This window comes from Lolium perenne, chromosome 4 (assembly GCF_019359855.2).
Source record: "Lolium perenne isolate Kyuss_39 chromosome 4, Kyuss_2.0, whole genome shotgun sequence".
Taxonomy (NCBI): domain Eukaryota; kingdom Viridiplantae; phylum Streptophyta; class Magnoliopsida; order Poales; family Poaceae; genus Lolium; species Lolium perenne.
Window position 1 is genome coordinate 374265022 of NC_067247.2, and position 72089 is coordinate 374337110.

A 72089-nucleotide genomic window follows, 5' to 3' on the forward strand; every position below is an offset into this window, starting at 1 on the left:
GCCGAATTGCGTGCTAGGTGGGAAAAAGAAGATAATGAAAAAGAAGATAATATAGCTAAAATTTGGACTATTACCACCACTAGTAATGCTAATGCTCCACATGTTGCTGCACCCCCTACTATTAATGGTAAAATAATTGGTGTTGGCAATGTTTCCACTTCTAATGCAAAGCGTGAAAAACTGCCTGAAACTGCTAAAACTGTTGAAACTGCCTGTGATAAAACTGCTGAAATTTTTTCCAACATTGGGGATGTCGGGGGGAAGACCCCGGATAGGGCAATGGACGCGGAGCAGCCGGCTGGCCACTGGCCGGCTCGCGGCAAAGGCCGGCTGAGGAGCAGCCGGCTGGCGCCGTGGCCGGCTGGTCTGGAAGCCGGCTGGCTCTAGGTCCTAGTCGGCCTGGCTACGGCCACCAATGCTGTAGTTGGGCCGGCTTCTACAAGCTATATCCGACTGGGGTTTGTACCTCAGACCGACTCGAGGCTGGCGAGTCTTGCACTGGAAGGAACCGGGTAGGTGATCCGGGTTCCCAAAGTCCACGCTGACTCCATCTTCCGTAAAGCGCGGGGCACTGTGGAGCAATAGTGCCACGCGCCGGACAGGCCGTCAGGGCTTACGACGATCCGTACTGGCTACAGTGGCTGACGGCGACAGGGACACCTCCTCCATACCGCTGACCGTGGCAGCCGGATGGGACAGGCCACGATGCCTCAACCACTCCTGACGTCACCGCCTCGGGAAGGAGCGGAAGCCGGAGCCGGCCCAGCCGGCCAGTAAACTATAGGGTCTTATATGTAAAGTGCCGGTGCCTATATAAGCCGCACTACCCCCTCTCGTGCAGGGGATCGATCATTTATTGCTTTGACCCACCTACAGAGCTGCCCTGTGAGAGAGACCATAGTCTTCCTTAGCCTCTCAGGAGCAGCCGGACACAGCTCTAGGAGCACCATTGTACTGTGTGATCATCATATACACTCATAGCAGGAGTAGAGGTTTTACCTCCACCGGAGGGCCTCGAACCTGGGTACGTCGCCGTGTCGCTCGTGCCCATACCCGCATCCGGATACCGCCGTGAGATCCCTCAGGAACCACTTCGATTAGCCACCCTATGGCATATGCCGTGACGATACCACGACATTTGGCGCCCACCGTGGGGCCTTCAGCATCCTCGGCCGGTGTCTTCATCCGGACGGGCCTCACCACCACCACCGGCGAGCGAGTCGCCTGGCTTGATCCGGAGATTCGGCTCCCTCGACCGCGTCGCCGACAACGCTGGCTGCTTCGCTGACCGGCCCTTCCCAGCCGGCGGCAGCGTCATCTCCTTCGGCGGCTTCGACGTCTACGTCGCCACCGTCGCACCGCCGCGCTACCCGCGGCAGGTGCTGCGCTGCGCTAGCCCTCCTCCGCGAGCCGGCTAGCGCTCCCGCCAGCCCCGCCGTCGCGCAAGTCATGATGGCTGGCGACGAGCTCCCCACCAAGAACCCGCGCACCCGTGGCCCTGGCCTTGAGCGCAACATCGACCCCAACGCCTCCGGCTCGGGCCCGAAAGCGCCACCACCACCGTCCCGGCTGGATGCCGTCCGGGCAAAGCTGAGCACCCCGCTCACGCCTGGTGCCGACCCCACCGCCATCGAGGCGGACTTGGAGGCGCACCGCCAGCTCCTCCTCACGCAAACCGAAGAACTGGCTGCTGCTAAGCGCCAGATGGAGATCACCCAGCGCGAGTACAACCGCGCCCACGGCCTCACCTGTGCGGCGACGAGCCAAGCCGAGCCGGCCACATCCGCCGCAGGGCCGCGACCTCGGCGCTGAGATCGCCCGCGACGGCGCTCCTTCGCCGGCTCCGTCCGCGGAGCTCCCCGTCTACAACACCCCGACAAGAACATGCGCGCGGCGAAGCCGCCGCAGAAGAGCTGAACCGCCTTCGGGCGAAGAGTTACGCCGCTGCACCAGGCGGGTGGATCGAGCTGCTCAACGCAGCCAACAGGCAGATCGCCGACCCCAGGTATGTCAATGCCCCCAGAGCTTCTCACGCTCGTGGAGCTGCAGGCAACGACAGGGAGGGCGCCAGGGACACGGCCGAGTCCTCCTCCCCAGCACCAAGCCGGCGCCATGATTCCCAGGCCACGCACAGCTCGGGCCGGCCAAGCCACCAGCCGAGCGGCAGCAGCCGCAGCCGGGCCCCTCCAAGCCGGAACCAGGAGCAAGACTCCGGGCCCCGCCGTCATCACCGGCCGGCTCCAGAAGCAAGCGGCGCACGCCAGCCGGCACACTCCCGGCTGGGCCCGCGCATCGAGCCCGCTGACGCCCGAGACCGCCTCGACCGGCTGGTTCAATCCCGCATCGCGGAAGAAGAGGGGCCAGCCGGCCCAAAGTGCTTCGGGCCGCGGATCCTCAACGAGCCCATGGTCGATGGCTTCCAGCTCCCGCGCGACACCCCCAAGTACGACGGCACCGCCAAGCCGGAAGACTGGCTGCTGGACTACTCCACGGCAGTCGGCATCGCCAAGGGCAACAAGCGCTGGGCTGTGCGCTACTCCCCCCTCATGCTACTCGGCTCCGCCCGCACGTGGCTCAACAACCTGCCAGCCGGCAGCATAAACGGCTGGCTGGACTTCGAAGCCGCCTTCATCAGCAACTTCACCGGCACTTATCGCCGGCCGGGTCGCCCTCAACAGCTTGAGATGTGCAAGCAGGGCCCGGACGAGACGGATCGCGCGTACCTAACGCGCTGGTGCGAGATGCGCAACTCTTGCGAGGGCGTGCACGAGATGCAAGCCATCAGCTTCTTCATGGGCAGCTGCCGACCCAACACCATGCTGTGGCACAAGCTACGCCGCAGCGAGCCCAAGACGATGGCCGCCTTGATGGTCATCGCAGACAAGTACGCGCTGGCAGAGGAAGCCGGCAAGGCGCCGGCTGATGTTTCACCGGCCCCAGCAAGACGGGACAACAACAAGCCGGCCGAGGGCGCCTCGCACGGCAGCCGGCGGGACAACTACCGCGGCAAGCGTCACAACGACCAGCCGGACCGCCGGTACGGCTCCGCCCACGTGGCCGCCGTGGCAGACAACGCGGCAGGCGGCAGCCAGACCGGCAGTGGAAGCCGAAGTACACCTTCGAGCAGATGCTCGACTCGCCGTGCAAGTACCACAGCGGCAAGAACCCCTCCAACCACACCACCCGCGACTGCCACTTCATGAAGCGGCTGACAAGCGGTGAACCCCTCCCGCCTCCCCCCCCGCCTCCACCAGCCGGCGGGCCGGGTGGCCAAGCCGGCGCAGAGAACGCCAACCTCGAGCACCACGAGGCTAACCAAGTGCACCATGCCGGCCGATATCTGGCCGAAGACGCCACCTACATCATCTTCACCTCCGAGCCCGAGGACAGGACGAGCCAAGAGCGCCGTTCTCGAGGTCAACGCGGTCATACCGCCGGTCCCCCAAGACGAAACTGGTCGAGCACGCCATCACTGTTGATCGCCGCGACACACCGGCACTCCTCCCGAAGCCGGGCAGCTACCCCATGGTCATAGACCCCACCAACGGCACAACCCGGCGCAGCGTGCGTTTCGCGCGTCCTCATCGACGGCGGCAGCAGCATCAACATCCTCTACCGCGACACCGCCCGCAAGCTGGGCATCCAGGAGGCCGAGTTGCGCCCACCCCCACCGTCTTCCATGGCCTCCTGCCAGGCCATTGCTGCCAGCCGATCGGCCGGATCACGCTGGAGGTGATGTTCGGGAAGCCGGACCACTTCCGCACTGAGAGAATCGAGTTCGAGGTGGTGGACCTCGTGAGTCCCTACCACGCGCTCCTGGGCAGGCCAGCCCTGACCAAGTTCATGGCGGTGCCCCACTATGGGTACCTGAAGATGAAGCTGCCTGGCCCCAAGGGGGTCATTACCGTAGCCGGCGATTATCGCCGCTCCATGGACTGCGCCACGCAGAGCTCCAAGATGGCCCAGACGCTGGTCATCGCCACCGAGAAGCAGCTCATCCACGACGCCGTCGCCCTCGCCAAAGCCGCGCAGACAGACATGCCGGCTGCGGGCAACCCGGCTGGGACGACTCACTTCCAGCCAGCCGACAACACCAAGAAGATCCTGCTGGACCCGGCGCAGCCGGACAAGTTCGTCACCATCGGTGCCGGCTTGAACAAGAAATAGGAAAGCGAGCTCACCAGCTTCCTCCGTGAGAATCGGGACATCTTCGCGTGGACTCCAAGAGACATGCCGGGTGTGCCGAGGGAGTTGGCTGAGCACCACCTCCACGTCCGGCCTGAAGCCAAGCCGGTGAAGCAGCCTCTCAGGCGCTTCGCCGAAGAACGAAGAAAGGCCATCGGTGAAGAAATCGCCCGGCTCCTAGCTGCCGGCTTCATCATGGAAGTGCTGCACCCGGACTGGTTGGCGAACCCGGTCCTGGTTTTGAAGAAGAACGGCTCCTGGCGCATGTGTATCGACTACACCAGCCTGAACAAGGCGTGCCCAAAGGATCCCTTCCCCCTGCCGCGCATAGATCAAGTCATAGACTCGATTGCCGGCTGTGAACTGTTGTCTTTCTTAGACGCCTATTCAGGCTACCACCAGATTCCTTTGAATCCGGCTGATCAAATAAAGACTTCGTTCATTACCCCGTATGGGGCTTATTGCTACACGACTATGCCGTTCGGCTTGAAAAATGCAGGCGCCACCTACCAAAGGTGCATGCAAAAATGCTTGCAGGATCAAATCGGCAGAAATGTTCACGCATATGTGGATGATGTCGTTGTAAAGACCAAGGAGACGAATACCCTCCTTGATGACCTGAGAGAAACCTTCACCAATCTGAGAAGATTCCGGATGAAGCTCAACCCGGCCAAGTGCACATTCGGCGTGCCGTCTGGCCAGCTCCTTGGCTACCTCGTCTCTCAGCGAGGGATCGAAGCCAACCCGGACAAGATCAGTGCCCTAGAGAAGATGGAACTGCCGCAGTGCCTCAAGGACGTCCAGAAGTTTGCTGGCTGCCTGGCCTCCTTGAGCCGCTTCGTCAGCCGGCTGGGGGAGAAGGCACTGCCCCTGTATCAACTAATGAAGAAGGCGGACAAATTCGTCTGGTCACCGCAGGCGGACGAGGCCTTCCGTGACTTGAAGCGCGTGCTCTCAACCGCGCCAATCCTTGCAACGCCGGGTTCAATGGAGCCGATGTTGTTGTACATCGCAGCCACCAATCGAGTGGTTAGCGTTGTCCTGGTGGTGGAGCGCAGAGAAGCCGGCAACAGGGAGCAGTTGGTTCAGCGCCCAGTTTACTACCTTAGCGAAGTGCTCTCCCAGTCGAAGCAAAATTACCCCCACTACCAGAAGGTCACCTACGGCGTCTACATGGCGGCCAAGAAGCTCAAGCACTACTTCCAAGAGCACCCCATCAGGGTGGTTGCCACAGCACCCTTGGCGGAAATCATCGGCAGCAAGGATGCCAACGGCCGGGTTGCCAAGTGGGCCCTGGAGCTAGCCGCCCACACCATCCTCTACGAGCCACGCACAGCCATCAAGTCGCAGATCCTCGCGGACTTCTTCGTCGACTGGGCTGAGATGCAGTACCTGCCGCCTGTGCCGGATTCCACACACTGGAAGATGCACTTCGACGGCTCGAAGATGCGCAACGGCTTGGGAGCCGGCATCGTCATCACTTCTCCCAAGGGGGACCGGCTGGACTACGTCCTGCAGATCCACTTCGCCGCCTCCAACAATGTGGCGGAGTACGAAGCGCTCATTCATGGGCTGAAGCTGGCCAAGGAGATTGGCGTGCGTCGCATACTCTGCTTCGGCGACTCCGACTTGGTCATACAGCAAGCATCTGGCGACTGGGACGCGAAGGACGCCAACATGGCCTCGTACCGCTTCCATGTCCAGCAGCTATCCGGCTTCTTCAACGGCTGCGAATTCCACCATGTGCCACGAGCAAATAACGAAGCGGCTGATGCCTTATCCAAGATTGGCTCAACCCGGCAAGCCATTCCGCCGGGTGTCGCCTTGGCGGTTCTCAAGAAGCCGTCCATCATACCGTCACCGGACTCGGATTCAATATTCGTGCCGGCTGACCCGGGGGCTGCTCAGCCGAACCCGGGGGCTTCATCGCCCAAGTCGGGGGCTAACAAGCCAAACCCGCCGGCTAGCATGCCGAACCCGGGGACTTCTCAGTCCAACCCGGGGGCTTCATCGCCAAACTCGGGGGCTAGCAAGCCGAACCCGCCGGCTAGCAAGCCGAACCCGGCGACCATGCAGTCGAATCCGGAAGCTCCCACGCAGGAGGCCCTATTGGTCAGCGTATTCGAGATAAGATGCGTACCTTCATGGGCACAAGAATTCCTCTCCTACCTCACCGACGGTGTGCTGCCTGATGATAGAGTCCAGGCCAGGCAGATTGAGAGAAGGGCCAAGGCCTATACCATCATCAACCACCAGCTGTACAAACGCAGCGTAAGTGGGGTGTTCCAGCGGTGCGTTGAGCCGGCTGAAGGGATTGAACTCCTAGGGGAAATCCATCAAGGAGAGTGCGGACATCACGCCTCATCCAGAGCCATAGTGGCCAAAGCCTTCCGGCACGGTTTTTACTGGCCGACTGCGCTCAGAGACGCAGAAGATTTGGTGAAGAAGTGCAACGGCTGTCAGCGCTTCGCAAAGCAAAGACACCAGCCGGCTTCCGCCTTGAAAACCATCCCCATCACATGGCCGTTTGCCGTATGGGGCTTGGATATGGTAGGCCCATTCAGAACAGCGCGAGGCGGCATGACACATCTCTTGGTGATGATTGACAAATTCACCAAGTGGATCGAAGCCAAGCCAATCAAGAAACTGGACGGGTCCACAGCCGTCACTTTCCTCAAGGAAATCATTGTGAGATTCGGCTACCCCCACACCATCATCACCGACAACGGCACCAACTTCTCCCAAGGCATCTTCTCTCGCTATTGCGGGGAAATGGGGATCCGGATGGCCCTATCTTCTGTGGCACACCCAGAGTCCAACGGACAAGTGGAAAAGGCTAACGGCTTAGTCCTAGCCGGCATCCGGCCCCGGCTGGTGGAGCCGCTCGAGCGAGCAGCCGGCTGCTGGATTGAAGAACTGCCCAATGTGCTGTGGAGCCTGCGCACAACGACAAACCGCTCAGTCGGCTTCACACCATTTTTCCTCGTATACGGGGCCGAAGCCGTCTTGCCGACTGATATCGAGCATGACGCGCCAAGGATCAAGCTCTACACAGAAGCCGAAGCCAAAGAAGCTCGCGAAGATGGAGTTGACCTGGTCGAAGAGGCCCGGCTGCTGGCTGAGTCTAGATCTACTATCTACCAGCAAAGCCTCCGACGCTATCACAGCCGGAGGGTCCAGCCCTTAGCATTCCGAGAAGGAGACCTAGTGCTCCGGCTGATCCAGAGGACAGCCGGACAGCATAAACTGTCATCCCCATGGGAGGGTCCCTTCATCGTGAGCAAGGCAGTAGGCAATGATTCCTACTATCTCATAGATGCCCAAGAGGCTAAGAAAAACAAGCCGGACAAGGCTGACGAGGAGACTAAACGTCCCTGGAATGTCAGGTTACTCCGCCCATTTTACACATGAGAGCAGGAATGTATGTATCCCTTGTATCCCTTTTGTGAGTTATGAAAAAGCTTGCGCCAAGAGCGCTGTTTCCGACAAGTTTTTCGCGTACTTTACCTTGTTTCGCCAATTGGCTTGAACCCTCTCACGCGGTCGGCTCAGTAACGTGATCCGGTTTTTGACAGCCGGCTTCCGATCCAGCTACAGACCGCAACCCGGCTGTCCGGCTGGCGGGAGTAAGGCCTAGGGAGCCGGCACGCGAAAAACGACTAAGGGAAAGAGTAAAAGCGAGTTGACTTGCAACTTTTCATAAAAGTGCCGGATTGCCGAATTCAGCTCGTTCGACTGAAATACTGTCGGCCTCACCCAGCGGCCCGCTCTTGATCCGGCGACGGATCGCAAGTCGGACGTACGACCGGCAAGGGCACAGCCAAAGAGTGGGGCGGATGGGAAAAAGCGAACGAGTCGAAAGAAAGCAACTCGGCACACAAATGATTAACAAACACATTAAAGCGTGCCTTAATAAAAGGACAATAACATTGTCTTACATATGCACCCGGCATCCCGGGGATTTAACGAATTGTCTTGGCAAAAGCATAAGGAAACAGGTAAAAGCTAAGCGCCGGCTGGATCAGAACCAGCCGGGGGAGCATCAGCAGAGCCGGCCGCCGGGTCATCCTCGGGCACATCGTCCGCCTCCTCGTCCTCAGCCGCCTCCTCCTCGTCGTCAAACGGCGGATTCGGGTCCGCGATGAAGATGGACTTATCGACGAAGTCGGCAATGGCGCAGGCGCGGGCAAGCCGAGCAGTCTTGTTCTGCGCCGGGAGCTTGTCCTCCACGCCGGCGCGCCGGAATTCCAACTGGTCAAGGCTAACCTCGTTATACCAGGAGAGCACAAAAGATAGCGCCATATCGGCTCCGGCGCGCGTGGCCGATTCCTTCCAATCCAAGAAGCGGTCGGGAGCCCTGTCCAGCCAAGCGATGAGATTGGAGAGATCTTCTGGCAGCGTCTCCGTCGGCCACAGCAGTCGCATCAGCTCCTCCGCCGCTTTCCGCAGCTCCCAGCCAAGCTTGGTGACCGGCTCCACGCGGGCGGCGATGGACGCCAGATAGTCGTCCATGGTGAAGCAGTCGGAGCTCTGCTCCCCAGTGGCCTGCCGGCGATCCTCCCGCGCCCTGCCAACAGCCGCTAACGCCTCCTCCTGCGCCTCAGGGAAGGCCGCTGCAAAGAAGAAATACATGTCAGAAGCCATCAAAGCCGAAATAAGCTGAAAAATGCAAATTTTCGAAGTCCTAAAGTAAGCCTGGCGGCAGCCGGCAAGATCCGACTGCCCCCAGCCTGAAGATGGAGATTCCAAAGCTCTAAAGAAAGCCTGGCGACAGCCGGCAAGAACCGACTGCCCCCAGCCCGAAGATGGAGATCGAAAAAATCAAGTTTCTGCCGCCGGCTACCAACCTAAGCCGGCAGCCGACGGCCGAAAGCCGGCAAAGGGGAAGGCATAAGACAAAAGACTCACCAGCCAAGCCGCGGTCGAGCGTGCTAAGTTCCCCCAACCACCGCTTGGCGGTGGCCGACAGCTCGTTGGACTTGGTGGTCACCTCTTGCTGGAGCGCAAGCCGTTGCCGTTCCACCTCCTCCAATCGCTTGCTCAGACCCCCCAGCTTCTCCTCCTGTTCCTTCTTGAGGGCGGCAAGTTCCTTGAGATGGTTAGCCTCAAGAAGGCGCAGCCGTTTCAGCTCCCCGTCAGCCACCTTCAGCTTGGCGGCAGCAGTCCGGTTCGCCTCCTCACTTGTGGCGCATTGAGCGCGGGCAACTCGGAGGTCCGACTCAAGCTGCGGGACCCGGGCGGCCTCAGCTGCAAGCCGGCAAAAACAAGCCGTCAGTAAAACAGAAGCGTAAAAAAGAGTAAAGGCAAAGAAGAGAGCCTCACCCTTGACGACCTCCAGCTCACGAGCCAAGGCGGCCCGCTCGATCTTGGCCTTGTGGTAGCTAGTCACCACCTTGTTGTACAAGACGGTGCGTCGCTCCGTAACCGCCTGAAAGAAACAATCAGATATCCAGACGAAACCCGGACCGGCTCCAAGCAGCCGGACCATGCCTCGGAGGGCTACCAGGATAATAACAAAATTGCAAAAACAAGAAGACACCTACCTTGTCAGCATCCTCCAGCGTTGCTAGCTGGGCAAGGGCCTCGGCGGCCTTGTTCTTAAGGGCGGCCCGGTAGCCGGAGAAGACCATCTTCATGGGCGCCGTACCAGGCTGCCCCTCCCGGTTGAACACCTCGCAAGAATCCGCCGAATGCCACGCAGCCTCCATGGTGCCAGCCGAGCCAAGGCTGGAGTCAGAGGCAGACGGCACATGCAGCAGCCGGGCCCCCTTGGCCACGTGAAGGCCCTCAGTTGGGCCCGGCGGGCCCCTCGTCCTCACCAGAGCCCGGGAGTCGGCGTCCTTTGAGCGCGCTGGCTCCCCCCTCGCCGGCTCCTTCCCGGTCGGCTCCCTCCTCGTCGGCTCCGAAGCTGGAGGCGGCGCGGTCGAAGCAGTCGGCCCGGTGGGAGCCGTCGCATCCGGCGCTTGAGGCGCTCCTTTCGGAGAACTCTCCAGCACCACGACGTTGGGCGCGGGCCCGCCGACTCCGGTCGAAGGCGGCGCAGCCCCACCAGCTCCAGCTCCTGCCGCAGATGGCATGCCCCTGCCAGCTCCGGCTGCCCGCTCCACAAACGGGGCGCGGCGCGGAAACATGTCGTCCAAGGTCGGCCGGCGCACCGACTGACCCTGGCCTCCGCCGCCAGGCGCCGCAGAAGGCGCGGCAGAAGAAGACGCCCCCGCAGAAGGTGGCGTGGCCGCAGGCGGCACGTTAGCAGCCGGCGGCGTGCGCGCGCGTGCTGAAGGTTGCGGGGTTGGCTCCCTCCTTTGCCGCTGAAGCGGCGACGTGACGGGAGGAGCCTGCCGAGAGCCGCCTCCCTGGGTAAACTTAATCGCGGCCCTAGTCGAACAAGCAAGAAAAGATAAATACAGAGGAAGGAAAGAAAAGGAATCAAACAACAGAGGAAAAAGAGCTCACCCGGCTTTCTCCGGGACCTTCTTGGGCGCCAGCCGGCGCTGTTTCTTGGCCCTCGCCTCCGAAGCGGCCGTGGACCCGACGCCGGCCCGCTTCCTCCCCTTCGGCGCAGAAGTCGCCGTGCTAGTAGGCGGCGCCGCGCGCAGAGGCACCGCCGGGATGGCCCCCGTGCCGGATTGGGCCGGCTCCGCCTGCAGCTGCTCCTGCTCCTGCTCCTGCTCATGCTCAGGCGAAGGCGGCGGATTATGCTCCCCCTGGCCGCCCTGATCCTGCGCCACCGGCAGATCGTCGTCGCCAGCTTGGTCGCCGGCTAAGTCAGCCGGGTCAACGAGATCCGGCGTCCAGACCTTCGTCGCCAAGTCGCCATCCTCGATGCCTTGGCGGGTGAAAAGCTGAAAACAAGACAAGATAAATATCGAGTCGGCCACGCTGCCGCAAGTCGGAAGACAGAAAAACATCAAACTTACCAGTTCAGGCGGCTGCTCCCGATCGTAAGGCGCCAGCCCCCAGTCCCAGTTGTCCGGCATGTTGGCCTTGGTGATGTTGTTCACCCGGTGAGCCACCTGGGCCTTGGAGAGCTCCAACTTCGACGTCCGTGTCGGGTCGAGCAGGCCGGACATGTGGCCGATCTTGTGGACGCGCCACTGGAGCGGTATGACCCGGCGCGAGATGTAGGTGCAGAGGAGGTCCTCGGCGCTCAGCCGGCCCTCCGTGACACACTGGCCCAGGAAGTCCCACAGGAGGTTCACCTCCGCGTCCGGATCCGAGGACTTGGGGTTGTAGCCCCAGTTGATCCGGCCGACTGGTGGAGCCGGGTTGAATTCCGGCAGGTTGAGCCGGTCGAAGGCCGGGCTCTCGTTCCGCACATAAAAGAAAGACATCTGCCAATTCTTTACAGAATCGACAGTCGGAATCCGCGGGAAGGACGTACCCGTACGGGGATAGATGGAGGCGGCGCCGCAGGTCCTCAGGCGGCCTTCGGTCGTCTGCGCCTTGATGTAGAAGAGCCGGCTCCAAAACTCCACGTCCGGCCACAAGCCGGCGTAGCCTTCCATGAAGGCCACGTAGCAGCTGAGGAGGATCATGGCGTTGGCCGGCAGGTGGTGCGGCTGCAGGCCGAAGTGATCGAGGAACCGGCGGAAGAAGTTCGAAGCCGGCAGACCCAATCCGCGGTCGAGATGCGCGCCGAAGACCACGCGTTCGCCGGGCTCCGGCCGAGGCTCCTCCTCCGCGCCCGGCGCCCTGGTAATCACCCCCGCCGGGATGCGGCGGAGGCGCACGAGCCGGGCAATGTCGTCGTCCTGCATATAGGAACCCTTCCAGGAGCCGCTCGGCTGGGCCATCGAGGACGAAGAAGAAGAGGAGGTCCAAGAGAGGCGGAAGGGCGAAGAAGAGCCGCTCCTCGCCGGAGGAGATCGCGGTGGAGAAGAGCGCGCCGTCGATGCGCGTGGCCCCGTGGCGCCGGATTGGCGGGCTTGCGGCGGTAGCTCGGCGGAGGATCGTCGGGGCAACCGCTCGCTGAGGTTCGCCAGAAGAACGGAAGAGGAATGGCGTCGGAACAGCGAGAAGCTCGAGTGAAGAGAAGGAGCGAGGCAGGAGCACGAGGAGGAAGAAAGGGGCAAGTGCCGCCTCGATACCGCCCCCGCGGCATTTATAGCCGACCGCGGCGGGCGGTTGGCCTCCAAGTGGCCGACGTGGGCCACGTCTCCGGATTTACTGCGCCATAACTCCTCCCACGACCGCTACCGTTACCAGAAACGGCCACACCACGTCGCCCACTACCGCACCGGATCCGGAGGGACATTGATGTGACCAGACGAACCGGCGGCAGAGCCCTGGCGTCAGGCCGGTCAAGTCGGGCGCAGGACCCGAGGCGGCGGAGACTCCGGCGCGCAGCGAGCCGGAGCCGGACAAGAAGTTCCACTCGAGCCAAAATTCATCAGCAAGGCGGAGGCGCCATCAGATCTTGCGAGAAAGCAAAAACTGCACAAGTATAAAAAGCGGCCGGCTAGAAACAGCCGGCAGGAACGAGCCGGATGAGGGCGCAGCCGGCTGAATGGAAATTCTCAGTCGGCCCCTCCAAGTGCCGTCTAATATATTCGAGAAGCCAGGAAAACCTGCCTAGGTCCTTCTAAACGCAGGACCTTGCCAGCTTCGGGGGCTAATGTCGGGGGGAAGACCCCGGATAGGGCAATGGACGCGGAGCAGCCGGCTGGCCACTGGCCGGCTCGCGGCAAAGGCCGGCTGAGGAGCAGCCGGCTGGCGCCGTGGCCGGCTGGTCCGGAAGCCGGCTGGCTCTAGGTCCTAGTCGGCCTGGCTACGGCCACCAATGCTGTAGTTGGGCCGGCTTCTACAAGCCATATCCGACTGGGGTTTGTACCTCAGACCGACTCGAGGCTGGCGAGTCTTGCACTGGAAGGAACCGGGTAGGTGATCCGGGTTCCCAAAGTCCACGCTGACTCCATCTTCCGTAAAGCGCGGGGCACTGTGGAGCAATAGTGCCACGCGCCGGACAGGCCGTCAGGGCTTACGACGATCCGTACTGGCTACAGTGGCTGACGGCGACAGGGACACCTCCTCCATACCGCTGACCGTGGCAGCCGGATGGGACAGGCCACGATGCCTCAACCACTCCTGACGTCACCGCCTCGGGAAGGAGCGGAAGCCGGAGCCGGCCCAGCCGGCCAGTAAACTATAGGGTCTTATATGTAAAGTGCCGGTGCCTATATAAGCCGCACTACCCCCTCTCGTGCAGGGGATCGATCATTTATTGCTTTCACCCACCTACAGAGCTGCCCTGTGAGAGAGACCATAGTCTTCCTTAGCCTCTCAGGAGCAGCCGGACACAGCTCTAGGAGCACCATTGTACTGTGTGATCATCATATACACTCATAGCAGGAGTAGAGGTTTTACCTCCACCGGAGGGCCTCGAACCTGGGTACGTCGCCGTGTCGCTCGTGCCCATACCCGCATCCGGATACCGCCGTGAGATCCCTCAGGAACCACTTCGATTAGCCACCCTATGGCATATGCCGTGACGATACCACGACAGGGGATAATGATCCCATTGCTTTAGATTATAATGGTTTAGATTTTGATGATTGCCACATCTCTGAAGTTATAAAGTTCTTACAAAAACTTGCTAAAAGTCCTAATGCTAGTGCTATAAATTTGGCTTTCACGAAACATATTTCAAATGCTCTCATAAAAGCTAGAGAAGAGAAACTAGAACGCGAAGCTTCTATTTCTAGGAAGCTAGAGGATGGTTGGGAGCCCATCATTAAGATGAAGGTCAATGACTTTGATTGTAATGCTTTATGTGATCTTGGTGCAAGTATTTCCGTTATGCCTAAGAAAATCTATAATATGCTTGACTTGCCACCATTGAAAAATTATTATTTGGATGTTAATCTTGCTGATAATTCTACAAAGAAACCTTTGGGGAGAGTTGATAATGTTCGCATTACCGTTAACAATAACCTTGTCCCCGTTGATTTTGTTGTCTTGGATATTGAATGCAATGCATCTTGTCCCATTATATTGGGAAGACCTTTTCTTCGAACTGTTGGTGCTATCATTGATATGAAGGAAGGTAATATTAAATATCAATTTCCTCTCAAGAAAGGTATGGAACACTTCCCTAGAAAGAGAATGAAGTTACCTTTTGATTCTATTATTAGAACAAGTTATGATGTTGACACTTCGTCTCTTGATAATACTTGATACACACTTTCTGCGCCTAGCTGAAAGGCGTTAAAGAAAAGCGCTTATGGGAGACAACCCATGATTTTACTACTGCACTTTTATTTTATATTTGAGTCTTGGAAGTTGTTACTACTGTAGCAAACTCTCCTTATCTTAGTTTTGTGCATTGTTGTGCCTAGTAAAGTCGTTGATAGTAAGGTTCATACTAGATTTGGATTACTGCGCAGAAACAGATTTCTTTGCTGTCACAAATCTGGGCCTAATTCTCTGCAGGTAACTCAGAAAATTATGCCAATTTACGTGAGTGATCCTCAGATATGTACACAACTTTCATTCAATTTGAGCATTTTCATTTGAGCAAGTCTGGTGCCTCAATAAAATTCGTCTTTACGAACTTTTCTGTTTTGACAGATTCTGCCTTTTATTTCGCATTGCCTGTTTTGCTATGCTTGATGGATTTTTCGATTCCATTAACTTTCAGTAGCTTTGTGCAATGTCCAGAAGTGTTAAGAATGATTATTTCACCTATGAACATGTAAATTTTAATTGTGCACTAACCCTCTAATGAGTTGTTTTGAGTTTGGTGTGGAGGAAGTTTTCAAGGATCAAGAGAGGAGGATGATACAATATGATCAAGGAGAGTGAAAGCTCTAAGCTTGGGGATGCCCCGGTGGTTCACCCCTGCATATTTCAAGAAGACTCAAGCGTCTAAGCTTGGGGATGCCCAAGGCATCCCCTTCTTCATCGACAACATTATCAGGTTCCTCTAGTGAAACTATATTTTTATTCCATCACATCTTATGTACTTTGCTTGGAGCGTCGGTTTGTTTTTGTTTTTGTTTTGTTTGAATAAAATGGATCCTAGCATTCATTGTGTGGGAGAGATACACGCTCCGCTGTTGCATATGGACAAATATGTCCTTAGGCTTTACTCATAATATTCATGGCGAAGGTTGAAACTGCTTCGTTAATTGTTATATGGTTGGAAACGGGAAATGCTATATGTAGTAATTGGTATGATGTCTTGAATAACTTGATACTTGGCAATTGTTGTGCTCATGTTTAAGCTCTTGCATCATATACTTTGCACCTATTAATGAAGAAATACATAGAGCTTGCTAAAATTTGGTTTGCATAATTGGTCTCTCTAAGGTCTAGATATTTTCTAGTAAGGGTCGAACAACAAGGAAGACGGTGTAGAGTCTTATAATGTTTACAATATGTCTTTTATGTGAGTTTTTCTGCACCGGTTCATCCTTGTGTTTGTTTCAAATAACCTTGCTAGCCTAAGCCTTGTATCGAGAGGGAATACTTCTCATGCATCCAAAATCCTTGAGCCAACCACTATGTCATTTGTGTCCACCATACCTACCTACTACATGGTATTTCTCCGCCATTCCAAAGTAAATTGCTTGAGTGCTACCTTTAAATTTCTATCCTTCACCTTTGCAATATATAGCCCATGGGACAAATATCCTAAAAACTATTGTGGTATTGAATATGTACTTATGCACTTTATCTCTTATTAAGTTGCTTGTTGTGCGATAACCATGTTCCTGGGGACGCCATCAACTACTCTTTGTTGAATATCATGTGAGTTGCTATGCATGTCCGTCTTGTCTGAAGTAAGGGAGATTTACCACTAGAATGGTTAGAGCATGCATAATGTTAGAGAAGAACATTGGGCCGCTAACTAAAGCCATGATCTCATATGAGAAAATTAACTGTTGTTGAATGCTTAAGCATTAAAGAGGAGTCCATTATCTATTGTCTATGTTGTCCCGGTATGGATGTCTAAGTTGAGAATAATCAAAAGCGAGAAATCAAATGCGAGCTTTCTCCTTAGACCTTTGTACAGTCGGCATAGAGGTACCCCTTTGTGACACTTGGTTAAAACATATGTATTGCGATGATAATCCAGGTAATCCGAGCTAATTAGGACAAGGTGCGGGCACTATTAGTATACTATGCATGAGGCTTGCAACTTGTAGGATATAATTTACATAATGCATATGCTTTATTACTACCGTTGACAAAATTGTTTCTTGTTTTCAAAACCAAAGCTCTAGCACAAATATAGCAATCGATGCTTCCCTCGTCGAAGGGCCCTTCTTTTACTTTTATGTTGAGTCAGTTCACCTATTTCTCTCCATCCCAAGAAGCAAACACTTGTGTGAACTGTGCATTGATTCCTACATACTTGCATATTGCACTTGTTATATTACTTTACATTGACAACTATCCATGAGATATACATGGTACAAGTTGAAAGCAACCGCTGAAACTTAATCTTCCTTTGTGTTGCTTCAATACCTTTACTTTGAATTATTGCTTTATGAGTTAACTCTTATGCAAGACTTATTGATGCTTGTCTTGAAAGTACTATTCATGAAAAGTCTTTGCTATATGATTCATTTGTTTTCTCATGTCATTTACCATTGTTTTGATCGCTGCATTCATTACATATGCTTACAATAATATGATCAAGATTATGATGGCATGTCACTCCAGAAATTATCTTTGTTATCGTTTACCTGCTCGGGACGAGCAGAAACTAAGCTTGGGGATGCTGATACGTCTCCGACGTATCGATAATTTCTTATGTTCCATGCCACATTATTGATGATATCTACATGTTTTATGCATACTTTATGTCATATTTATGCATTTTCCGGCACTAACCTATTAACGAGATGCCGAAGAGCCAGTTGCTGTTTTCTGCTGTTTTCTGCTGTTTTTGGTTTCAGAAATCCTAGTAAGGAAATATTCTCGGAATTGGAAAAAATCAACGCCCAGTGGCCTATTTTGCCACGAAGCTTCCAGAAGACCGAGGGAGAGACGAAGTGGGGCCACGGGGCGCCGCCACACTAGGGCGGCGCGGCCTACAGGGGGCCCGCGCGGCCCTAGCGTGTGGGGCCCCCGTGACGCCTCCTGACCTATCTCCTCCGCCTACTTAAAGCCTTCGTCGCGAAACCCCCAGTACCGAGAGCCACGATATGGAAAACCTTCCAGAGACGCCGCCGCCGCCAATCCCATCTCGGGGGATTCAGGAGATCGCCTCCGGCACCCTGCCGGAGAGGGGAATCATCTCCCGGAGGACTCTTCACCGCCATGGTCGCCTCCGGAGTGATGAGTGAGTAGTTCACCCCTGGACTATGGGTCCATAGCAGTAGCTAGATGGTCGTCTTCTCCTAATTGTGCTTCATTGTCGGGTCTTGTGAGCTGCCTAACATGATCAAGATCATCTATCTGTAATGCTATATGTTGTGTTTGTTGGGATCCGATGGATAGAGAATACTATGCTATGTTGATTATCAATCTATTACCTATGTGTTGTTTATGATCTTGCATGCTTTCCGTTATTAGTAGAGGCTCTGGCCAAGTTTTTACTCTTAACTCCAAGAGGGAGTATTTATGCTCGATAGTGGGTTCATGCCTCCATTAAATCTGGGACAGTGACAGAAACTTCTTGTTCGAAGGAAAACTGAGAGCGATCGAGAGAGAAGCAAATGAATCGAACTATGTTATTTATTCCATTGACAATCGGGTATTTATACAAGGTCAACCGTCGCGAAGAGGAGACGCGACTGATCGTGGGGGTGTGAGGGAGCGTCACGTCGGTTGCCGAAGCAACCGCACGACGACGGTTACATAGAGAGGATTCCCTTTAATTAAGTAAACTAATTAAATCCTAACACTCCCCCTAATCCTTCCTTGTACTTGCGATTGAACATCCTTGGAATAATCTTCTCCAAAAACCCTGTGGGAAAAATGTGAGAAGTAGTGTAGGATATGTTGGTAAAACTCCTTCAAAACCCTGTGGGAAAATAAGGAGAAAATGATCCAACATATAATGATTATTGCCTCCGTTAACTCAACATGAAGTATATCCATAGAATTTAGAGGGCAATAAATATGTCGTGTATACTTCCCTAAAAACCCCGCGGGGAAAAAAGAAAGTATGACATATAATCTTGTGTTGATATTACCTCATTAAAAACCTTAACGAGAACCTGAAAAGTAAACTCATAAAGGGAAAAAGAGTGTAATATGATGCTTTGAACAGGAATAGTTCAGGAAGATACTCCCCCCGACTCTTGCAAATCCCGAAGTCGGCGCATACCAATTCCATGAATATATTTCTGGAACGTTGAAGTTGGTAGAGACTTTGTGAATAGATCAGCGAGGTTATCGCATGATTTGACTTGCAAGATGTTTATTTCCCCACCCTTTTGGAGTTCATGGGGATAAAACAACTTAGGGGCAATATGCTTAGTGATATTGCTCTTGACGTATCCGGTTTGCATCTGTGCAACACAAGCCGCATTATCTTCGTAGATAATGGTAGGTGATTCGATAGAACCAATTCCACATGATTGTTCTATGTGGTTTATCATCCTGCGAAGCCACACACATTCGCGTGATGCCTCATATAATGCGATTATTTCAGAATGATTGGTGGATGTTGCAACTAGAGTCTATTTCGAAGACTTCCATGATATTGCAGTTCCACCATGTGGGAACACAAAGCCGGTTTGTGATCTGGCATTATGGGGATCAGATAAATAGCCAGCATCTGTGTATCCAATCATATTGGTGTCCAGATTTCTCTGAAACTGAAAGAATAGGCCAAGATCCTTTGTGCCTTGGAGATATCTAAAGACATTCTTTACTCCCGACCAATGGCGTTTGGTAGGAGCTGCGCTGTGTCTAGCAAGTAGATTCACTGCAAATGCGAGGTCAGGTCTCGTACAATTTGCAAGATACATAAGCGCTCCAATGGCACTAAGATATGGAACCTCGGGTCCCAACATCTCTTCTCCATCATCCCTCGGCCTGAACGGATCTTTCTCTACGTCTAGAGATCGAACCACCATGGGAGTTTTAGATGGATAGGATTTGTCCATATTGAATTTCTCCAATATTTTCTGGATATAGGCAGCTTGGTGTACCATTATTCCTGAGGGAAGGTGCTCGAGTTGAAGACCCAAGCAAAATTTGGTTTGACCCAAATCCTTCATCTCAAATTCTGTCTTTAGATGATTGCGTGCTTCATCAATATCTTGTGTGTTGCCAATGATGTTGAGATCATCGACGTACACTGAAATGATGCAAAATCCTGAAGAGGACTTCTTGATGAAGACACATGGGCAATCATCACTATTGGAGTAACCCTTGCGAAGAAGGAACTCACTAAGTCGGTTGTACCACATCCGTCCCGACTGTTTCAAGCCGTATAGAGACTTGTTCAGTTTTACACAGTACATGTTGCGTTTTGCGCTTGCATCCGGGACAGAGATTCCATCTGGAACCTTCATGTAAATGTCTGAATCTAGTGAACCGTAAAAATATGCGGTCACGACGTCCATCAACTGCATAGATAGACGATTTTTCACTGCCAAAGATATTAGATATCGGAAAGTGATACCACTCATAACTGGAGAATATGTCTCATTGAAATCAATGCCGGGTCTCTGCGTGAAACCCTGTGCTACGAGCCTTGCCTTGTATCTCACCACCTCATTGTTCTCATTCCGTTTCCGGAGGAAAACCCATTTGAATCCCACAGGGAAAATACTGGGAGGTGTAGGTATTGCTTCTGTGAATACCTTCCTTTTATTAAGCGAGGCTAATTCTGCTTGTATTGCATCCTTCCATTGAGGCCAGTTGGAGCGTTTTTCACACTCAACGATAGTCCTTGGATCATGATCATTAAGAAGGGTATTTGCAATTGTAGCAGAAAAATAAGTGTCGACAATCGTAGACTTACGGTTAAATGATTCTCCAGAATCGATATAGTTGATTGATATCTCGTGCACCGTTGATAACTCTTCGTGATTTCCCAATACGCGTGAGTCTAGGTGTTCCGATGTTCCAGCCAGTGTGTGCAAGCTGGAGCTGGGTTGTGGAGGTTGCCCTTCCACTGGGTGTATACTACCCATAAGGTGTTTGTCAACGTTGAGTTGACTTGCATCTACTGACTTTGAGGAGTTTCTCCTCACTCTCCTTTGCTGCTTGCGAGAAGCAGGATCCTGGTCAGAGGCCGTACTACTCCCCCTCTTTTTGGGAACGGGTAGTTGAGTGGTTTTAGTTGGTACCTCCACTCTTTCGGGCGCATTTCTGGCCGGATTCAAGGATTTTGTGACACCTTTTAAATCAGTAAATGAATCTGGCAGATTATTTGCAAGATGTTGCAAATTTATGATTTTACGAACTTGTAGTTCGGTCTCTTGGGTACGTGGATCAGAGGATGAAATGGCGATAGCATTCTAATCAATTTCCGGGCATTCTTTCCGGTACTTGAAATCTCCCCCTAATGCCGGAAAGTGTTCCTCGTCAAATATGCAATCAGCGTGACGGGCTGTGAATAGATCCCCAGTAAGGGGTTCCAAGTACTTAATAATCGACGGCGATTTGTACCCCACATAGATCCCCAGTTTCCTATGTGGACCCATGGATGTCCGCTGAGGTGGTGAGATCGGGATGTATGTAGCACATCCGAACTTACGCAGATGGGAAATGCTAGGTGGATTTCCACGTACCAATTGCAGAGGGGAAGTACTGTGATATGCAGTAGGTCGCAATTGTATTAAGTCAGCAGCGTGTAAAACTGTGTGACCCCAACACGAGGTTGGCAAGCTGCAATTCATTAACAAAGGTCTTGCAATAAGTTTGATCCTCTTAATAAGGGACTCGGCCAAACCATTTTGAGTATGGACATATGGAACAGAGTGCTGAACTTCAATCCCCAGGGCCATGCAATAGTCATTGAAGGCATGTGAAGAGAATTCTGCAGCGTTGTCCATGCGAATTGATTTAATTCGATTTTCCGGATAATGGGCCTGTAACTTAATTACTTTCCTCATTATCTTGGCAAATGCATGGTTTCGCGTGGACAGAAGGCACACATGTGACCATCGTGTAGATGCGTCAATCAAAACCATGAAATACCGAAATGGTCCAGATAATGGTTGGATGGGACCACAAATGTCTCCTTGAATTCATTCAAGAAATTGAAGTGGTTCAACTTGTATCTTGAGGTGCGAAGGCCTCAGAATAAGCTTTCCCGTGGCACATGATGTGCACACAAAATCTGAAGACTGAGGAAATTTGGACTCAAGCAAATTATGACCAATGGAATTGCTAGTAATCTTCCTCATCATCCCGATACCAGGATGGCCTAGGCGATCATGCCAGGTTTGGAATGCATCAACATTCTGGAAAATTACCTTGTAAGCAACATGTTCTACGGGCTTGATGTACGTATAGTACAATCCGGACGACAGAGAAGGAATTTTTTCAAGTACTTGCTTGCCATATCCGTAATCTTTTGTGAAGAGTAGATACTCCTCTTTGTTGTCTTCATGGGTTTCGATGTGAAATCCATTCTTACGAATATCTCGATAACTGATTAAGGTACGTGAAGAATCGGGATACAACAAGGCATCCTCAAGTATCACTTGTGTACCGTTTGGGAGGGTAAATATGGCACGTCCAGTGCCAACAATTACCGTATCGCGTCCAGCGATAGTTAAAATATCACCATTCATCTTTTTCCGAGTTTGGAAATATTTCAACTCCCTCAGTATGGAGTTTGTGGTAGCACTGTCCACAAGGCATAATTCCTCTTCCATCGGATTGTTCCCGTAGATAACTTTTCCCCTGTTCTTCTCCTCCTGTTCTTCTTTCTTCCGGCGAGTTCGCCTTCGTCGGAATCGCACCAGCGAGCAAGTGCTGATAACGTATTCGAAGGAAAACTGAGAGCGATCGAGAGAGAAGCAAATGAATCGAACTATGTTATTTATTCCATTGACAATCGGGTATTTATACAAGGTCAACCGTCGCGAAGAGGAGACGCGACTGATCGTGGGGGTGTGAGGGAGCGTCGCGTCGGTTGCCGAAGCAACCGCACGACGACGGTTACATAGAGAGGATTCCCTTTAATTAAGTAAACTAATTAAATCCTAACACTTCTAAGGTTGTGGATGTGTTGTTGCCACTAGGGATAAAACATTGATGCTATGTCCGAGGATGTAGTTATTGATTACATTACGCACCATACTTAATGCAATTGTCTGTTGCTTGTAACTTAATACTGGAAGGGGTTCGGATGATAACCTGAAGGTGGACTTTTTAGGCATAGATGCATGCTGGATAGCGGTCTATGTACTTTGTCGTAATGCCCAATTAAATCTCACAATACTCATCATATCTGTATGTGCATTGTCATGCCCTCTCTATTTGTCAATTGTCCAACTGTAATTTGTTCACCCAACATGTTATTTATCTTATGGGAGAGACACCACTAGTGAACTGTGGACCCCGATCCATTCTTTTAATCGAATACAATCTACTGCAATACTTGTTCTACTGTTTTCTGCAAACAATCATCATCCACACTATACATCTAATCCTTTGTTACAGCAAGCCGGTGAGATTGACAACCTCACTGTTTCGTTGGGGCAAAGTACTTTGGTTGTGTTGTGCAGGTTCCACGTTGGTGCCGGAATCCCTGGTGTTGCACCGCACTACATCTCGCCGCCATCAACCTTCAACGTGCTTCTTGGCTCCTACTGGTTCGATAAACCTTGGTTTCTTACTGAGGGAAAACTTGCCGCTGTACGCATCACACCTTCCTCTTGGGGTTCCCAACGGATGCGTGCTGTACGCGTATCACATACTAGCTTTGCTAACAGGTTGTACTAAGTCTTGCTGAGTCTCTGTACTCAGCTTTGCATGCTTTGTTTCAGACGAAATCGCTCCAACAAATGGTGGTTTCTAGGTCAACATTGACGAGTAGCTTGGGATTCCCAGGTCTTGTATAAAAAGACAAAAAAAAAATGTCTCGAAAAATAGACTATTTTTAGCACCAATTTTTTTTTTCCTTTTTTACACACGGCAGAAGATATATATGAGACATCCTTTTGTATTTTTTTTAACATTTTTAAATATGTTCAAAATGTATTTTAAATAAAGGGTGTAGATGCACCCAGGTGCAAAAGGACCCTCCCCTCCTCCACCAATATTTTTAGCAAGCTTGGTATATTAGCATCCCACTTTGTATAGTTTTAAAGTCTAGTGGCACTCTTTGTATCTTTCGGGAGGGCCAAATTGCCCACGCACGAAAGGTTCACTGCGAGCTAACGCCCTGCCTCCTTCCGCGATCTTTCCCGCCGACCCACCCTCCTTTTCTCGTCGGAACGGCCCTCCCCGCCACCAAATCACTATTCCTGTTGTGGGGGTGTTTTGCCGCGCACCCCGGTGCTCCCTCCAGGATGTGCCCCCTCACAACCTCGCGCGGAAGGAGCTCGGCGGTGGCCTCGTGCCACCGCTCCCTTGAGCGTGCGGCTTGTGTGGACGAGTTGCATGCATGGATGGGCAGCAGGCATACGCGGTCGGTGGACACTGGGCATGGGCAGGACGCAGCGTGGGAAGAAGTAGATAGAATACAGGGAAAAAGGAAAAAAAAAAGAGGTAAAAGAAGACCCACTAACATGTGGGTCCTAGCGGCAGTTTTTCTCTTTTAGTTATTTTGGCAATCCAGTTGTACAAAATGCCACACAAGCAAATTTTTCTGTGGACTGCTAGGTCTCTCTTGTTGATATGTCTAATTTTTAGCAATCCATTATATAAAGGCTATTGAAGATGCTCTAATGATCCATCAAATATTTAATTTGAAAAGAATATGCATCGAGCCAAAATGACGTCTCTCTAGGATCCTACTGCCAATGATACTTCGGTGGGTCATACTTGCAATGAAGATTTCATGCTTTTAAATTTCTAGGGCACCAATCCTGGTAGCTAGTTAGTAGTGCTCCCTCCATCTTAGGAAAGGCCTTCCACTGTTAACAAACTATGTGTGCGTATGCGAATAATAACCTGCATGAGGAATTGAGGATGTATGTTGCAGTTGTGGGTTTCTGAAGGATGCATTTGTCAACAGTCGCAGTCTGTGCTAGTGTTACATGTGAACCATTTTTGTATAATAATTCAAACTGGGCTACCAAGGTTCGTTTGCATTTGGAAAATACTTCATCCCGAGCTTTGACAACCACAAAGTGAGCCTAAGACTTTACTCAGCCAGCCATCATATTTCGTGGGAAAGCCTTGAGTACCAATGTTTTCTGCCTTCAGTATCTTCAAAAAATGGTGTATTCAAGCATAAATGTCCATCACTTAAACCACAAGTTTTTCCCAATAATAAAATGCTGCACACCCAGGTAAAGCAAAACTATATGTTCTAATAAAACAAATGATACGTCAAAACTGAGGCATAGTAGGATTTTTTGGAGGTTTTCACAGGGTACCGTTCTTACATCAAAACTGAGATGCTGTTGCCACGAGGGTATGGGGTGAACTATCAAAGGATACCGCTGTTATGATTGATCCACAAATTATAGCCCATAATGGAGCTTAGATACAACCACCAATCCCTTCTGCCCATACTTTTCAGATGATTTAATTTTTTTCTTTCAATTTGTGGCTGCAAGCAGGGTAACTTCAAGCGGATAACTTCAAGTCCTCTTTTTCTTTGACGATCTATTACCATCTGTTTCTTTCCTTTTTGATTTTTCCCTTTGCTTCTCTTTCTTGTCAGCATTTGTCTTGCTTGATTTTACACTAATAACACCGCTTCCAGACAATTTCCCATCCTGCAGAGCCTTCTCAATCTCAAAGGCGTCACTGTCAATTGCATATTTCTGCAGTAATTTTGGGTCCACGGTAGCTTCTTCTGCAGCTCTTCTTTTTTCCTATATTAGGCCAACAGTAAAGGTTACCGAAGACAGTAAACATGGGAGAAAATGGCATTCTAACCATTCCACATCATAATTTAACATGTGGTGATGTATTTCTGAATCCTCACCTTCACTTCCTCAGCTGCTTCATCAAGGTCTTCGTCCATAGATCTGCTAAGTGGAGCCATTTCAATCTGAATACAATAACACAAACAGGTCAAAATGGAGTTGGCAAAAACTATTCGAACCAATGGCCATGCTTATACTGGCATGATGCCGAAACACAAAAAAGAAAAAGGAATTTCATTTCAAACATTAAATTGACAAGAAAACAATTTATTTTACTAACTTCCTTCAGTCGTGGTAAGGTTGCTTCAATTTCTTTTCCTGCAGTGTTATGAAGGTAACCATATAATTTCTTCATTGTCTTGATGAAGTTAGATAGAACTTGTTCCCTTTCTATGCCAAGCTCTTCCTGTCAATAGTGCAACCAAAAGTATAATTGACAATTTTCTCAAAAAAAAAAAAAGTATAATTGACAACTATTTGTACAATGATTTCGAAAATCTTGAGTTTGTTTGTAATCAACTCAGCTAACCTTTGTAGCACTTATATCTTTGTCCTGCAGACCCATACAGAATAAAACAGAAGCTTGGGCACCATGTAGTGTAACAGGAAGCTTCTCTGAAAAGTACTCATGTGCAAGGATAGGGACAAGATCCAGAATCTACAACAACAAAATATTCAAATTGGAAAGGTGTATCCCACATATAACTAACTATAGGTTCATTGGAGAGGTTTATTTGCACATACTAAAGTTGGCAGGCACTGTAGCATTCAAATTTCTATGCAAACAAGCATTTAAGGGGATAGAATATACTCTAAACAAGAAGAGAAGATAACAACCTCAGATAACGCCAACCAAGCTGAAAACTGTTTACAACTAGATCACGGCAGTTATACATATACTCCCTCCGTTCCTATTTAATCAACGTAGAGTGGTGGGACTAGTGGGAACGCGAGCATGTAATGCGTCATAGATTAAATCAGAACCAAGGTAGTAGTAATTATTACAACTAAGCACACAGGTATAAAGAGAAAACGTCCACAAGCTTTTTAAGTTTCTGAGGATTGGTGAGGTCAATATGCACAACAGGTAGAAGAGATTTTACAGCCCCTCTCAAAAGGAAACTATGTTGCGATGACTACATGAAAATATAGATGCTTCATTTATTTCATCAAATTCTTACCAGATGATAATCGACCAAGTTGTTAGAATAAGCTTCTAGCCGCTTCATGTCATGTGGGGATAATACGTCTCTCAATAACTTCGATGTAAGACTGATATCATATTCTGAAGGCTCGTGATGTGAAAAATCTATTTTGGAAGCCAAAACACTAGAAGCATGACCAAAAAATATTATTAGACAAGCACATGTCTTTTGCTAAGAAAACATTATGAATGTTAAATATACCTCATTGCAAGCTTAAAGTTGAGATGCCGGAAAGATGTTCCCAACAGCCGCCTGAACCTTTGTCTGAAATCTGAACAAATTATATTCAAACTTAGCAAGCACCAAAAGCATGTTTCTTAAGCAAACGTATGCTGTAAAACAGAAGCAAGCAATACTAATATTTACATATCAGCTAAGCCATAAAACCGACTGATGTATACAGCTACAAATCAGGCAGCTTCAGTTCAAAATGCCACTTACAATTAAATGTAACAAAAACTATCGGGCATACCTTGATAAAATGGTTCCAAAAATCCAAGTTCAATTGAATCACCACCAACTTTTATGTCATCGCTATTTAAGGGACTCATGGCCATGCAGGTATGTTCACCAGTAACAGCACTCTTAAGAAACAAAAATTACAAATTAATGGACATGATAAAAGATCAGCAGAGGTGAAGAACAAAGAACCTCATGGGATAATCAGATTAGATCATTACTGGAATCTGGCCCACATAGAATGGATAGAAGTTGTGCTTCCGCCAAAACCGGAAGAGTTCTTGTGTCAAGCCAAAAGATACACCAAGATAATGGAGCTTTTCAGGACGACGATCCTCAAGATTAACAAGCAGTGGTGGAAGATTTGCCCTAGGCTTTATGCACTCTTCTAGCAGAGAAGCCTGCAAGAATATAAACAAAATTGGAATGTACAGACTTGAGGAGCAGAAGCCATAAAATAGTGGCAGCTGTACTAATCAAACGATGTTGTTACATCATAAAGCAGATTTTAATGTACCCATAATAGTACTTACATATAATCAAATTCAAATTATATAAAACTTTCACAAATAGATATCAGTTAATTTTTTAAAGTACTCCCTCCATCCATAAATAAGTGACTCAACTTTGTCCAGATGTGCAAATTCAAATTATATAAAACTTTCACAAATAGATATCGGGTTAATTTTTTAAAGTACTCCCTCCATCCATAAATAAGTGACTCAACTTTGTCTGGATGCGGATGTATCTACATGCATTTTAATTATAGATGCCTCCGTATCTAGAAAAAGTTGAGTCACTTATTTTAGGACAGAGGGAGTATGAGATCTAGAATTAGAAACTATTTGAAAAAAAATATTACAGAACCATACAGGTGTATTATAATAATTGAACTTCAAGCTGCCACACTATAAGATATCCATAAAAAGAATAAAAAGTTTAAAACACAAGTTGTTCAAATGTACCTTCTCTGCAGTTTCACTAATTTTAACTCCAGGCTCTTCAACTTCCTCCTCATCTTTAAATACTGACATTTTTCCTCGATAATAACTTTGAAGACAATCAAATTCAATGTATTTGTCAATACAATAGGAATATATTAAGGTAAATAAAATAACAGGTTGAGGCTAACATTGATATGATCTAACTACTAAGAGAAATTAAGCTCTGCTATTCCAAAGATAGAAATAGGCAAATACTACCTCAAACATGCCTCTTTTGTCAGTAGCACTGCAAACAATAAAAAGAAATATACTCCCTCCGATTTATATTAATTGACTCTAATATAGGTGTATATAGAACTAAAATATGTCTAGATACATCCATATTAGAGTCAATTAATATGAACCGGAGGGAGTAGAAAAGTTCTTACCACTTCAACAGTAAATTTTCTATTCAAGGTTCTCTATTACTGCCCTGGTTCTCCAACCACAGCCAAGATTAATGCTACACAAGCAGATACCACCATACAGCATTTCCCAAAACATGGAACAGAGATAAATTTTGACATATAGAATTAATATTTCGAAGTACGTGCTGGAAAGTGGGAAATCTGATGGTTAAACCCTTCTTGCATTTTTCTAGTTTTCTTTATCTTCTGGGGGACTCACAGGCGGAGCAGATCTGTTGTTGGGAGGGAGCTGTCGTGGTGCCCAGATCAGAAGCAACGGCATGTAAGAAGCTGAAAAAGGGCTGTCACTGTGTGGGCTTTTCACTGAGAAAGCGCCAGTGTAATGGGTATGGTGAGAAAGGATTGTTCAAACAAATTAAAGTGGGGGTATGAGACGCGTCGGGGCGGTATCAAGAGGTATCCCAGATGTATTCGTCTAAGAAAACAAGAATTCTCCAACAATAGCAGTACACAGAGCTAGGCGTACTCAAAGTATCTGGTCAGCATACAAAATGGCGACGATCACTAGGACCAGGCCCGGCACATACCCAACACCTCCTGAGCTGTGTGCTGCAGCACTATCAGAGGTGGCGCTACCTTCCTGGCATCACTGCACCGCAGGAAAGGGTGATGAGTTTCCAACACTACAAGCTAGGTGGTCTAGGTCGACCTTCAGTGAATGACAGCGCCTGCTGCTTTATCTGCATTGACCTCTGCGGGAGCTATGTGACTACAGCCATTGTACACATCATGCACTTTCACAAGCAGCATATGTACCTCATGTTCCAGGGTCAGCCATGGCTGCTCCATTCCAACCTGTCATGTTTCAACAAGATGGAGAAGATAAAATCCATCTCCAACTGCCTAACATATGAGCCTGCCACTACTCTCTCTATAGCAAAGCAATGCCACTAGCCTACTATGAAGTGCACACAAGTCAGGCCCATGTGGCAGCAAACTGAACGCCAACAAGCAACTAGGGCAAAAAGGCCATTCAAACCACTAACTGTGACACTCAACGAATGCGTGAAAGTAATACTCCCTCCAGTTCAAAATAATTGGCTAAAAATGGATGTATCTAGATAATGTTTGGGCAATCATTTTGAACCAGAGGGAGTAATATTTTTCACGAACTTATATAGTTTGGGATGGTACTTGGCAAAGAAACAACCGTGCAATAGTTGCCTAATTTCCTTTCTTTCCAATAGCATCAACTGATAAACACATAGATGGAGAAGGAAGAAAAAGTGTAGTGTATAACCTTGCTAGGCGTTGGACGGCAACTGAACCATACCCAAGCTGTGTTTAAAAAGAAGGCATTTAGAACAGGGAGTTGTATTTTCCGGAATCAACATGGAATAATGTAAACATAGGTATCGAACACATTCAATTATAGAAAAGACAGTACCCTCAGGGCACTTGGATGAACAGCGATTCGTACTATCCGAGCTCCTGAGAGACTGGGAAATAGATTGTCTTGAAATTGTTCGCAAAACTTCCATGGTATTTGATCACCGGAAGGGGCATGGCCCTCATTTAGGCTTCTGATAGCTGATTTTCGAGATATTTGTCCTTCCAGGCAGACCTGAAAATTCCAAACAAGGTCTAACAACTTAAAGTGATGCGGATGTGTGTATGTACTATCCAGTATGATCTAATCTCAATTTCTTGATGAACTAAGTGGATAGTCCATGTCTTGAAGTCGGAAGGTATAGCAATATGAACAGAACTTGAATGGTGAGTTTAATTAATAGCAAAAAAAACAATTTGTTCAAGTATAAAAGGCGCTATAATTTACTACAGAATTAGAAGATTGTCACAGAAGAATCATACAGCAGTAATGTAACATAGGATGAGATAAAGCTGTGATGTACCACTATAGTATTAGAAGAAAAAATAAAAATCGAAAGAGAGAAATATGTCTAAGGTAGCCTAGCCCAACTTGGTTGGATCAATAAGCTATTTAAACCAAATGGTCCAAAAATCTAACACAGGTGTGTCTAATTTCTACTACTCCCTCCAATCATTGAATAATTGGAACATGCATTAATCATATGTTATGTTCGTTGCACCCTGCGGCTTGAGCAAGCTCCAACAAACTAACAAAATATAATAACTTTATAAAGGGTTCGCGATTTCATGTAAGCAGTAAGTACTGCCTATGTGTAGTACACATAGGGGGCAGAATAACACTTCAGCAATAGTCAAATACTAAATTTTAATTTGCTCAACTACAGAACTAAGTAAGAATATTTTGTTTAAACACACATGATCTACTGAAGAAACAAAGCTAAAATAGGATATTAGGTAAATGAACAAGAATATTTTCTGTGTTTTATTTGGGGCCGACATTAGCATGTACCCTCATGCATTTCAGGAATATTCTGCTGTGCAATCAACAACCCACCCAATGGCAATCATCGGCAGAAAAAATCAAAATAAGATCCTCCAAAAGATAATCAGGATATAGTATGCAAACCTGAATCACACACAAAATATCAGGGAGCTGGTTTTCGGACTCATTAACCTTGCCTAAAAAATTAGGAACACAGGTTAGTACTGTATAACAGTGTTATCATATAAAACTGGTGAGCTCGCAAATCAATTTGGTCCATACCAAGCAGTACAAAAAGGTGATGTGCTGGCGCATCAGCCATCAATTGCAAGTCATTGGGAGAATTTTTGTAGTGAGAAGCAACATAAAGCGCCATCATCCTCTGAAATATTAAGTATTCAGAATAAATGCATTGGTGGACATGTAAAGCACCAATATTTCAGTTTTATATTCAAACCAAATATATAAATTTACAAGAAACAGAACATCATTAGTTCATACCTGTAAAAATACCTCACTCTCCTTGTGATACGAGAATAGTGTGTCCCGGTTGACATAATACAGCTCACATTCTTTTGGGTGAGGCAGCCTAAAGAAAACCAGACTTGTTTGCTCAACATGTAATAGTATAAGAAAAGAACAGTACAACGCCACAAGAAGTCAGATGATACTTACCTGCTGATATTTGGAATGGAGTTTGCAAGATCCAAACAAAGTAGCTCATTAAGCCAGGTTTCAATAGGATCACCAGAGGCATATCTAATGGATTCATTCAATTCAATTTTCTTAAACAGCCTACCTACAAGGCAAAATAAAGCACAAACCATGTGTAAAACACCCCAATGCTAAGAAGGTTCTTTCAAAATGTAGACAGCTCGTTTTAGATGAAAGTAAGATGACTCTTACTGGAATTGGGTGCGTCACTCGAAGCTGATGGCTGGGTTTGGGATTCTAACTGCTGGAGGAGCTTCAAAGACAAGGATCGGCCTGTTCCTTCATACCTTCAACACAAATATCCAGAATGGTCACCTTCATGAATTGTGGTTCTAAGAGTATTAGTAACTGAAGCAAACATACCCATTGACGGTGGAAGATAGGAAAACAAGGTATGGACCGAGCAAGGACTTCACAATAGGTAATGGAATGGCAGCAGCTTCATCAATGACAAGAAGTTCAACTTGAGAAAGCTTCCCGTGATCATGTGGTTTCATATACTGCAAACAGGAGAAACTTTTGAACTAGTTCGCTGATACTAAGCAAATTACTGTTCAGCAATAGCAATATATGTCCGCAAACACGTAGCTTAATACCTGGATTGTTTGACGATGCTGCTTGTGGACGTTTATTTGTATTGTTGCTTTCCTGAGATTTGGATCTGCACTCTTCACTACGTCATAATGCAAATGCTCCTGAAAAACGAAAAGGAAGCATTGATTGCATTAACGACATAATATATGTTTAAACTTGAACAATTAAACAAGATAATAGAAAGACACCTTGTACTCCAATGCATTCATTCCTTTGCAGACAAAATCAAATAGTGTATTTAGGTTCTCTGGACTCGGAGCAGTGACAAATATATTTGAATACCTAGAAAGTCCAAAGTATTAGCCTTAATTAGAGGAGCACATGAAATACATCAACAACACTACTGAGTTGAGTTTTACCCAGCTGCAACGGCTCCAGCAATAGCAAGACCAAGGGCTGCTGATTTGCCACGTCCACGAGCTGCGAGCAAGGCAACCGTACTCCTAAGTGACTTGTCCAAAATAGAGTCCAGGAAATTGATGACCGCTTTACCCTTGTAAATGTTTTACTCATTTTCAGTTTATGCCAGGGATAACAGTTTTTAATGCCTAAAGGGAGATGCAGAGAGTATAAGAGGTATGTAAACTGCACCTGATCCATGGTGCAGCACTTCCCAATCAAAGGGCCAACAGGAAAGTCTTCACGGAACTGATCTTTTAGGTCTTTCAACTCTCGCTCCCTTTCTGACAATCCCTCAGAATCCTAAGTGCACAGCAGGTCAACAAGGAATAAGATTTACCAAATTGAAACAACAACCAGAATCTTGAGAAGATGCATCATTTCACGAGCGGAACTTGATAGGCAGAAGAAGAAAATCCATACCTCATTGTTTGTAACTGGTTGTATAAATTTCATGTGAGATGATATAGGCAAAATGTTGAGTTCGTCATCCATGACGATGCATGCTTTGCATGATGCTATGGACAGTAAGAACCTCTCGTTGAACCTTGTGGCTGCGGTAGTATGAGACTCTGTTCGGAACCTTTCGTGAACATCCTGTTATTAATATAAGGCGCAGATTCGTTTACTTTGACTGAGCGGGCAAACAATCTATCTAGTATACAGACTTGAATCCAAAATTATGTTTGTTTGCTCAGAAACTACAAATGCGAAGGGGTGTCCGTGGAAGAGAAAAATGAGCTCACCATGACCATGGTATATAGACTGGTTAATGAGGATAGCGAAGAGAGAAGCAGGATGATCAAACCACCGCCCTCAACTGTCTCAATGGTTCTGGCCAGAAGGTTGGGCGTCAGAGCCTCAAAGTCCTGCACAAGCACATGCAGAATTTCACCGCAAAGCAATGAATGAAACTGCAGGAAGCTTGTAGAGAGAGATAGACAGAGATACCTGCAGTATGCACATTCCGAATGTGTTTCCGAGAACCCTCTCCGAGTCCTTGTACTGGCAATAGGTGATGTCTGATGTCTCCAGGAAGAGGGAGAATGGGTCTGCCTTCTCTGGGTCCATGAGCCCCCGCTGCATGAGCTTCTTGAGCTGCTTGGCGCGCTTCTTCCTGTGGCTGCTGATCTCGAGCTTGTTGCGGTAGCACCAGAGGACGGAGGGGCGCGACTTGACCCGGGACTTGGCGAGCATGTAGTTGAGGTTGACGATCTGGTCCCGCGACTTGTCGCCGACGATGATGAACATGGAGCGCTGCCGCTGCCGCACGCCATTCTCGATCAGCGTGCGGATGCGCTCGTCCACCTTCTTCCTCATCCTCGCCGTCGCCGCCGCCGCCGCTCGCCGTCGTGAGCGAATGGGGATTGGGGGCGGGGTTTAGCTAGGGTTTTCGGGCTGCCGGCGTCGACCAGTTATGATTTCGTCGGTCCGGCCCAGCCCAGCCCAGCTTCACAATAGAGCTAGACTTCAGGAACTTGTTCAGGCCCACTCGCAGCAGCCCAACCTTTGGTTACAGTACTGCAGTGTTCTCAGGGCTTCCGAGCCGCCGCCGCCAGACGAGAGAGGTTCCGCCGCCGTCAAGACTCCCAGGATGTGGTACAACCGCAATAGGCGCGGGCGTGGATCCTCCTCCTCTTCACGCCGCACCAAGCAAGAAGAAGCCTCGCGCTAGTCAGTTTCCTGTACAAAGAGGTTCCCCTTTTTGGCTGCGTTCGAATTGTCATATAAGTATACATCAATCAATGGGAGTTGCGAATTTCGATTGTAGCACAAGCATTTTTATTCATACAAACGAGAGCAAATAAGCTTCTTATATCTTCAATTTCAGCGATGCTGGTCCGGGGACATCACTTGCAAGGCAGGAGGAAGGTACAAATTCCCTGGAAGTTTCTGGTTGTTCTATGGATACTTCTTGCTATAAAAAATGCTTGTGGTTGATAAATTGATGTGTCAAAAATGTGCAGCTCATATCAAGTGTTGGGTGTGATCATAGTTTACATCTTACAGAATTTGATAGCTCGTAATAAAAGTATACTACTACTTGAATGCAGCTTTGCAATTATATAACATGTATGTATGCCGCAAATCTGTAAGGAACCGCTTGGTTAGCGATGTCCTGTTCCCTCCCATAAATACCATGTACATGCTAAAATAGAAAATAAGAAAAAAAAACTATATATACAGAACATGCACCATTATACAGTCCTGGACATCTAATCCTTCTAGTTTTTTCATAACTTATTCTCTTCCGAAATTCCTTTGGTCATACTACAGCCACTGCCTCTGCTATTAAAGGTATAGCTACTTATTTCTAATAAGGTTGTTATTTGGCTTAGAGGAGTTGCGAGTGACAAATGGTTTTGGTGGTGTTGTTCTCAGGTAATATATAAGATATGTGGTAAAAGGAGTCATGTGAAACTGTGTGGAGCTAATTTTACCGATTTTCTCTTTTTGATTATCCCTTAAATTTTGTCTTTGAGATACATATGCAGCTCCCGCTGATTATTTTCCTTACCTCTCTTGCAGCCCTGTTGGGACACATTGTGTATCCAAGGAAGATCATCCTATCGTGCAAAGAAAAGGATTGGCCGTGGTTGACTGTTCTTGGGCACGTTTAGATGATGTTCCTTTCGCGAAACTCCGTTGTGGTGCTCCTCGTCTCTGTAAGATCATCCTATTTAAGTAAATTCAGTAAGGCTGTGCATCATTTGAGCATGATTTAGAAATTTGGCATTACTTTCAGCTACCTGCCTTGCATGGAACTAGCTGTAGGATACCTTTAAAATGGTTCCCTTAAAAGATTCCTGTAACTGCATACTAGTTTATCATTTCTAGATTTGTCATCAAGACGCATATTCCTGAGTCAAACTTCTGGACTCCCTGCTCTTTCAGTTTAGATTTTAGAACATAACTTTGGCATGCTTTGATCGAAAGAGCTCTTTTTACCGTGTTTTGTTTTACCCAAACTAGACCACTAATAATTAGTTTATGTCGCAAGGTTTTTCCTTTTGTAAATTCGTGTGGATTCATTAAATAAAGTACATGTTTATTATACTGTTTGCAGTGCCATGGTTGGTAGCAGCAAATCCTGTGAATCATTGCCGCCCATGTCAGCTGTCTTGTGTAGAAGCTTGTTGATCTTAATTTCTAGTGTGACATATCCAGCGTGTGAATTTGTAGTTCTGGATAATGCTATTTATTTCTTCCAGTGTGTTAGCTTATGTTATAACTATATTCCCAGCGGGGAGAAAGATACCGGAAACTGCTGCTTGCCAAATTCAAGTGGGGTCACTCATTCTTATCACTTAACAGATCAGTTCAGTAAAAAAAAATGTCACATATAGGTTTGCAGTGAATTTCGGAATATGTACACCACTGTACTTGTTAGATGGGGCAACCAATGAGATGTGTGTTAAGTAATACCATTGTCCTGCAAAACACAAATCTCAATAGCTGTTACATAGATGAAGCAAAGTATTTCGGACTATGTAGCACAATGTACTTGTTAGATAGGGTAAGCATCAGATATTTGTCAAATATATCATTTTCCTGCAAAGCACAAATCCCAATAACTGTTACACATCAGATATTTGTTAAATATACCATTGTCCTGCAAAGCACAAACTCCAATAATTGTTACATAGATCAAACAACTTAATTCTGGCTCTACATGCGAACTGCTGACCGAAATACTAATTATCAGTTGCAATGCCACGATAATCCAGGCCGTCCTGCCTAAGGCACTGTGCAGCTGTGCTGCATTTTTAACATTGTCAAGTAAGCTTTAGAAGACGGCGTATTACAGGTTGGGGGCATCACATCGTCTGTGAATATAACACTCAAATCTGTCACACTATCTTCTTTTACATGATGGATTCTTCATACAAGCATGTCTCTTTTATATAATGTGTTAGGTCAGGTTTTGCCACCCTTACCCTTGTAAAAACGTGCAGAGATCTGCTGAAAGCATACTCCAAGTGTTAGAATGGCACCGAGATAATCAACGTGCAGAACTCGTGGTTAGCCAGTGCCACAAGTGTGCCCAAGTCACCTGTAAACGGTGTCAATCGCATCACCTCTCGGAGTATTTGAATGTTGGCATAAGCTATCCATAAGTAAATCATACTAAAATCTTGTTCTGTGGTTATTGATTTCTCTTGATATATATGTGCATCACAGCGGCAGAGAAATCACAGCAAAGCACGGAGGAAGGATCGGATGATGATTCTGACGATGGCTTGCCTCCTCTGGAGGAGAACATGAACCACTTGAACCTTAGCGAAGACGAGGAAGAAAGCGAAACCGAGTAAGAGAAGGTATCATCACTAAGTTATGCTTGAGGCCAGTGAACTTTATGCCGCGCGACACAAGAGGATATTTGTTTGTTTGTCCAATGGAAATAAGAGCCAAGTGTGATGATGTGTCGTGGATCTTAAGACAAGTGTTTGTATACTTGTAGTGCTTGCTTCATACCAGTATATGTAAGTGTACACACACCCTTTGAGAACATGAATGTGTTTATATTTGCAGTAGAAGGGAGGATAGCATAATTATGCATCTGATGATCAAAGTGATCTATGTTTGTATACTAGGTACAACTCTTGGTCTGTGATGGTCGCGTGGACATGACGGATCCTGGCAATCGTCAACTCCACGGCTTCACGTTCTTGACTCCTAGCCAGTGGCTTCGACAACTGCGAGACCATCAGTTGGCCGAGCCGGGAAGATACCCTCGATCGTACACCTGTTTCTAAGGTTGTAAAGCGTCCAGAAAAGTGCAGCGAAACAGATCTGAAGGACCCGCTTAGCGTGACCATCATGACCATGCAAGAACCTAAGCACATCTGCGAAGCAAGCGGGGTTTAACGAGCACCCGACCATTCCTGAGCTGCACTCTACATAAATCTAGCCAAAGCGCACGAGAAAAAATGTGATTGCAATCTTCAACCTTCCCATCGAATGATTCCCTTAGAAACAAAACAAAAAATAGGAGTTAAATTTGCTACGATTAACAATTCTCACCGGACATGGTGTTTTTCTCCTTGGTGCATATGCTTCCTTTATTTAAAATACACTTTAAACATATTTTAAAAAATATCAAAAGAATCAAAACAAAATGTCACGCGTACATCTCAACATCATAAGTGTTCATGAAGTCGTTTGAGGGAAAAGCAAGTTGTTATGTGGCTTGTACAATAAAGATAAAAATCAATGCTAAAATATACCATTTTACTAGGCATTTGTTTGTCTGTTTTTGCACACGCCACAAAAATTATCATTTTACTATGAAACTATAAGTGATGACACAAAATTTAGAGATATACGGGTGAAAAAATTTCTCCAAATTTTTTAATATTTTAAAATTCGTTTCTGGGTAAAGAGAGCCTATGCACTTGGGATCAAAAGTGCATTTCCCATGCTCCGGACAGCTGCTGAGGTGCGCTCCACGTAAATCTAGCCGGAGCACACGATAAAAGATGTAGTTGCAATCTTCAACCTCCCCATAAGATGATTCCTCAGAGACAAAACAAAAAAAAAAGTTAAATTTGCTACGAGTAACGATTCCCACCCAACAATTTGCCACCCGGTAGGCAGCATCTGCCGGTACAACACATGAGGACACTGCGCCATGACACCACGCTGCTACGGCAATAGCAGGCCAATCCTACGCTGCCTGCACGGCTAGGACGAAGGGAAAAAATCAGAGAGATACCTGAACTCTGAAACTCATGGCAATGATGCAACGATGCCTCTGCTGCAAGAACGCCGGATTCTCAACGTTCCCGTGTCGTGAGCGATGATTGATCGCGTAGGTAGGCACGCCACACACACACACGCGAGGAGCAGGAGGAGGCACAATCAGAGAGGCAGAGGCAGTGCACCAAATGTAACAATCAATGTGGCGTACTTGCTTCAGGTGCTCAGGCAAGTCCCATGCTCTGCCATCCCCTCATCCATGGACATGGCAATGGCCGCCATGCCTCCCCCTTCACAAAATCCACAGGGCTACGCTCTGTAGGCTACTGCTCTACGGGGATTTTTACTCCTTAAGAATTCTCCAGCAGGTAAATCTTCGCTCCTCTTTTTATCGAGAGACCACTAAGAACATCTCCGGTCGCGTCTCCAAACCGTCCCCCAAAGCAATTTGCGGAGACAAAAAAACGATTCCAATCGCGTCCCCCAAAGCACAATTTTGTCCGGCGCGCCCCGATACGGTGTCCGGCGCCCCGAGCCCGTTCCCGTCCCATAGAGGACGCACCGCGCACGCCGGACACAACGAAAAGCGAGGCGAAGCGACGCGGGCCCGACGCGTCAGCGCGGCACAAGGAAAATTCGTCTCCCACTCCCGCCAAATCCCGCCCCTCCTGCCACATCTGTGGTGACCCTGCATACCACTGCATGTTGTAGTATGCCAGTCGTTGATATAACATTCGCGAAGTACCATTCCGCAAATATTACATCCCTCAGAGTAGTACAACAGAACATAGCAGGGTCCATAACTCATTCACATATTATTACAATCATCATACACAAGTCGTCTCGGAGCTCCTCTTGGGTTCTGAGAGGATAACTCCTGGGTTCGAGGCGAACCCAACTTAACTTACAATACCATTGTCTCATTAAACTAAACATTTATTTAAACGAGCAGCTAAATAGTAAGAGTCCGCGCTGCTCGGCTACTACTACTCCTCCTGATATCCTTAGGCTTGTTCTCCTCCGGAAGCCTCCCCGGATCCGTAGACTATGATGTAGTCTACGCCTTCAACACCTCCTGAGAGGTCTGGTTCCTCGTAGCCGATGATCTCGGCTCCATCATTGCTGTCGTAGTCCTCCTCCTCCAGACGGTTCAGACAATCTAAGCATGGGATTTAAGAGTGGTATGAGTACGAGCGTACTCAACAAGTTCATTATAGAAAAGAGGTGTTTAATGCTCTAGCTACGATATTAGACCAGAAAGTCTAATACCAATGCAAGTTTTGATAATCATTTCTTCAAGAGATTGCTTTTATTTCAAAGAGCTATGTCCGTCAGCCTTCACCGGTTTACTAGAACTTCATGGAGCTCCTTTCCGGCCGCGTTCGCAGTTCCTCAATCCCGGAACAGGGAGTGACAGGTCACAGTTTTTACACTCTGCAGAGGTGTGTTGCTTTACCCATAAGAGATCTTAACCTTGGTACCAACCGGGCAGCTTACCCGTCCACACTTCCTTTGGTGTGAGGCCCGGTATAAGGTCTAGCCAATCATGTTCCTCCGCTACCTCGCACACCCACCCTTTGTTGCATACCCCGACCCTGGGTCCTCGTCGGTCCTCTTATACCACCTAAGGATGGACCCCGACCACGACAACAGTTTGGGACTCGTTAACCAAACTCCTTCGCCGGTAGCTGCAACCCATCATAGACCACTTACCGTGGGGAATTAGAATGGGATCCCCACCCCACCGCTTGCCCAACTTTGGGTCAAGTGTCTACGGTAAGCGCATCCGTTGATGTACGAGAGGTGGAAACACTTTTGACTACTCCGTCCCACTCCAGATCTTATGGTTAACACGGGTATTACGGCACAAGAATCACTGGCGACATTTGTTGTTTAATCCTAGATGGATATAAACCCTTGCAATGGAACCTCCACCATATCAACACAATCCATGGTTCCATTGCCCACCACATAGTCATATTCATAGTTATGAAAGTAGTGGTTTTGATTTTTGTGCAATAGTGATAACCATAATACTTTGCAAGTAATTTGATAGAAATACTCAAATGACATGAGCAAGTGATGAACTTGCCTGAACACTGCAAAGTTCTCAAGTAGCTTGGTAGGTATGGACTGACCCTTGTCCTCTTGTTCTGAAAAATAGCATCATTGTCCGATAAGGGCAATGGTTAAAGAAGCAATTATGCATGATTCCATTTTTAGGGTTTATTTCCCCCTTCCGATGTCGTTAATATTTCATGTAAGAGGTTAATACTAAGAATGATTTGGGAATACTTGATTTAGGGTGAAATGCAACCTTGAAATGTTGTCAAGGTGTTTTTGAAGTCCAAATGCATTATTGGACTTATTTCCATTATGGAAAATAATAGGTGTGATTTAAATGATTATTTAAATCCTCAAATGACATCTTATTTTTGAATGTCTTCAAACACTCTCTTTTGTATTTTATTATGATAGAGAATTTTATGCTGATCTATTTTCATATTTTTAATTATTTTTTTTAGAGCTGTTATTAATTTTCTATTGAATTTCCAATTTCCTGGTTTTTAATGAAATTTGGAAAAGTCTGTTTTGCCCCTGGGCCCACCTGTCAGTGGAGCCCAGTGGTTTGGCTAGATCAGCTCGGGTCCAACCGACCCGAGCGGTCGGTCGCTCACTCCCTCACCTCGCGCTCGTGTCCTAACCCTAACCCTAGAGCTCTGGCGACGCACGCGTCGCCGGCCCTTCGCCGAATTGTTCCGGCCGACTCCGGCCATTGCCGCCGGCGAGATGTGGCGCATCTGAACCGCCGCTCGACGGCGATTCAGATCCTCCGCGGCGATTCGTGCTGCGCCGCCTGCTCGCCTCGCCCCCTTCGCCTCTGATCTCCTGGCGTGGAGTGCCTCGGCGTTCTAGCCGCCGCCGACGCTCCAGGTGCCTTGGGCGCCGCCGTGGTGCCACGGTGGTGTTGCCATGGTGCTGCTGTGGTGCTGCCGTGGGGCATCCACGCTCGGCGTCGCCAGGCCAGGCGCGGCTTGGCGGCCGCGTGGGTGGTCCGTGCCGCCGTGCCGCCATGGCACGCCCGCGCTTCTTGCTCAGGTACGCCGCCTTCCATCCTCTCCCTCTCTCTCATTCTTGCTTTCTCCTCTTCTCTCCCCGCGCTCTGGTCATGGCCCTCCTCGATGATGGAGATGCCGCCATGCCTTGTCGCCACTGCAGCCTACTTTTATTGCTTTGTGTCTTGCTTGCCATGATTCTAGCCGTGCTACCTTTGTCGCTCTTGCCATGCTCCTGTGCTTCCTAGCTACTTCTGTTCATGGTGATCTCCTTCTGTGGCCCTCCTGTGATTGCTCATGAGCATCCTGTGATGCTCATGACCTACTAGCTTGCTCCTGTTATTTCTACTGTTACTTAAGCATATTGTGTGTGCATAATTCTGTCCCTAACTTGATTATGGTGTGCCATTTCTTGCAAATTTGCAAGAACCAGTGCATTAGAGTGCTCTTCAGTGTGCTATCTTTCATAATCATGCTCCCCTTGAGCATGCCTGTGGCTTAACAACACCATCCCTTGATGATGTGCTTCTGGATACAATCATAAAAATGGTTTATGACTTAATCTGTGATTCAATTGTTGCTTGGATATGTACCTTGCTTGTGTATTATGATCCAGTGGTTCATCAAACCTTTGATGTGCTTCTGGATACTATTATAAAGTCATTAATTCAGTTATCTGTTTATTCAGTTAGGACTTGGTTGGATTTCTTCAGTAACTGGCTAATTACTGAGAATATGTTTGACTGTGGCTATCTGTAATCATTACTAGCAAGCTCAGTTGATCATATGATCATGAGTTGCTTATGAGATATGTTGTTTCCTGTCTAGGCCTTACAGTTGCCCTCTGTGTGATGTGTGTTCATCACACAAGCTTGGCCTGATGTGTTATGGTGCTTGCTCAAGCATCATTTAATGCTTGCAATGGTCCATTGGATCATCTGCAAGTCCCTGTGCATCAATAGCTTATCTGTTTCATTTATCTGCTTCATTTGCCTTGTTATTTGGATAAATGATGTGAACTGCCTGGCAGTGATGATCATGTTGATTTAATTAACTAGGGCTAGTTGGATGACAACCTCAGTTGTGTACCCTAGCCCTCTGCTGAATCCAAAAATGGATAATGATGTATGGTTCTTGTGCTGGCTTGAAATGTTTGCTATGGGTTGAGGTGGCCTTGACAGCCACTTGGTGCTGTCAGGGTAGCTCCCCTTGCTTGTTGGCTTGTAGTTGCTTACCAAATGTTGTCTGGTGATCCATTTATTGGATTGCCAGTAGCTCTTTGCTGTTGACAAACTAAAATAGGCTCAGATGCCTATCTGTCTGATGGTTTTAGCTAGGTCAATAGGTGCTTTGTGATCCTGATTGGCTGCAAGGAATAAATCCATGCTGGATTTCTCTGGTTTTGACACTGTGTTGTCATAACCAGTGTTCCCTGGTTTATTTTCCTGTTAGCCTTAGTTGTACTTGCTGGCACCAATTGGTTTAGTAACCAAATGATGATACACCTAGGGTTTACTACCCTTCTGTGCTCCTGTGATGCAGGCATGCTTAATTATGAGCAAATCAGTGCTTTGCTCAGGTTCTTTTGTGTATACCTCACTCCAGCTCCTAGAACAGTTGCTGATGTAGAGGTTTTGCTTCTGGTTGATTTGTGAGACTGGCCCTGCTCCTCCTGCTGGCTTGTGATGCAGCTCCTGGTAACTGACTCAACAGCACAGTTCCCTTTTGGAACTGTTCTGGAGGATTTGGTGGTTTTTTGGTTGGATGAAAGAACTGTGGTGTTCTTCCAGTTCTTCCTGTTCTAAAACTCTGGCTGTGCTTACCCTATGAGCTTGTCGATGGAATGGTGAAGCTTTACTTGTGTGCAACTCTTATACTGGCCCCCTTTGTGCTTCTTTGGTCGACAGCAATGCAAAGCCTGGGTTCTTCTCCCCTGGCTTGATGTGCTGTGGTGCATGCAGCATAGCTTGTGAGCTGCCTGTGTGCTTCTTTGGTTGGGACTTGATCCCTGGCTTGGCTCTCCGGCAGTGTTGAGCTTATCAACCCATTTCTCACTTGTTTTGCTAACCTGCCAAGTGGTAATACCACTTGGCCTAACTTTTATTTCCTTTTTTTTTTTGACTTTGATTTCAGGGATTAAAGAAGATGTTGAAAGATGATCATGTTTGCATGAAGATACTAGTTTAGGGTTTAACCATGTGACCATCTTTGTATATTTTCATTTTCCTTTTTATCTCTCTTTTTCTTTAATTTCTGTAAAGTGTTGTAATGTTTATAATTCCATTTATGGATATTGTAATTGACAATGTATATTGTGTGAAAATCAATAAAGCTCAAAGTTTTCTCTAATGAGCTTTACTTTATTATAATTGTTCATATTGTTTAATTACTTAATGAATTTCCTCATAATTGAATTATTTAGAGTTATTATTTAATGTTTGAATTTGAAATTCAATTTTCAACATTGGTTTAAATTTAACCATGTCACTTATCAGAATTCGCACATACACTCTCCCCTCTCTTCTTAAAACCTTAACTAATGAAGTGGGATACAAGTTTATCGCACTCTCGAAACCCTAACCCTGTAAGGTGTCGAGAGAGAAACTTGTCCCCCTTCGATGCTGTTTTTGTTTAAAAGCGCGAAATTTCCCCAGAATTTACCATGCAATGCACATCCCTTTCTAAAATCTACCCCTCGATCGTCTCTAAACCTGGGACATTACAGCCTTTCCCCCTTAAAGAAAACTTCGTCCCGAAGTTGTGGTTGTAATACCTGAACAGCTCGGGGTATGTTTTCCTCAGGTCTTCCTCTTTTTCCCAGGTGGCTTCCCTCTCGGGATGATGCTTCCATTGTATCTTGCAATACTTGATCGCCTTGTTTACGAGGTTGTTTCCAGCTCTCTTCGAGAATCTTGGCTGGCTTCTCGATATAAGTTAAGTCTGGTTGTAACTCGAGCTCGTCATGTGATATTGGTTCATCTGGGGTCTTCAAACATTTCCGAAGTTGTGACACATGGAATACATTGTGAACTTGATCTAGCCTTCCGGGTAAATCCAATTCAAAGGCTAAACCTCGATTCTGACTCAGTATCTTGAAAGGTCCTATATATCTAGGACTGAGTTTTCCTTTAACTCCAAATCTCTGGAGTCCTTTCATCGGGCTTACCCTAAGATAAACCATGTCTCCAACTTGTGGTTCCCAAGTCCTTCTCTTCTGATCGGCATAACTCTTTTGCCGACTCTGGGCTATCTTGAGCCTATCTCTGATGATGTCAATGATTTGTTGTTTTTCCTTGACATAATCAGGGTTGAACTCTTTGCTTGCTCCAGCTTCATACCAACATATTGGTGATCTACACTTCCTTCCGTACAGAGCTTCAAATGGTGCCATCTTGATACTGCTTTGATAACTATTATTGTATGAAAACTCTGCTAGTGGTAAGTGTTCTTCCCATGATCCTCCGAAGTCTAGGGCACAAGCCCTAAGCATATCTTCTAAGATCTGATTGGTTCTCTCAGTTTGTCCACCTGTTTGTGGATGATACGCGGTACTATAATCCAACTTGGATCCTAAAGCTTCGTGAAGTTGCTTCCAGAATGCTGATGTGAACACGGATCCTCGATCCGATACGATCTTCTTTGGCACTCCATGCTTACTCACGATCTCTTTGATGTAAAGATCGATAAGTTTCTCTCCTTTATCCTGTTGGTTTACCGCTAAGAAGTGTGCACTTTTCGTCAACCGGTCCACGATTACCCATATCATGTCCTTCTTTTTATTGGTCATGGGTAGTCCGGTGATGAAATCCATCCCTATCTCCTCCCATTTCCACTCTGGAATAGGTAGAGGTTGTAACTTCCCTGCCGGACTCTGATGTTCAGCCTTTACTCGCTGGCAGGTATGGCATTCTGCAACATATTGTGCTATCTCCCTCTTCATGTTATTCCACCAGAATAGTTCCTTTAGATCCATGTACATCTTTGTACTTCCCGGATGTATGGAATATGGTGTTTGATGAGCTTCCCGGAGTATTACTTCCTTGATTTCAGCAATATCCGGAACGCAGATCCTCTTCTGGAACCACAAAGATCCAGATTCACCTCGGTGAAATTCTGATGGTCTTCCCTCATCTATCCTTCTCATCTCCTCCACGATGAATGGATCATCCATCTGACCCATCATTATCTCATTCTTCAAGTTGACATTCAGCTCATCGGCTACTTGCAACGCCGATATTCCTTCATGGGCTTCCTTCTCCCAAAGTTGTATTTGGGCTTGGCTTATTTCCTTCCTCAATTCCGGTGATATTTCTTGTTCCACTCCTCCGGTACTCTTCCTACTCAGGGCATCTGCTACAACATTAGCCTTCCCTGGTGTGTAATTGATTGTCAGATCATAATCCTTGATCAATTCTAGCCATCTTTTCTGCCTCATGTTGAGTTCCTTCTGAGTGAAGAAATATTTGAGGCTTTTATGGTCTGTATAAAGCTCACACTTAGCTCCATAGAGAAAATGTCTCCATGTTTTAAGTGCAAATACGACCGCTGCTAATTCCAAGTCATGCGTTGGATAGTTCACTTCATGAGGTCTGAGTTGCCTCGATCCATAGGATATCACTTTCCGATCTTGCATGAGTACGCAACCCAATCCATGTTTGGATGCGTCACAGTACACGGTGTAGTCCTTGCCGTCTTCAGGAACTGCTAACACCGGTGCCGTGGTGAGTTTCTCCTTCAGAGTTTGAAAACTCTTCTCACACTCCTCTGACCACACGAATGGGGTATTCTTCCTTAGCAACTTTGTCATAGGTCCTGCTATCTTAGAGAATCCTTCAATGAATCTCCGATAGTATCCTGCCATTCCAAGGAATCCTCGGATTTCCTTGACAGTCTTGGGTGCTTCCCATTCTAACACTTCTTGCTACCTTGCTCGGGTTGACAGCGATTCCATCTTTACTAATGACATGACCAAGAAATTCCACTTGATCTAGCCAAAATTCACACTTACTGAGTTTTGCATAAAGTTGGTGTTCCCTTAGTGTTTGCAACACTAATCTCAAATGATGGGCATGTTCTGCCTTGTTCTTGGAATATATCAAGATATCATCGATGAATACGATGACAAACTTGTCTAGATATGGCATGAAAATCTTATTCATGAGATTCATGAATATTGCTGGGGCATTGGTCAATCCAAAAGGTACTACAAGGTATTCATGGTGTCCATACCTTGAGACAAAGGCAGTTTTCGGAACGTCCTCCTTCTTGATCTTTATCTGGTGATAACCCGATCTTAGATCAATCTTGGAAAAGACTCCCGCTCCTCTAACCTGATCAAATAGATCTTGTATCCTTGGAAGTGGATACTTGTTCTTGATTGTGACGTTGTTTAGATTCCTGTAGTCTCCGCACATCCTTCTTCCTCCATCCCTTTTATCTACGAAGATCACAGGTGATCCCCATGGTGAAACACTCTCCTGAATGAATCCCTTTTGTTCTAAGTCATCCAATTGCTCCTTAAGTTCCTTCAGTTCCTTAGGCCCCATTTTATATGGTGCTTTAGCAATCGGAGATGTTCCTGGAATTAGGTCGATAGTGAATTCTATCTCCCTATCTGGTGGCATACCAGGTAATTCCGCAGGAAACACATCCTGGAATTCGTTTACTACAGGTATATCTTCTAACTTCACCTCCTTCATGCTATTCAGCTGTAGCTCCACTTTAATCTGTGTATGTTTGTCGCCTTGGTAGATCATTCTACTTCCATCGGGACTTTTCAATGACACCGTCTTGTTTACACAGTCGATCAATGCTCCATTAGCTTCTAACCAGTTCATACCAAGAATGACATCAATGTCCTTCATCGGTAAAATGAACAGGTCCGCGTCAAACGCGCACTTATTGATCATAATGACTTGTTTTTGTTTGGCATGGGTTACTAATATCGTTCCCCCCGCAGAAAGTATGGTTATGGGTGTATCTAACTTAGTGCAACTAATCCCATGTTTGATGATAAATTGTTGAGAAATGAATGATGTAGTTGCACCAGTATCAAAAAGAACTTTGCCAGGATGAGTGAGTATCTGGAGCGTACCTATCACCGCCTGGTCAGAATTGACCACCTCCTCTGATCGGTACAATTCAGCTTGCCGAAGGGCTTCTTATTCTTCCAATTCCCTCCGGTGTTTCCTCGATTTCCTCCTCCTCCACTATTCTTCTTGGGGCAGTCCTTCAGCATGTGCCCCTCCTGACGACACCCAAAGCATATGATCTTGGGTTTCTTACAATCCTTCGCGACATGTCCTTTGAATCCACAGGAATGGCATATAATCTGATTTGCAGACTGATATCCTTGGTTCCTCCTCTGGTTGCTGTTGTTGTTGTTGTTGTTGTTGTTATACCGTGGCTTGAAACTCAAGCTGGTATTGGGCTTGTTACTAACAAACCTCTTAGGCTCATACTTGGCCTTCTTCCTCTTCTCTTCTTGCAGTTGTTTAAAGTCATCTTCAAGAGTGATGGCTGCATCCACCAACTCTTGGAATTCCGTTGCTCTCATCATCCGTAGCTGCACCTTAAACTGGGGACTTAACCCCCTCAGAAATCTCTTCTTCTTTTTGTCCTCGGTATTGACTTCCTCAACCGCATATCGGGACAGCTTGGAAAACTCCCTGACATAGGTCAGGATTGCCTTATCCTTCTGCTCGAGACTCTCGAACTCTCGACGCTTCAATTCCACGATACTTTCAGGGACATTGGATTCCCTGAACTTCCTTGCAAACTCCTCCCAGGTAAATACCTTTCCTGCCGGATACACGGCTACAATGTTGTCCCACCATGATGCGGCAGGTCCACATAGCAGATGGGTAGCATATCGGACCTTCTCTTGGTCATTGCATCCAACAGTGTTGAGCTTGCGCTCAGTATCCATCAACCAATCTTCCGCGTCCATCGGCTCGGGCGCGTATGCGAAAGATATCGGCTTGGTGTTTTGGAAGTCGGCTAATGTGACTCCCTGGTTCTCAGGTCTCTCCACCCGATTCTGCTGCATCAGATCCTGAAAGAATTTGTTCTGCAGCTCCAGTGTTACACGCTGCCTCTCCTCCGCCAGTTGCATGTACTGGATGAAGTTTTGCTGCGTCATGGGTGGTGGTGGTGGTGGAAACTGATCTCTGGCTGCACCCTCAGCCTCTTCCTTTTCTTTTGCTTCGCGCTCCATGCGCTGTGCTTCGGTCTCGTTTCCTAACGTTCCCGACATAATCCCCCTAGTTCTGCAACACAAGATGATACTCATAATTACTCCATGCGCAAGTTTTCTGAGCTCAACTTTGTGCACAGAACTAGTCACGCAATGGAAATCAAGAAGCAAATCCAAATCATACAAAACATATACCCTGTATATACATACATAAGTGGTCTTATTACAATACTCAAGTCGATGTGAGTATGCTAACTCACTTATTAAAGTATATGTACAAATTTATACAAATATTACAAACTATAATACACGTGGTACTTGTGTATTATAGCCACGCCTCCCTTGGTGGACTTCTAATCGGTCTTCACTCCCGATACATTCCAGGCTTCCATCCGGTCGAACGTGTCGTTCTCCTGATAGACCCTGGAACATAAGGTCTCCCCGTTGGCTTGTAGTCCGAATCCGATGATGACCCTAATGAGAAATCAGTGTTCACAAACTGATCGTTGAGTGCATCATAGTCCACCCATCGGGTGTACTCTCCTGTAGCCCCACCATAAGGGTTACCAAAACCCATACCCGACTCAACCTGGGTCGGATATCCTCCATCCACTCCTTCATTACTGGGATAACTCTGGTTCTGGGTTGTAGCATCATCGTTCATCTCTCCATCATAATACTCAGTAGTACTATGCGTTCCAGTATCCGATCCCCAACGCCAACCCCTGGAATTCTCGATAGGAGTCTCGGAACGCTGATTGTTTCCGGATTCCTCTCCGCCTTCGTATCCCCCATAGGAACTATTCAGGTAGTTCCCAGGTGTAGCAGGTGTAGGTTCACGTGCAAGTGGATCAAAGCTGATGTAGTCACCAGCTGAATAAACTGGTGTGTGCACTACATTCTCCATAGGTTCTTTCCCCCTACTCTCCTCCTTGGGTTCGGTAAATTCCTCTAGCATCGTATCAATAGCCCCTATCAGATGATGGTTCAGCTGAAAGAGTAATGATATGAAGTTTCGGCTGTTATCCATATATTTTGCCGCAGCTATGGGTTTGCGTTTAGCGTATTTGTAGTGGTTGAGCATGGGATCTTCTTCCTCCTGATTATGAGGAATATGGGAGAACTCGGAATCCATAAGCTCTTTTGTCTTATGTTCCCGTATGTCGGTTATGGCTCTCATAACAGCTATATGGTAGGCTGTGTTGGTTGTCCTAGCTTCTCCAGCTGGCATGACTACGCTCATTCCCAAAGATTCGGGAAGTCGCAGTCCTACTCTGCACTTGGCCAACACCGGTCCATCATAGAACATGTACTTCTTTACCGGAATCTGGGGATCACACCCAAATTCCAGTAACATGGCTCGTAGGATATCAGCAAGTCCTCCTTGGTATTCGTTCAGTGTGGAATCCATAACTTTCACGTTTCTTCCCGGTCGTGCACTTGCCATGTTGGCTGTAGAAATAGAAAGATTATAAGATTAGTAATAATGCATCATAATAGAGATAATAAAGAATTATCGCACTAAAAGATATGATTGTTGTATTCTCAATTGAATATACACCATATTTTTAGAGAATTCTTTACTGATCCTATTTGACTCCTAACGTTTAGTCCCATTTACTAGGTTCCAACCTAAGGTCAAAGCTTTTGCTACGATACCAAGCTGTGGTGACCACTGCATACCACTTGCATGTTGTAGTATGCCGAGTCGTTGATATAACATTCGCGAAGTACCATTCCGCAAATATTACATCCCTCGAGTAGTACAACAGAGAACATAGCAGGGTCCATAACTCATTCACATATTATTACAATCATCATACACAAGTCGTCTCGGAGCTCCTCTTGGGTTACGAGAGGATAACTCTGGGTTCGAGGCGAACCCAACTTAACTTACAATACCATTGTCTCATTAAACTAAACATTTATTTAAACGAGCGGCTAAATAGTAAGAGTCCGCTGCTCGGCTACTACTACTCCTCCGATATCCTTAGGCTTGTTCTCCTCAGGAAGCCTCCCAGGATCCGTAGACTATGATGTAGTCTACGCCTTCAACACCTCCTGAGAGGTCTGGTTCCTCGTAGCCGATGATCTCGGCTCCATCATTGCTGTCGTAGTCCTCCTCCTCCAGACGGTTCAGACAATCTAAGCATGGGATTTAAGAGTGGTATGAGTACGAGCGTACTCAACAAGTTCATTATAGAAAAGAGGTGTTTAATGCTCTAGCTACGATATTAGACCAGAAAGTCTAATACCAATGCAAGTTTTGATAATCATTTCTTCAAGAGATTGCTTTTATTTCAAAGAGCTATGTCCGTCAGCCTTCACCGGTTTACTAGAACTTCATGGAGCTCCTTTCCGGCCGCGTTCGCAGTTCCTCAATCCCGGAACAGGGAGTGACAGTCCACGATTTTACACTCTGCAGAGGTGTGTTGCTTTACCCATAAGAGATCTTAACCTTGGTACCAACCGGGCAGCTTACCCGTCCACACTTCCTTTGGTGTGAGGCCCGGTATAAGGTCTAGCCAATCATGTTCCTCCGCTACCTCGCACACCCACCCTTTGTTGCATACCCCGACCCTGGGTCCTCGTCGGTCCTCTTATACCACCTAAGGATGGACCCCGACCACGACAACAGTTTGGGACTCGTTAACCAAACTCCTTCGCCGGTAGCTGCAACCCATCATAGACCACTTACCGTGGGGAATTAGAATGGGATCCCCACCCCACCGCTTGCCCAACCTGGGTCAAGTGTCTACGGTAAGCGCATCCGTTGATGTACGAGAGGTGGAAACACTTTTGACTACTCCGTCCCACTCCAGATCTTATGGTTAACACGGGTATTACGGCACAAGAATCACTGGCGACATTTGTTGTTTAATCCTAGATGGATATAAACCCTTGCAATGGAACCTCCACCATATCAACACAATCCATGGTTCCATTGCCCACCACATAGTCATATTCATAGTTATGAAAGTAGTGGTTTTGATTTTTGTGCAATAGTGATAACCATAATACTTTGCAAGTAATTTGATAGAAATACTCAAATGACATGAGCAAGTGATGAACTTGCCTGAACACTGCAAAGTTCTGCAGTTGGTAGGTATGGACTGACCCTTGTCCTCTTGTTCTGAAAAATAGCATCATTGTCCGATAAGGGCAATGGTTAAAGAAGCAATTATGCATGATTCCATTTTTAGGGTTTATTTCCCCCTTCCGATGTCGTTAATATTTCATGTAAGAGGTTAATACTAAGAATGATTTGGGAATACTTGATTTAGGGTGAAATGCAACCTTGAAATGTTGTCAAGGTGTTTTTGAAGTCCAAATGCATTATTGGACTTATTTCCATTATGGAAAATAATAGGTGTGATTTAAATGATTATTTAAATCCTCAAATGACATCTTATTTTTGAATGTCTTCAAACACTCTCTTTTGTATTTTATTATGATAGAGAATTTTATGCTGATCTATTTTCATATTTTTAATTATTTTTTTTAGAGCTGTTATTAATTTTCTATTGAATTTCCAATTTCCTGGTTTTTAATGAAATTTGGAAAAGTCTGTTTGCCCACAGGCCCACGTCAGTGGAGCCCAGTGGTTTGGCTAGATCAGCTCGGGTCCAACCGACCCGAGCGGTCGGTCGCTCACTCCCTCACCTCGCGCTCGTGTCCTAACCCTAACCCTAGAGCTCTGGCGACGCACGCGTCGCCGGCCCTTCGCCGAATTGTTCCGGCCGACTCCGGCCATTGCCGCCGGCGAGATGTGGCGCATCTGAACCGCCGCTCGACGGCGATTCAGATCCTCCGCGGCGATTCGTGCTGCGCCGCCTGCTCGCCTCGCCCCCTTCGCCTCTGATCTCCTGGCGTGGAGTGCCTCGGCGTTCTAGCCGCCGCCGACGCTCCAGGTGCCTTGGGCGCCGCCGTGGTGCCACGGTGGTGTTGCCATGGTGCTGCTGTGGTGCTGCCGTGGGGCATCCACGCTCGGCGTCGCCAGGCCAGGCGCGGCTTGGCGCTGCCGTGGGTGGTCCGTGCCGCCGTGCCGCCATGGCACGCCCTGCGCTACTGCTCCAGGTACGCCGCCTTCCATCCTCTCCTCTCTCTCATTCTTGCTTTCTCCTCTTCTCTCCCCAGCGGCTCTGGTCATGGCCCTCCCTCTGATGGAGATGCCGCCATGCCTTGCTGCCACTGCAGCTACTTTTATTGCTGTGTGCTGCTTGCCATGATTCTAGGCGTGCTCTGTCTTTGCCTCTTGCCATGCTCTGTGCTTCCTAGCTACTTGTTCATGGTGATCTCCTTCGTGGCCCTCTGTGATTGCTCATGAGCATCCTGTGATGCTCATGACCTACTAGCTTGCTCCTGTTATTTCTACTGTTACTTAAGCATATTGTGTGTGCATAATTCTGTCCCTAACTTGATTATGGTGTGCCATTTCTTGCAAATTTGCAAGAACCAGTGCATTAGAGTGCTCTTCAGTGTGCTATCTTTCATAATCATGCTCCCCTTGAGCATGCCTGTGGCTTAACAACACCATCCCTTGATGATGTGCTTCTGGATACAATCATAAAAATGGTTTATGACTTAATCTGTGATTCAATTGTTGCTTGGATATGTACCTTGCTTGTGTATTATGATCCAGTGGTTCATCAAACCTTTGATGTGCTTCTGGATACTATTATAAAGTCATTAATTCAGTTATCTGTTTATTCAGTTAGGACTTGGTTGGATTTCTTCAAGAATCGGCTAATTACTGAGAATATGTTTGGTTGTGGCTATCTGTAATCATTACTAGCAAGCTCGGTTGATCATATGATCATGAGTTGCTTATGAGATATGTTGTTTCCTGTCTAGGCCTTACAGTTGCCCTCTGTGTGATGTGTGTTCATCACACAAGCTTGGCCTGATGTGTTATGGTGCTTGCTCAAGCATCATTTAATGCTTGCAATGGTCCATTGGATCATCTGCAAGTCCCTGTGCATCAATAGCTTATCTGTTTCATTTATCTGCTTCATTTGCCTTGTTATTTGGATAAATGATGTGAACTGCCTGGCAGTGATGATCATGTTGATTTAATTAACTAGGGCTAGTTGGATGACAACCTCAGTTGTGTACCCTAGCCCTCTGCTGAATCCAAAAATGGATAATGATGTATGGTTCTTGTGCTGGCTTGAAATGTTTGCTATGGGTTGAGGTGGCCTTGACAGCCACTTGGTGCTGTCAGGGTAGCTCCCCTTGCTTGTTGGCTTGTAGTTGCTTACCAAATGTTGTCTGGTGATCCATTTATTGGATTGCCGGTAGCTCTTCTTTGTTGACAAACTAAAATAGGCTCGAGATGCCTATACGTCCGATGGTTTTAGCTAGGTCAATAGGTGCTTTGTGATCTGATTGGCTGCAAGGAATAAATCCATGCTGGATTTCTCTGGTTTTGACACTGTGTTGTCATAACCAGTGTTCCCTGGTTTATTTTCCTGTTAGCCTTAGTTGTACTTGCTGGCACCAATTGGTTTAGTAACCAAATGATGATACACCTAGGGTTTACTACCCTTCTGTGCTCCTGTGATGCAGGCATGCTTAATTATGAGCAAATCAGTGCTTTGCTCAGGTTCTTTTGTGTATACCTCACTCCAGCTCCTAGAACAGTTGCTGATGTAGAGGTTTTGCTTCTGGTTGATTTGTGAGACTGGCCCTGCTCCTCCTGCTGGCTTGTGATGCGGCTCACAGTAGCGACTCAACGGCCACGGTTCCCTTTTGGAACTGTTCTGGAGGATTTGGTGGTTTTTTGGTTGGATGAAAGAACTGTGGTGTTCTTCCAGTTCTTCCTGTTCTAAAACTCTGGCTGTGCTTACCCTATGAGCTTGTCGATGGAATGGTGAAGCTTTACTTGTGTGCAACTCTTATACTGGCCCCCTTTGTGCTTCTTTGGTCGACAGCAATGCAAAGCCTGGGTTCTTCTCCCACGGCTTGATGTCTTTGTGGTGCATCTGACATAGCTTGTGAGCTGCTGTGTGCTTCTTTGGTTGGGACTTGATCCCTGGCTTGGCTCTCCGGCAGTGTTGAGCTTATCAACCCATTTCTCACTTGTTTTGCTAACCTGCCAAGTGGTAATACCACTTGGCCTAACTTTTATTTCCTTTTTTTTTTTGACTTTGATTTCAGGGATTAAAGAAGATGTTGAAAGATGATCATGTTTGCATGAAGATACTAGTTTAGGGTTTAACCATGTGACCATCTTTGTATATTTTCATTTTCCTTTTTATCTCTCTTTTTCTTTAATTTCTGTAAAGTGTTGTAATGTTTATAATTCCATTTATGGATATTGTAATTGACAATGTATATTGTGTGAAAATCAATAAAGCTCAAAGTTTTCTCTAATGAGCTTTACTTTATTATAATTGTTCATATTGTTTAATTACTTAATGAATTTCCTCATAATTGAATTATTTAGAGTTATTATTTAATGTTTGAATTTGAAATTCAATTTTCAACATTGGTTTAAATTTAACCATGTCACTTATTAGAATTCGCACATACACTCTCCCCTCTCTTCTTAAAACCTTAACTAATGAAGTGGGATACAAGTTTATCGCACTCTCGAAACCCTAACCCTGTAAGGTGTCGAGAGAGAAACTTGTCCCCCTTCGATGCTGTTTTTGTTTAAAAGCGCGAAATTTCCCCAGAATTTACCATGCAATGCACATCCCTTTCTAAAATCTACCCCTCGATCGTCTCTAAACCTGGGACATTACAACATCGCACCTATCCCGCCGCGCATTTCTGGCCTCCCAACACATATCCCGCCGCCGATTCATTTCTCCTATCCCTCCGATTTGTTTCTCCCTCCCGTCGTCCAACCGCCGTCGCTACCCTCTCCCATTTCATGGCGCCGCCGACAGCCCCCAAAAAGATGGCCAAGAAAGCGGCCAAGAAGCCGCCAGGCAATGGGATGAAAGGGGCGAAAGCGCCGTTCGCGAAGCCGCGGAAGGCGCCGCCTCCGAAGAAGAAGCCGGAAGGATGGACCGATGATCATTGGCAGCAAGATTGTCTGCGCCGGAAGATGGCGACGGCGGAGCGGAAAGGACGGAGGGCGGCGGAGCAGGAGAAGAAGGCTCTAGCGGCGCGCCAGCACCAGCACATAATGGACGGGTGTATCGCCGCCACCAACGCGAGCCCATGGAGTACGTCCGCGTTGTCGTATGTTCCGGGAGTGATCTCTCCTTCGACATCCGCCTTCTACAACGACGCCCCCCCCCCCCCCCCCCGCCACTCCCGGGTGCGTGACGCCTAACTTGTCGCCCACCTACCAGGATGCGCTGCCGCATGGCGGCTTCAACCCCAACAACCTCTACTCCCCAGCGTACGAGCAGTGCGAGCCAGGACCCGGTCCAGACGGCGACCCTTTCACTGGCCGCAGGGGGGCGCTCGAATTCGACGGCGCCGGTGCTGAGGAGGAGGACGGGGGTGAGGACGAGGAGGACGAGGAAGAGGAGGGGGTGGAGGACGACGACGAGGGCGGCGAGGAAGAGGACGAGGAGGGTGTCGATGATGATGATCTCGTGGAGGTAGACGCGAAAGGCTTGAGGACGAAGAAGAAGAAGAAGAAGAAGAAGAAGAAGAAGAAGAAGAAGAAGAAGAAGAAGAAGAAGAAGAAGGCGTCGGGCAGACGAGGCCCCAAGTGGACTATTTTGGAGGATCAATGTCTGTGCGAGTCGTGGGCGTGAGCCATGACTCCATCATCGGCGCCAACCAGAAGCACGGAAAGTATTGGGTGAGGATCAAGGCCGAGTTCGATGAGCGTAAGCTCATCAAGAGCGACTACAACAAAGTGACAATGAAGAGGAGCCAAAAGGCAATGTAGACGCGATGGGCCATCATCCAGGCGTCGGTGAACTCCTTCCATGGGTACCATCACGACATAGTGACCAGACCCGACAGTGGCACCGACGTCGCCCAACTGGTACGACTCTTTCTTCCATAATCTGTAGCGCCTACAAAGTGTTCGATGAAATGATTCCGCTTCCTTTGGTTAGTTTGATAGGGCCATGGAGGTTTACCGGAGGAACTCGGATGGTAACAAGTCTTTCACGCTGATGCATTGCTATAGCAAACTCAAAGTGAACGAGAAATGCCGGTTGACGCGCCTGACGCTGTCCAAGGGGAAGGACGCCATTGATCTGGACACGCCGCTGGCAACGTCGGCAGGGCTGCCTACTGGCAACAAGGCTGCCAAGGCCGCCTTGGCCGATGCCCGTCGTCTGAGAAGACGCAGGCATCGATCACGAAATGCCTCGCCGACGTCTCCTCGACCTTTCTCTCCCGCCACAAAAAGGCCGAAGAAAGGTGGGCGGAGCTGCTCAAGGGGCAAGAGGAGAAGTTGGAGCTCAAGAAACCGCAGGGACGACATGTCCCTACTGAGAGCGTCGACAGAGGGAATGTCTCCCCGGACGCGGGCGGCGCACAACTTCTTCAAAGGCTAGATCCTCGACGACATTGAAGCCAAAATGGCTGCGGCCGACGCGGTGGCCCAGGCAGCGGCAGCAACCACAGAGCAAGAGCCGGCTGACGCGTCTTCGACTGCTACACCTGCGTCGGCCTATGCGACGACGACGGAGCAGACGGAGCATGCACAGCACCGTGCAGATCGCGACGAGGTCATCGTGATCGACGGGCCTACGTCGACTCAGGATACGTTGCCGTCGACCAACCCCTTCTTCTAATTTAGTATGCACCACCGGTCTGTAATATGATCGCGCGCCCAGTACTTTGATCACCGCTACTCTGATCGCAACGATTCGGCGGGAACAATCTCTTATGAATGCAACGATTTGAATTTCTGATTGGGAGCGGTGTTTGGGGGACGCGACTGGGGAGCGACGTCCTCCAAACGCGGCACGAACAAAACACGTCCCCCAAACGCTCGATTCGGCGCTCTTTGGGGGACGGTTTGGGGGACGCGACTGGAGATGCTCTAAGAGCATGTCCAACCGCGTCATCCCAAAGAGATTTGGAGCGTGCCGAACAAAAAACGATCCCAGCCGCGCGGCTAAAGGCTCTTTTTATCCGGCGCGGCCCAATACGGTGTCCGACGCTCCAAGTCCGTCCCCGTTACACAGGGGTCGCTCCGGGCATGCCGGACACAACGAAATGAGAGGCGAGGATGCGCGGGCCTGACGCGTCAGCGGCTTGGACGCTCAACCGCCGCCTACGTAGCGACGGTGCTGTTGCCGGGAAGGGGAACCGTCACATTAGCAACCATGTCGATCGACGCGCGAACCGCCTGAATGGAGTGCAACCGCCGCTCTCTTCGACTTCTGCGCCGCCGTTCATCCGCGCTTAATAAGACCCCTACGTAGGTGCTTTCGGATCTACAACCGTCTGTCATTCATCCAAAGCTTTCACGATGAGCGACCACTCTCAGCTTCCATCAGACACCGACAGCGAGGGCAAGTCTCCGGGATGGTGCTATTGGTGGGACAGAGTCGCCACGCCTAGCAGTGGCGATGAATCCCCGCCGCCGCTGGACAGCGCGGAGGAATGTGAGGCCGTGAGGGAGGAGGCGGAGGAGGAAGGGTCTGAGGAGGCGACGGCAGCGGCGGCCCGGGCGAAGGCGGAGGCGGACGCGAAAGCGAAGGCCAAGGCCAAGGCAAAGGCGAAGGCGTAGCCGCGAGCACCGTCGACGACGAGGAGGACACAAGTTCCTCCGACGCGTCGACCGACACCGCCTCTTCGGAAGAGGTGACGAGCAGGAAGCGCCACCGTGAGGACCACGAGGCGGGGCCATCAAAGAAGAAGAAGTAGTTTAAAAAAATTATATATAATTTGTTTATATTTTTTCGAAGTTTTTATATATAATTTGTTTATGTTGCACCGATTTGAATATTAGTACAGCAATATTAGTACAGAGTTTTCTTCTATCTACTAAAATAAAATGCAGTGTTTTAAAGTTTACGGCGCGTTTGGGGGACACGGCTGGGAAACGACCTCCCCCAAACGCGACACGAAGGAAACACGTCCCCCAAACAATAAATCCGGCGCCCTTTGAAAGATGATTTGGGGGACGTGGCTGGAGATGCTCTAAGTCACTAAGTCTACAATCGACTACGAAAGAAATAGACTTGCTCGGTTAGTTGGCGAAAATCTACAAAGTACTTTTTTTTTCCTTTCGGCAAACAGAATTACCCCTCAGCCATGCTATCAATCTTTTGGAAAATCATATCGCGGGTATGTTCCCTCCCGCTCGCGACGAAACCGACGGCTCACAACTTCTCAGCAACGGCGGGATGGCAATTTTGAAATTCCATCCTGCCACATGGCAAGTTGCCATTGGGTACCCGTTTAGAGAAATTGTCTAACAAGGCCAGGTAAATCCTACTAAATGGAGTAATATGATATTGGCTCAGGTAAATCCTACTAAATGGAGTAATATGATATTGGCTCAGGTAAATCCTACTAAATGGAGTAATATGATATTGGCTCAGGTAAATCCTACTAAATTGAGTACTATGATATTGGCTCAGGTAAATCCTACTAAATTGAGTAATATGATATTGGTTCATGGGATGTTGATGCACTGTCCCTGCTCCACGGTATCAGTCGTCAGTTTTTCTAAATATAAGACGTTTTTTGGGGCCAAGAAAACACCGAGAGAAATTACGCGTTATCCAGCCACTGACATCTGAAGCTCATGTTAAATGGCCCTCTTCATGTCAGAATAGTGTCCCACGTCTTCAATGCAAGACAGTGTACACCATTTCCTGCAAAAGTGAGAGCTTGTTGTTGCTGTAGAATTGACATGGTTTCACGCGTCGAAACTTCCTGCTGAAACGCTCTCTCTCTCTCTCTCTTTTTTTTCCCTTTACTGATGTACGGAGTACAATGTAAAGGATCAATAAACTATTGAGTTTGAAAAGATTTGGAGAAGCTGCATCATGCAACATACTTTTGGATATGAAACTTTTGTCACGTTATTTGCAAACTATTCTCCAAGTTTCAACAGTTATGAGTTATCGACGAACTTTGATCGTGTTAATGCATTGTCCCTGGCTGGCTGGCTGCTCCCTGGTACCTATAATTGGCACTGGAGCGCTGTCTGCAAACAAGAAAACACCAAGCGAAAGGATGTGCTATCCAGCCACTGCTCATCTGAAGCTCGCGTTTAATTCATTTGTACCTCTCGTCCTGTCAGAATAGTATCCAAGGCCTTGAATGCAGGACAGGATCCAATTTCCTCAAATTGAGCAGTGTGCTTGTTGTTGTTCTAAAAAAAAAAATTGATTGTTCACCGGGGAGAGCACTAACGCTCTCGCCTGAATTTTCATTTCATCAAAGATCGTGTAAAATTCCGTTTTTGAGCAGCAACATTACAACTTACAAGGGGAAGGGAGTCAGCACCCAACGCCAGGGGGTGTGCTCCGAAAAAGAAGAAAAAACATCCAACAAATCTAAGGCACAGCTGGAGACTTCAGATATGGCGGGCACGACGAGGATCGGAGCTCCCATGGTGCTCCAGAATAGGCGCGCAAACGGGCAACCGAACATGATGTGGCTGGGGAGCACTAGTGGAAAATGGCTCTTTTGCACCAGTTCATTAGGGCCATATGCACCGGATTGTGAACCGGTGCAAACAATCCGGTGCAAAAGGTCCCCCCTTTTGCACCGGTGCTAAAAGGCACCACGTGGCGGCTGTCGGGCGCCCGAGCAAGAGGACCTTTAGCACCGGTTCGTATTACAAACTGGTGCTAAAGATTCTGCCGTGGCAGGAAAATATCCCAAAACGCTGCCGCGGTAGAATCTCGCTACCGTAATTTTTTTCAAATTATTTTTCACTCCCTCTTTTTTTTTCATTTTTTCATAATTTTATAATATTTTAGTTATTTCACAAGTTTAGTCTCTAACTAACATTATCTCTAGTCTAATTACTTACTCGTGCTCAGACTTCTCGCTCGGTCACCCATCCTCCCACTACTCTACCACTAGCACGCTTAACTTCTAAGTTCCTTTCCATCCCGCATCCAAGTGCTTCGCGCGCATGTATGTGATAGTCGTATCATATCAATCCTATTAACATATCGGTCGATGACATATTTCTTTATTGTTTGAATTTTAAATAATTCCTTTAAAAAACAAAAGTAACGATATATTAATAATCTTGAATAAATAAATAAACATTAACTTTATAATTTGTATTATTTATAATTATTTTCAATTTTTTTATTTTTTTGCCAAACCTAAAACCTGAAAATTTGAAAAACTTATAATTTGCTAAAATTAATAGTAATCTTTATGCAGGATGCAATTATTAATTTTAATTTTGAAAAATAAAAAAATATATATAATCCTAAATTTCTAGAAAAAACTAAAATCTTCATGCTTTCATATTTTAATTTGGAATTTTGAGAATCTAAAAATTGGCTAACCGTGTAAACCCCGGTGAATTCAGATGTAACTTTTTCCCGATGATTTTGATATATTTTACGTTTTTTCCGGCGTCGTATGCAAAAGTTAATGCGATTTTACCATTTTTCAAATTTTTATTGCAAAAATAAATTGAAATTCAAATTTGTTAATTTTCCGTAATAGTAGGTTGCGGAACATACAGGAATCTCAAAATATTTTATTTCTTGAATTCTCTATCATTTTCTTTTCTATTTTACAGTGTTAAAATAGGCGATCCACGGGGGGGGGGGGGTGTGGAGGTGCGTGGGGAGCAGAAAAACCTTTTGCACCAGTTCGTATTACGAACCGGTGCTAAAGCGTAGACCTTTAGCACCGGTTCGTAACATGAACCGGTGCAAAAGGGTTCGCGGCTGACGTCAACCCTTTAGCACCTGTTCGTGTTACGAACCGGTGCAAAAGATAGCTCATTTGCACCGGTTCGTAACACGAACCGGTGCTAAAGGTCCCTCGAACGGCTGGACCGCACGAACCGGTGCTAATGACCCCCTTTAGCACCGGTTCGTGCCAAATTCGGTGAAAGAGCTCTTTGGGGCAAAAAACCAAAGCCCTTGTTTCTACTAGTGGAGTAGCATAGATTTTTTTTCGAAATGGGAGCATCGCTCCAGCCTCTACATCCAAAGGATGCACACATCTTTTCTTTATTAAATTATTCGCAAAGCTTTACAAGGGAGATACAAAGATAAACTCGAAGCCACCTTTCCAGCGACAACTCGCTATACCTACAAGAGCGATGAAGGGGTTGACCATGAACAGGGACATTACCCTCACAATACACCAACGCACTTCATCTAAAACTGAATGGCCTTCCCAAGCCGCCCATTGGCAGGTGAGAAGCACAACCAGTCGAGCGGACCCTGAGCGCACGCCAGTACTTGATACGTCTCAAACGTATCTATAATTTCTTATGTTCCATGCTACTTTTATGATGATACTCACATGTTTTATACAGACTTTATGTCGTTATTACGCATTTTCCGGCACTAACCTATTGACGAGATGCCGAAGAGCCAGTTGCTGTTTTTGGTTTCAGAAATCCTACAAAGGAAATATTCTCGGAATTGGACGAAATCAACGCACAGGGTCTTATTTTTCCACGAAGCTTCCAGAAGACCGAAAGGGATACGAAGTGGGGCCACGAGGGCCCGTACCCATAGGCCGGCGCTGCCAGGGAGGGGCCCGCGCCGCCCTATGGTGTGGGTCCCTTGCGCCGCCTCCAACCCTACCCTTCCGCCTACTTAAAGACTTCGTCACGAAACCCCCCTGTACCGAGAGCCACGATACGGAAAACCTTCCAGAGATGCAGCCGCCGCCAATCCCATCTCGGGGGATTCAGGAGATCGCCTCCGGCACCCAGCCGGAGAGGGGAATCATCTCCCGGAGGACTCTTCATCGCCAAGATCGCCTCCGGATTGATGTGTGAGTAGTTCACCCTGATAACCCACAAGTATAGGGGATCGCAACAGTCTTCGAGGGAAGTAAAACCCAAATTTATTGATTCGACACAAGGGGAGGTAAAGAATACTTATAAGCCTTAACAACTGAGTTGTCAATTCAGCTGCACCTGGAAAAGCACTAGTAACAGGGGTGATGTGAAAGTAGCAGTAATATGGTAGCAATAGTAACAGTAACACAGCAGCAGTAATAGTAACACAGAGGCAATGGCACCAGAAAATAGTTGATACTACTTCCAATGACATGTAGGAACGAGTATATGGTGATGAAAGATGGACCGGGGTTCCCAACTATCTACACTAGTGGTAACTCTCCAATAACAAGTGTTGGGTGAACAAATTACAGTTGGGCAATTGATAGGATTGAAATAGCATTAAGACAGAACATCAAGATTATTAATCATGTAGGCATGTTTTCCATATATAATCATACGTGCTCGCAATGAGAAACTTGCATAACATCTTTTGTCCTACCAGCCGGTGGCAGCCGGGCCTCTAGGGAATCTACTGGAAATTAAGGTACTCCTTTTAATAGAGCACCGGAGCAAAGCATTAACACTCCGTGAAAACATATGATCCTCATATCTAAGCCTTCCCCTCCAGTTATCCCAGTTGTTGTCACTCTGGGGCCTCGGGTTCCGGACATAGACATGTGCAAATAACTTGTAGATACAATCTAAGCAATAAGTATGGAGCTTAAATCTAAGATCATGCCACTCGGGCCCTAGTGACAAGCATTAAACACAACAAGATTGCAGCAACAATAACTTCACAAACTTATATAGATAGACTAATCATAATGTAACAATCCATCGGATCCCAACAAACACAACACCGATTACATCAGATGAATCTCAATCATGTAAGGCAGCTCATGAGATCATTGTATTGAAGTTCATGGGAGAGAGAGTACCAACTAGCTACAGCTAGAACCCGTAGTCCATGGGGGAACTACTCACGGAGCATGATGGAGGTGGTGGCGTCGATGGAGATGGCTTCCGGGGGCACTTCCCCGTCCCAGCGGCGTGCCGGAACAGAGATTCTGTCCCCCGAAACGGAGTTTCGCGATGGCGGCGGCGCCCCTAGAGTCTTTCTGGAGTTTCGTTAATTGGTATCGCGTTTTTAGGTCGAAAGGGGTCTTATAGGCGAAGAGGCGGCGCAGGGAGGTGCCTGGGGGGCCCACACAGTAGGCTGGCGCGGCCAGGCCTGGGGCCGCGCCGCCTTATTGTGTGGTGGCCCTCTGGCCCGCCTCCGACTCTCCTTCGGTGTTCTAGCGTCTTCCGGGAAAAATAAGATGTTGGGTCTTTATTTCGTCGAATTCCGAGAATATTGCCCGAACAGCCTTTCTGGAACCAAAAACAACAGAAAACATGAACTGGCACTGTGGCATCTTGTTAATAGGTTAGTTCCGGAAAACGCATAAAAACATTATAAAGTGTGAGCAAAACATGTAGGTATTGTCATAAAACAAGCATGGAACATCAGAAATTATAGATACGTTGGAGACGTATCAGCATCCCCAAGCTTAGTTCCTACTCGCCCTCGAGTAGGTAAACGATAAAAAGAATAATTTCTGTAGTGACATGCTACTTACATAACCTTGATCATACTATTGTAAAGCATATGAGATGAATGAAGTGACTCAAGGCAATGATCTATAGTTGCTAACAAATAGATAACATATAGGAAAACTTTTCATGAATAGTACTTTCAAGACAAGCATCAAAAGTCTTGCATAGAGTTAACTCATAAAGCAATAAATTCAAAGTAAAGGCATTGAAGCAACACAGAGAAAGATTTTAAGTTTCAGCAGTTGCTTTCAACTTTCAACATGCATATCTCATGGATAATTGTCAACACAAAGTAATATGATGAATGCAAATAAGCAAGTATGTAAGAATCAATGCACAGTTGACACAAGTGTTTGCTTCTAAGATGGAAGGGAGTAGGTAAACTGACTCAACATAAAGTAAAAGAAAGGCCCTTGGCAGAGGGAAGCAGGGATTAAATCATGTGCTAGAGCTTTTTAAGTTTTGAAATCATAGAGAGAGCATACAAATAAAGAGAGGTGTTTGTTGTTGTCAACGAATGGTAATGGGTACTCTAACTACCTTATCAACCAGACTTTCAAGAGCGGCTCCCATGAAGGACGTTATCTCTACCAGCAAGCTAGATCATCCCTCTTTGACATAGGCATCCCAAATGGGCCTGCCGAAGATAGTACCCGGGGTTTACTGAAGGCCCACTACCCGAAGAATAAGAAGATTCGGAAGCCCAAGATATTATTAAGAGAAGCTAGAGTTGTAATAGGAAGTGTTATTTGTAATCTTGCGGGATGAGTTAGAAACCATCCCGGACTCTGTAACTTGTACAACACGAATTCCTCGGCTCCGCCTCCTATATAAAGGGGGAGTCGAGGGACGAGGAAGGCATCGAATCATTGTTTACGAACCCTAGTTTTCATAATCGTCGAGTACTTTTCGGCTGAAACCTTCGAGATCTACTTGCCCTCTACTTCCAACTAAACCCTAGCCTATAATCCATAGGCATTGACAAGTTGATACCTTGTCAATTGGCGCCGTCTGTGGGAATTAGAGGCGTAAGGATCTGATCTCGATGGCACGCTCAAGATCTTCGACATCATCAACTGCAAGCAACGCAATGGATCGAGGTAAACAGATCGCTGCTGGTCCTGTCGATTTTGTTCCTCACCCACCCTCCCGTTTCGATGCATATGCGTATCTGGCGGAGCCTATGGAGATGACGTTCGGAAGGTTTCGCTTTCGCGTCGAGAAGGAAGGATCGTATCGTGTCGAAATTCCGATTTCGTCGGGATCATCGGCGGTCGATTCCGATTTTTCAAGCTATACACCGTCAACCGAATCAGGAGAAGAAGAAACTTCGTCGTCGCGCTACATCAACATCAGGGCAAGAGAGAAACTCGCCAAGATCTTCAGCGACATGTCGTTTGAGTCATCTGCGGACTCATATATAAGCGATGGCTCAAGCAGTGTCGACAGTTACGACTTCATCGACAAATCTACTACAGTGGGCAAGGTCTTCACCAATCTCAACGATGGTGTCACCAAACCCAACACAGATCTGAATACGAAATATCATCAGATTTATGCCATTGGAGAGACAAGCAATGATCAAGAGCAAACATCTGAGGCTTTCGACGATCTGGGAAATCCATACGTCGATCCCTCCGATCTACGACGAGGCTTGGGCAATAAATACATCGGACTACAGCCACGACACAGAGTTCAACTCCCGCAAGCAGCATGGGATAGAGCCGCGAGAGCTATAGATGGCTCAGAACCAATGGCTACCACAGCCACGCCAGAGGAATTACAAGCATATCAATATAGGCTCGCACGAGCGGCAAGGGAATTGGAAAAACAGACAGCTGAGTTAAACAGAAGAAAGGAGGCAGCTTCTGCATCCAGCAGGAGAAGAGCAGAGCTAAGCCGACAATCTAGAACTTCGGGTGATAGCCACAGGGAGGCTCGGAACAGAGCGAGATCAAGGTTACAACACATACCCGAAGCAGAAAGAGAACACCTTGTCCAAAACCTCGACATGTCCTTTATGTCAATAGACACAAGAGGAAACATCATCCCTAAGACACCAGAGGCTGGGTATATGGCGACACATGCTTTTATCCTCGCATCTAAACCACCTCCAGGAGATCCAAGGGAAACATTGTACAACATGGCGATAGCAGGAGTTGGAGCCATGTGGACGGCGTTCGTATCAACACCTCCCGAAGGAACAGCAAGGCAAAATAGTCCACGACCTGCGGCGGCAGTAGCAGCAGCTCCTGAAGGACCAAGTGGAGCAAGAGATACGGCAGCACAAGCAAGGGTCGACAGAGCGCGACAAGGCAGAAGAGAACATCGGTAGTCCCCAGAATTAAACGACGAGGATATGTGCGGTTTGCCGTGTTTCACGAGGAGAGTGCGGAAAACTCGAGTACCTTCGGGATTCAAGTTGCCTGATAATTTTAAAAAATTCGACGGCCTTCAAGATCCAGAAGATTGGCTAGTTGATTATCTCGAGACGGTAAAACTCACAGGTGGAACCAGAGCAACAGCCATGCAAAGCATCCAGGTGCATTTGAGTGGAGCCGCACGATCTTGGATAAAGAAACTCCCTCCAGGATCTATCGACAGTTGGGAAAGCTTCGAGGACGTGTTCGTCAAGAACTTCAGGTCCACATGCAAAAAACCTGCGTCGTTAGAAGAATTGAGAGCATGTCGACAAAAGCCAGACGAGCCAATGAGAAAATATATCCAAAGGTGGAACATCATCAAAAACTCGGCAGAAAATATATCTGACGAAAGAGCGATAGATGCGTTTGTCGCAGGAATCAGGCGTGGAGATTTTGTCGAGGACTTGGGAAGGACCAACCCAAAGACAGTATCCGCGTTAATGGAAATAGCAAACAGATGGGCAGATGGAGAAGATGCTGTCCACAACAAACGGCACAGGTCGCCAGAGGAAGACCGTGGTCGAAACTATCAATCGAGGCGACGATTTCCTCGATAATACCCGAACTATGATGCTCCAGGACAAATTTCGGCAGGTTTTTGGGCAAACACCGGAGGAAACAACAGAGATGATTATCAGAGAAGCAATGAGCAGCGAGGCGATAATAGGGACGATTCTCGAAACAACAGGCAAAATAGCGGGCCTAGGTTCCCGAGGCCTTTCGTGTCTCCTGAAGAGATGATGAATGGGCCATGTCAGATGCACTTTTTTCTTGACAGCAACGGGAAAAGACAGTCAGGTCATCTGCAGAAAGATTGTCGCAATTTCCAGGCAATGTTAAGGTAGGCGGAGCACGCTAACGCTCGGGCAGTGCAGAGAAATCCTCGAGAACCCAGGAGCGAGATTCACTTGCCACCTCCCCCCGCGATTACAGAGGACAATCGACATCAGCTCAGAATAGCGGCAGCACCTCCACCACCACCTTACGTTGATCCTAACTCCAACGGAGCGGTGTCGATGATTCAGAAGGGAAGGCCATCCAATAGAGCTCAGAAAGTAATCTCACGACAGGTGTTCATGGCAGAAAAAATGCCTCCACCAACAGTCGAGTATCTTAATTGGTCAGGGCAAGATATTGGCTTCACCATAGCAGATCATCCGCAGCAAGTTCCCCGACCAGTGACAACAAGACTTATCTGACCAGCAGTTATTGCGGGATTTGATGTCTCTCGAGTGTTCATAGACGGCGGCAGCAGCTTAAACCTTATGTATGCAGATACATTGAGGAAGATGAACATATCCCTAGCAAACTTGAAGCCAACAGACACGAGGTTCCATGGTATCACACCGGAGAAACCAAGTTATCCATTGGGGAAAATCAATCTCGACGTTCAGTTTGAAACCCGAGAGAATTATAGAATCGAGAGGCTGGAATTTGAAGTTGTGGATTTTCCATCGCAGTACCACGCTCTGTTGGGACGACCAGCATATGCTAGATTTATGGCGGTGCCATACTATACCTACTTGTTGTGGAGGATGCCTGGACCAAAGGGACCTATCACAGTCAAAGGAAGCTTCGCCTTAGCCGATAAGTGCGATAAGGATTTTCATCGGATATCAGAAACTTTCGGGATGCAAGCTGAGTATTTGGCGTCAAGGAGTATGACTGACTACGACGTGCTGCCAGACATTGGAAGGCCAAATAAAGAATCAACTTTCAATACCGAGAAAAATTCTAAAGAGGTACAGATTCACCCGACAGACCCGAAAAAGACGACATCCATTGCAACAAATATGGATCTCGCATAGGAAAGCGCGCTCGTCAAGTTCCTCCGTGAGCACTGGGAAATCTTCGCATGGTGTCCAGCTGACATGCCAGGAGTACCCAGGGAACTTGCCGAGCACCACCTCAACTTGGATCCTCTCGCGAGACCAATCAAACAACCCTTGCGGCGTTTTTCGGAACCAAACCGCAAAGCTATGCTATCAGAAATAGATCGACTCAAGGATGCTGGTTTTATCAAAGAGATATCTACAGAAGCCACATGGGTAGCTAACCCAGTGATGGTGCCGAAAAAACACACGACAGTCCTTCGCATGTGCGTCGACTTCACGTGTCTCAATAAACATTGTCCTAAGGATCACTTTCCCCTCCCAAGGATCGATCAAATCATCGACTCCACGGCAGGATGTGAACGTCTTTCCTTCTTGGATGCATACTCTGGTTATAACCAGATCAGGATCGAAAGAAGACGATGAGGCCAAAACAGCGTTCATAACACCCTACGGCGTGTTTTGCTACGAGAACAATGCCCTTTGGTCTAAAAACGCGGGAGCAACATATCGAGAGGATGATGCGAAGTGTTTGGCGACAGATTGGGAAAAACGTGCAAGTATACATCGACGATGTCGTCATAACGTCAAAAAAGGGGGCAACGCTGATCGAGGATCTCAAGGAAACCTTCGACAACCTCGACAAATTCTGCCTCAAGTTGAACCCGACGAAGTGTTCTTTTGGCGTTCCAGCAGGAGAACTTCTAGGGTTTCTAGTTTCAGCAAGAGGAATTGAAGCAAATCCCGACAAAATACAAGCTATCGTAACAATGAGGAAGCCAACAAAGTTGAAAGAAATACAGCAGCTAACTGGGCGAGTCGCAGCTTTGAGCAGATTCGTCGCCAGGCTGGGAGAAAAAGCGTTACCATTTTACGCTCTGATAAAGCAAGGAGAGAAATTCCAGTGGAACGAAGAGGCCGACAGAGCTTTCGAGGATTTGAAGCGCACAATCTCGACACCACCAATCTTGGTGGCGCCGAAGGAAAAGGAACCTCTCCTGCTGTATATTGCAGCCACGCCCCAAGTGGTTAGCACGGTGCTAGTTGTTGAAAGAGAAGAAGAAGGAAAACTCCATGGAGTGCAAAGGCCAGTATACTTCATCAGTGAAGTTTTATCGCCTTCCAAACAGCGGTACCCGCAGTACCAGAAACTAGCATATGGAGTAATTGCAACGGCAAGGAAGTTGCGCCACTATTTTTTGGCACACCCGATAATAGTAGTCAACGAAGCACCTCTTTCAAATATACTAAACAATCCAGAAGCTACAGGGCGTGTCTCCCTTTGGGGAATAGAACTCTTCCCTCGAGACATCACGTATGAAAAAAGAAAGGCGATCAAGTCGCAAGTCCTGCCAGATTTCATTGCAGAGTGGATGGAGCTACAAAACACGGGACCCCCAGATTTGTCGAGAACCTGGACCATGAACTTCGATGGATCCACAGAGCAGAAGGAGCTGGCGCAGGAGTAGTTCTTATATCACCTGAAGGCGACAAATTGAAATACGTCCTTCGGATGACGTTCCCTAACGCATCCAACAACGAAGCAGAATATGAAGCCCTCATACACGGGATGAAGATGGCGAAAGCTTGCGGTGCAACTCGACTAAAAATCTTTGGCGACTCACAATTGGTGGCTCAGCAGGTTATGAACCAATGTGACGTAGTCAACGATAGCATGATGGCATACAAAGAGGTATACAATGAGCTAGAGAAGCTGTTTGATGGATGCGAGGTAAATCACATCAGTAGATTAAGCAATGATGAAGCCGACGTTCTCGCAAACATCGGGTCGCAGTGCCTCCCAATCCCACCAGGAGTATTTTGGGAAGAAATAGCGGAGAGATCCACGAAGCCGAAAAAGGTGCAGAAAAAAGCAAAGGAAGGAAAAACTTTGGCGCCCCTCAAAGAAACTACGGAGGATGAAGAGGACCAAGAACTTGTGATGATGGTAGCAGTTCCTTGGATGCAAGCGTATATATCATATATCCTCAGGAAAGAAATACCAGACGATCCAGTTGAGGCCAGGCGAATTATTCGACGATCCAAAGCTTTCACAGTAATCAAAGGGGAGTTATACAAGCGAAGTATTTCAGGCGTTCTGCAAAGGTGTGTCACACCCGAAGAAGGAAGAATAATTCTGAAGGACGTACACGAAGGAATATGTGGCCACCACGCAAGTAGTCGAGCTATTGCAGCCAAGGTTTTTCGAGCAGGATTCTATTGGTTGACAGCAATCGAGGATGCCAAGGAAATAGTACGAACCTGCGACACGTGCCAAAGGTTTGCCGCAAAACCTCACTCTCCAGCGGCAGAACTAACACCAATACCATTGTCATGGCCCTTTGCCCAATGGGGACTCGATATGGTGGGCAAGTTGCACAAAGCTTCGCCAGGAGGATATGAGTACTTACTGGTCGCTGTCGACAAATTCACCAAGTGGGTAGAAGCGAAGCCAATAAATTCACCAGATGCAGCGTCGGCAATAAAGTTCGTGAAAGGCCTCGTTTTTCGTTTCGGGGTGCCTCATAGCATTGTTACAGATAATGGTTCAAACTTCACATCCAAGGAATTCAAGGAATACTGCGCAGAAGTAGGCATTAAATTGCACTTTGCGTCAGTTGGGCACCCGCAAACTAACGGACAAGTCGAGAAAGCCAATGGTATCATCTGCAACGGCCTCAAAAAGCGCCTGCTAGGACCGCTTGAAAAAGCTCGACATACGTGGCCAGAGGAATTGCCAAGTGTTTTGTGGAGCATCCGAACAACACCAAATACGGCGACACAAGAAACTCCGTTTTTTCTCGTCCACGGAGCCGAAGCAGTACTACCAATTGAAATAGAGCATGATTCTCCAAGGGTAACAGAGTATGACGAAGAAACATCACAAAAAGCTCGGGAGGATGATATGGACGCACTCGACGAAGCTCGCGATGAAGTACTTTCATGAGTCACCAAATACCAGCAAGACCTCAAAAACTACCACAGTCGACGGTTAAGACCAAGATCTTTTCAAGTTGGGGATTTGGTCTTGCGGTTAAATCAAAAAAGTACTGAGAAGCTCGAATCACCATGGTTGGGGCCTTACGTTGTCACGGAAGTCATCGATGGAGGCGCATACAGGATCAAGGACAAGAAGACAGGGGCTCCAGAGAAAAACCCCTGGAATGTAGCACAGCTCAGGCGGTTCTACGCCTAGAGTCGAAATATAGTCCTTCTCTGTAAAAATACAATGTACTGAAACGCCCGCGAGTTTTCAGACGCACTCTTTTCCTTTTTGGGGCACCGAGTGGGGCCGGAAAGATTTTTAATGAGGCGGGCTCGCGGTGCTGCAATATAATAAAGATAGTGGAGATATATTTCTTATCCTTGGACACGCTCGGGGGCTCAACGCCTTCAAGTCTCAAAATACGTACAATATAGACAAATTAGACTTACCAACATATTTTGCCTTGGTACACTAAATACCTCGCCAAATATCGGAAGCTAACAAATTATAAATATAGTGTACACGTCAAAAAACTTATTGCTTTGGTCCAAGAAACCTCGCAACAAAAATATAGAACTTCGACATTAAGATACTCGGAGGCTTGCAACCTATTTGATGAAAAAAATAAAGATATCTCCTTACGGCAAGAGGAAGAATCTTCGAGATGGAAAAAACAATACAAACTCTAGCCAGAAGGCTCGGGGGCTCCAACAATATAGAGCACTTTACAATATACAACAAATTTCTTCGGAAATAAAAAAGAAATCAAAAGAGATACAGACATAATGTTTTCCAATATGGTACAAAATCAGTCAAAGCCTAAAATATTATCTATGGACAAGCCTCTGTTTGATTTATGTGCAGCATAGGACCCCTTGACGAAGAATTCTGAGTCCATCCGAAGAAGCTCATCTATCATTGACTCGGCCACAGGAGTTACCATCTCATTGATTGTGTCAATATCATTTTTTCGCCGCGATTTCTTGGCCAGGCAATCAGCAACAATCTTCGTCAGGTCTAACTTTGGATGGCAAATATTTATCATAATCATGGCAAACCTTGCTCCAGCAGTCAATTGAGCTCGCACAAAATTATGAATGCGGGGAGCATCTCTGAATACCTCCAGCAACTCAGGAAGAGTTTTGGGTACTTCATTCCGAGGAAACAAAGTCTTGTAA

The 72089-nt window shown here is 47.3% G+C and overlaps 1 protein-coding gene and 1 long non-coding RNA gene across 4 annotated transcripts; one reads left to right on the plus strand and one right to left on the minus strand.

The window, feature by feature from the left end:
• Positions 1-24561: 24561 nt before the first annotated feature.
• Positions 24562-33637, minus strand: LOC127325687 (RNA cytidine acetyltransferase 1). The gene is made up of 24 exons (XM_051352502.2): positions 33193-33637; positions 32988-33110; positions 32665-32838; positions 32434-32544; positions 32202-32335; positions 32031-32124; positions 31845-31943; positions 31612-31748; positions 31441-31535; positions 31210-31333; positions 31036-31123; positions 30817-30916; positions 30679-30731; positions 29608-29784; positions 29461-29498; positions 27775-27859; positions 27031-27210; positions 26823-26934; positions 26552-26621; positions 26327-26474; positions 25675-25803; positions 25426-25551; positions 25205-25270; positions 24562-25091 (listed from the first exon to the last, which is right to left on the minus strand). The coding sequence occupies exons 1-24, from the start codon at positions 33559-33561 to the stop codon at positions 24855-24857; spliced, it is 3069 nt and encodes a 1022-aa protein (XP_051208462.1). The 5' UTR covers positions 33562-33637; the 3' UTR covers positions 24562-24854.
• Positions 33638-33696: 59 nt separating this feature from the next.
• Positions 33697-37294, plus strand: LOC127325689 (uncharacterized). 3 transcript variants are annotated; one of them, XR_011744081.1, is made up of 6 exons: positions 33697-33936; positions 34073-34113; positions 34771-34907; positions 36198-36304; positions 36424-36725; positions 36837-37294. It is a non-coding gene; the product is annotated as an uncharacterized lncRNA (long non-coding RNA). The 3 variants fall into 3 exon arrangements; XR_011744080.1 differs by having other exon boundaries at positions 33697-34113; XR_007867350.2 differs by lacking the exons at positions 33697-33936; positions 34073-34113 and adding an exon at positions 34184-34623.
• Positions 37295-72089: the final 34795 nt, after the last annotated feature.

Excerpts from the sequence above, each read along its gene's own strand:
- LOC127325687 (XM_051352502.2), bottom strand. The coding sequence starts at position 33,561 with ATGAGGAAGAAGGTGGACGAGCGCATCCGCACGCTGATCGAGAATGGC. Across the intron at positions 32,336-32,433 it reads AGTGCTGCACCATGGATCAG|GGTAAAGCGGTCATCAATTT; the intron begins GTGCAGTTTACA and ends AACATTTACAAG. Across the intron at positions 32,125-32,201 it reads GCTGGAGCCGTTGCAGCTGG|GTATTCAAATATATTTGTCA; the intron begins GTAAAACTCAAC and ends TGGACTTTCTAG.